This window comes from Capsicum annuum, chromosome 3 (genome assembly GCF_002878395.1).
Source record: "Capsicum annuum cultivar UCD-10X-F1 chromosome 3, UCD10Xv1.1, whole genome shotgun sequence".
Taxonomy (NCBI): domain Eukaryota; kingdom Viridiplantae; phylum Streptophyta; class Magnoliopsida; order Solanales; family Solanaceae; genus Capsicum; species Capsicum annuum.
In genome coordinates, this window is record NC_061113.1 from 235,683,881 (window position 1) to 235,755,969 (window position 72,089).

At 32.0% G+C, this 72,089-nt stretch overlaps 4 protein-coding genes across 7 annotated transcripts; 3 read left to right on the forward strand and 1 right to left on the reverse strand.

Annotated features, from left to right (window-relative positions):
• Nucleotides 1-10,604: 10,604 nt before the first annotated feature.
• On the forward strand, nucleotides 10,605-13,065 carry LOC107862898 (heavy metal-associated isoprenylated plant protein 7). 2 transcript variants are annotated; one of them, XM_047409556.1, is made up of 5 exons: nucleotides 10,605-11,064; nucleotides 11,203-11,398; nucleotides 11,497-11,702; nucleotides 11,870-11,957; nucleotides 12,337-13,065. In XM_047409556.1, the coding sequence occupies exons 1-5, from the start codon at nucleotides 11,056-11,058 to the stop codon at nucleotides 12,837-12,839; spliced, it is 1,002 nt and encodes a 333-aa protein (XP_047265512.1). In that variant the 5' UTR covers nucleotides 10,605-11,055; the 3' UTR covers nucleotides 12,840-13,065. The 2 variants fall into 2 exon arrangements, with proteins under 2 accessions (XP_047265512.1, XP_016564092.2); XM_016708606.2 differs by having other exon boundaries at nucleotides 10,733-11,064; nucleotides 11,218-11,398.
• Nucleotides 13,066-39,560: 26,495 nt separating this feature from the next.
• On the reverse strand, nucleotides 39,561-42,737 carry LOC107862897 (palmitoyl-acyl carrier protein thioesterase, chloroplastic). Of its 2 annotated transcripts, none has more exons than XM_016708605.2 (6): nucleotides 42,063-42,737; nucleotides 41,259-41,392; nucleotides 41,062-41,175; nucleotides 40,577-40,754; nucleotides 40,398-40,466; nucleotides 39,561-40,152 (listed from the first exon to the last, which is right to left on the reverse strand). In XM_016708605.2, exons 1-6 carry the CDS (start codon nucleotides 42,456-42,458, stop codon nucleotides 39,925-39,927), a joined length of 1,119 nt encoding a protein of 372 aa, XP_016564091.2. In that variant the 5' UTR covers nucleotides 42,459-42,737; the 3' UTR covers nucleotides 39,561-39,924. The 2 variants fall into 2 exon arrangements, with proteins under 2 accessions (XP_016564091.2, XP_047265513.1); XM_047409557.1 differs by having other exon boundaries at nucleotides 40,028-40,152; nucleotides 40,307-40,466; nucleotides 42,063-42,681.
• Nucleotides 42,738-48,305: 5,568 nt separating this feature from the next.
• LOC107862896 (mitotic-spindle organizing protein 1A) lies at nucleotides 48,306-49,310 on the forward strand. 2 transcript variants are annotated; one of them, XM_016708604.2, is made up of 3 exons: nucleotides 48,306-48,446; nucleotides 48,589-48,841; nucleotides 49,090-49,310. In XM_016708604.2, exon 2 carries the CDS (start codon nucleotides 48,599-48,601, stop codon nucleotides 48,815-48,817), a length of 219 nt encoding a protein of 72 aa, XP_016564090.1. In that variant the 5' UTR covers nucleotides 48,306-48,446; nucleotides 48,589-48,598; the 3' UTR covers nucleotides 48,818-48,841; nucleotides 49,090-49,310. The 2 variants fall into 2 exon arrangements, with proteins under 2 accessions (XP_016564090.1, XP_016564089.1); XM_016708603.2 differs by lacking the exon at nucleotides 49,090-49,310 and having other exon boundaries at nucleotides 48,589-49,080.
• A 19,242-nt stretch (nucleotides 49,311-68,552) lies between these two features.
• On the forward strand, nucleotides 68,553-69,934 carry LOC107862895 (inositol-tetrakisphosphate 1-kinase 1-like). Its single transcript, XM_016708602.2, has one exon. The coding sequence runs from the start codon at nucleotides 68,693-68,695 to the stop codon at nucleotides 69,767-69,769; it is 1,077 nt and encodes a 358-aa protein (XP_016564088.1). The 5' UTR covers nucleotides 68,553-68,692; the 3' UTR covers nucleotides 69,770-69,934.
• The last annotated feature ends 2,155 nt before the right edge of the window (nucleotides 69,935-72,089 follow it).

The window sequence follows — 72,089 nt, forward strand, 5'->3', positions numbered from 1 at the left end:
AACTAATATTATCAACAATAGATAAAGAAGAAGATGCATAACAATAATGTAATAACAATACCCACGGATTACAAGAGAAACTAGACACAAAAATGGTACAAGATTACAATAAGGAAATGGATAGATAGTGAGACATTCACTACTATAATAACTAAGAACCTAAGTGTAATATAGACACTAAGACCCTTAAAAATGATAGTAGTAACACCTATACTCTTCAAAGAGATACAAGAGGTAGCTCAATCCTTCAAGCACCCCAAAGTTTCGATCAAGGTCTCAAAGATGAGAGAACTTGTGTGTTTTCAAGTGTGTTATACAATATTCAATATACAAAAAACCAAGTAAATAAACCCTAACTTGTTCCTTATATAGTATATTACCAATTATTGGCAAAAAGACCAAAAGGGCCCTTAGAGAATAGGCTCCCCACTAGTGTAACTTGGTGGCTGTTTTTTATGTGTATTTAGACCCTTAATTACACTTATTTACAAACACACTTAGGTGATTTAAATACACACCCACATAATTTCATCTACGTGATCGCACTTGTATCATCTTCTCCATCTTGGGAGCAATTTGTCCACAAATTCAAGCATTCATCACCCGCAAGCACTCCTCTTTGAACCATTTTTTCCAATGCTCCTACTAAGGTTAGGATGTTCAACCAAGGGTTACAAAATATCATCAAGAATTCTACTTGGACTTACATGTTCTACAATATGGACATGAGAAGAATGGATGCTAGGCAAAGTGCTAGCATCTTTGTTAGTATGCAATGAAGGTACTTTGTGGGCAAATCCCACCACATTGACTTTCGCCTCCTCCTCTTCTTCTTCATTCTCATCCTTGGTTTCCTCTCCTAACCCATCACTAAGCATGTCTGTCCTTTCCATAAACAAAGGTACTACACAATCTTCATCAACCCACTAAATATCTTCCACGCCTTCATCTATTTCTACCTCAGCTTCTTTCTCTCCATCTTGAGCATTGTCATCAACCTCATTCGATTCAAGACCCACCTCCTCACCAAGGTAATATAATTTTTCTTCCCTAAGGATTACATTTCTTCGGTTTGGGCACTCATTAGCCTTGTGACCACGCCCTTGACATTTAAAACATTGAAATCCTTTAGGACGAGAAGTAGAATTTGGTTTACCTTTGTTTCTCGGAAGATAACTTTGGGCAACCTTAGTCTCGGCTTGGATCAGCTTGGCCTCGATTTTCTCCCCATTGGATGAGTTAATCTTGTCCTTGTGCCAACCCGAGGGTGATTTCCCCTTGAACTTGATGCCCACCCTTTCCTGTATCTTTCTCTCAACCTCTACGGCAGCTTAGAAGATGGCGTAAATTATATCAAACTTATGTAAGGTCAACCGTGATGTAATATCCCGATTCAATCCCACCTTAAAGCGAATAATTTCGTGACTTACTTGTTCTATCGATGGTCAAGTTTTAAAATGAGTTGTTGGAACTCATCATAGTAAGCCGCGATAATTTCCCTTGCCTTAAGTTATATAACTTGGAAAAAAGCTCTTGTTCGTACCTCTCGGGTAGGTACCTTTGTCTCATGAGATACCTTAGTCGAAACTAAGGAGGGGGCTGGCCCACAACAAAACGTTGCCAAATCACTTAACATATTCCCACCAAGTAGTAGCATAACCCTCAAAATGAACAATCGCGTAGCAACTTTTTTTCTCCTTGGTAAGATTATTAACTTGGAATATCCTCTCACATGTGGATTCCCATGCAAGAAACTCCTAGGGGTCACTCTCACCCTTAAAGATTGGAAGCCTCATCTTAACGGTAGTTAGTCTAACTTTTCATTTTTGGTTGCTGATACGGGTTAAAGAGGCATCTTAGCACTTAAGGACATGAAGATGTGAGGGAATACCCAAGATTGTGGGGCTGCCTAACCAAGGAACAAGCTTTAAAGTGTATAGAACAAGTCCCAACACTCCAAAGCTATCCAAGAAGCCAAGCCCCTTTGTTTGGGCTCATTAAGGGCCTTTTGGTCATTTATGTAACAAGTGTTGCCCTAGCCTATTGTAACACCCCGTATTCAAGTACATATATTGGCGTATTCAAGTACGTGTATTGGTCTTATTTATATGGAATTAATTTTATTTTATTTTATTTATACCGGAATTTGCCCGTCGATAGTTCCATAAGAAGGTTATTGAATAAGATTTCCAACGATATAAAGATTTCTAAAAACAGATAAGTTTCGGATATAATCGAGCATGTTCGAAACTATAAAACGGTGGCCGGGATATTGGGAATAGTAAATGTGCAGGAAAATTTCCTGCACACAAACTACTGAGGCCAGCCATTTTTTGGGTCAAATTTGAATGATCATAACTCCCTTAATATAATGAAATGGGAGAGCTGCGATCTATGAAAAGAAATATCTTCGAGTCTTCTTTCCAATGCAATTGGTTTCATCCAAATCCGACGTCTGAGTAATGAGTTATACTCGTTTTACTTCAGCCTCTCAAAATAGATTTTTAGGGTCAACTTCAAACGATCATAACTCCTTGTACAAGACTAAATGGGTGGCCTACTTTATATGAAATGAAAGACCTTTGAATTATCTTTCCAATGATACCAATTTCACCCAAATCCAATATCGGAGCAAAGAGTTATGGTCGATCTACTTTAACTTATCAAAACAGTCCACCAAAGGACAGATTTGACATTCTTTAAATTTTAAAGTCATTTTGGTCATTCCCTATGATATTATGGACGGGAATATGTGTATATATACATGTATATGAGTTCAAAAACTTATTTTCATCATCAATCATTGGGAAATAACAAACCCTAGCCAAATTTGACCTTGAAATTACTTTTGATTCAACCGTAGAAATTCCAAAGTGATCCGATAACTGCGTTTGTCATCTCGAGAGCTTCGAACGGCACCTATTATTTGTGCAAACAGGATTGCATAATCAAGAGGTGAATTCTAAGGTATGAATATTGTTTGCCTTTGTTTTCTTCCATATGTATATTTGTGATAGAGGATATATGTATTGGTTGTTATTGAAAGGTAATGAAAATAGGGTTATGGACTATTTTGCATGGTTTGGTTGTATTGAATTGTGGAAGGTGGATATGGTAATTGAGTTATGAAAGGTGGATATGGTGATATACTATTGAATTTATGATTATTTATGTCTATGGCTCAATTTGGTTTAATGGATTGGTTGGAAGGATAAATGAATCTAAACTTGATATTGGAGGATGTTGTATGAATATGCATGGCATGTGAATGTAATTGGAGTATAAGAGGGTTAAAGTGACACCCTTTATGGTGTAATTAAGGCTTACTACTTAACCACTAGTTTGGTGAATTCAAATAATTGAATTGTGACGTTTGGTCGCTAATACTAGATTGCTATATATGTTCATTATAGATAAGTAATCCGAAAAGACGAGAAGTCCATTTGGGAATAGTATTGAAGGTTGACAGTCAGGTATGTAAAGCATACTCCATACCATATCTTTGGCATGAAAGTGAACAATTGTTCTATTAAGAAAGTTTTCAAAGTTATTCAGTAACATGTGATCCATAATGGTTTTGTATGATGTCCTACGTTACCAATGAACTTATTTCCACCCTACAAGATATCAAGACATTCCTATACTTACTTGTTTTTCAAATCTTACATGTTTATTGCACTAATGAATGTCAGAAGGTATCCGGTTACTCAAACAAAATCCATGTGCTATTAATGACTCCAAAACGTTTCATTGATATACCAATAAGTTCCTACTTCATTGTTATGGCATTGATGACTCCAAAACACTTTATTGATGTGCCAATGAGTTCTTACTTCATTGTTATTGCATTGATGGTCTATTTTTATGTCTCTTATTGATGTATCATTATTTCAAAGTATCAAAAATATGATGGTGACCGAAATAACAATCTCAAAGATTAATTAAACTAAGTGATGGAAGTTCTCTCTTATCGGGTGGTATCCCAGGGGCATAAGCCTATCATGGGTCGATCCCTAGTTATGTGTTTATAGGTGGTATCTTAGGGGCATAAGCCTAGCATGGGTCGATCCCAGTTGATATGTACTGGAGGCAGCCTAATGGTCACAGTACAGTACAGTAATGATTACAAAGATGATAAGAACGAAGATAAAATGATTGAATAAATACAATGTATAGGTTGTCACAAGTTCTAGTAAGTGTGGTCCACTCCTATTACGATTTATTCACTTGTTTCTGATTTCTATTGAGCTTCTATATCATATGTGATTATCTACAGCTTTACATACTCAGTACATATTTCGTACTGACGTCCCCCACGGGGGACCTGCATTTCATGCTGCAGGCACAGGTACCTCAGCTCATACACCGCACAAGTAGGAGCCAGGATATCTAGCTGCTTTTGGTGAGCTCCAATTTGAATTGGGGCTTTTTGTGTCATATCCAGTCACTTTTGGTATTTTATAGAAGTTAGTTATATGGTGGCGTGTGTCCCGACCTTAGTTAAACGCTGTGTATTGTCTAGAGGCTTTGTGGACCTAATGTACAGTCAAGGTGGTATTTTGTTAATAGACGTGATGGCTCCAATGGCCAAGTATTGTATATACATATATATGTGTGCTCGAGCTTATACAGGTGATTATTTCTATTTATATGCGACATGATGTTGTCCGAATTTCGCATTGTCATAGAGGTATGCATGGAAAGTATAAGGTTATGAGATGGTTCTCCCGGACCTCCTTGGTTACGGGTGCCAGTCCGCCCCAATAGGATTTGAGGCGTGACACCTATAAATAGAACAGTTAGGTCATTTTTTCATTTAGACTTAAATGATATTTTGAGAGCTCTTTGAGAGTGTTCATACAAGTGTGGATATCACTTGTTACAAGTGTGGAATCACTTGTGTTGATTGCTTGTTTTGAAACATTGGTTGTTTGCTAATTCTGTTCCCTTGAGGTCACTGTAAGAACTTAATGTTATTTGTATGAATTCTTGGGTCTTAGTGTTCAATATACACTTTGGTTCATAGTGTTTGTGCATTGTATGTCAAGTTATCTATCACTCTATCTTATTATTATTGTTGTGTTCATTCTCAATTTTGGATGTCCAAACCCGAGACCTTGTTGTGTCATTTTTGTTCTTTGTATTATGTTGTAATCTTAGTTTATGGATCGATGATTATAGGTGTTGAATACCTTAGAATCTTGTTGTTATCGTGCTTGTATTGTTATTTGTGGTGAATCCGAGAGGAGTCTCCAAAAGGGGTTCTCGATTCTTCAAATCATGGACTGTTTTGGTGTGTGTTAGTGCCTTCCTTTTTGATTTTGTATCATTTGGTATCAAAGCATGGCCTGATTTGGTTTTCATAAGATCAATCTTGGGCTAGCTAGCTTAAAAATATAAAAAAATTATAAAAATTGTTCTTTTTCTTGGCCGAGACATGTTTCTTTGTGGCTAGATCTTGTAGTCTTTTATTTGTTTAGATTGTTTGTAGTGTTGGTTTCTTTCTCACCAACACTAAAGTGTCTAGATCTAAAGGTTTGAGCTTATGTTGTTGACCTTGTTGATGTAAATTGGAAGTTGGTCGTGTATTGATATTATTGATCTTGGCCATGTGTTGTAATTGTTGTGAACTTGGAGGTGAATGTTGGTGGTGTTCTTGAGAAATTGTTGTTGAGATCTTGTTGTTCATCACATTTTGACATCTCTTAATCAATATAAAGTATAACTTAGATGATATTTTGAGAGCTCTTTGAGAGTGTTCATACAAGTGTGGATATCACTTGTGACAAGTGTGGAATCACTTGTGTTGGTTGCTTGTTTTGAAATGTTGGTTGCTTGGGGATTCCTTTCCCTTGAGGTCGCTGTAAGAACTTGATGTTATTTGTATGAATTCTTGAGTCTTAGTGTTCAATATACACTTTGGTTCATAGTGTTTGTGCATTGTATGTCAAGTTATCTATCATTCTATCTTATTATTGTTGTTGTGTTCATTCTCGGTTTTAGATGTCCAAACCTGAGACCTTGTTGTGTCATTTTTATTCTTGTTATTGTGTTGTAATCTTAGTTTGTGACTCAGTGATTATTGGTGTTGAACACCTTAGAATCTTGTTGTTATTGTGCTCTTATTGTTATTGTGTAGTGAATCCGAGAGGGGTCACCAAAAGGGGTCCTCGGTTCTTCAAATCATTGACTGTTTTGGTGTGTGTTAGTGTCGTCTTTGTCGATCTTATAACAGCTGTCGTGTTGATTCCAAGGACCAACTCCTCCTTCTCGGCCATAGGCTCATCTCGGTTTACCATGAATTCCTATTATCTCTTCCCCTCTCACATAGTCATTAACATAAGGTCCATACCTTCATGTTAGATAGGTCTGTTTGTGTTAAGTGGAGCTCAAGGTTGCGGCATTTGATTTAGCGGAAAGGGAGGTCTTTGTTCATGTGGAGTTTGGATAGGTGGGCTTGGGTTGTGGGGTGGCATTTGGGTTCCAAGCCCTTCTTGTTGGACTTGGTGAAGTAGAGAGTAGATTGGTCTCTCAAGGCCTTGAGTTTGGGAGTAAAATAGTGTTTGGTTTGCGATATTAGATGGTTGTATTGGTGGTTAGAACATTTGGTTTAAGGGTTTGAGAGTAGTGGTTGGGGAAATATTTTGAGGGGTAGAAGGTCGTCTTCTTTGGCTTTCCATACGTTCTAATCTCCCACCCATAGTTGACATCTCACCCCTCATAGAAGCTGTGTCCGAGTTTAAATTTTCAATGCCCTTATTCACTCTATCAATGTCATAGGACATGGCCTCAAGACGAGCCAATATAGTATTAATGGCATTATTGTCCATTTTTTTAGCATTTGAGGCCTCAGGTTTCATTGAGTCTATACCGAAACAATCCCTCTAAGTTACTATTCAATAAGTCACCAAATCTGTCCACAATACCAGACACTCAACAATACAACACAAGCCTACAAAACAAACACACGTTAGTTCAAACAATCTTCACTAGTCTTTCACACATTTTGTGGTTGCACACTTGTCGTCACAAACGTTTGCAAGTTGACTTGTAACTTGTGGTGGGTTGTAGAGTAAGTCTACTCCTTATTTGGAATGGATTTTTATTCGACGACTCAAGGAAGTAATGTTCGAACTTGAACCAAGAAGTACTACAAATTAAAACTACAAGAGTACTCAAGCAAATGATGACACGAAGCAAACAACGTCAAAGGACTAATTAACAACCTAGTAGGATTATACTAGCTTGTTAATTTGTTCTCGAATCAATTAAAGGAAACTAAGAATCAACAATGATAAATAATTAGACCAAATTTAAGCTTAATAACGACGTGAACAATAAACTAGGGTGATGTGGTAGGATGTTATTGGTCCCGGACCTCACTACTTTTCAACAACTTGAAGTTTTTAGTCCTTATACACCTTTTGGAATGGATGACTTAATATTGAAGGAAAATAAAGTCTTGTACCCTTTTTTAACTTTTCAAACTCAAAAAGGTGATGTTTGACCTTACTAGTTCCACAAGACAAGGTTCCTTGTTTTAAGAAAAAGTGGTTATCTAGACTAGAAAGTGATGTTGACAAGTCTTTTCATAAACAACTTTTTAACTTTGTCTTACAACTTTTTGGATCTAATTTACACTTTTGGTTGTCTTAATTTGTAAGAATACATGAAGAAAAATATGAACACCAACAAAAAAAAAAACTTCAAGAACTCAACAACAACACAACAACAATGTTGACTCCAATGTCAACAACAACACTATACTGCCAAGAACAAAATCATCAAGGTTCGGCCAACTCCAAGTTCACTTCAATATTGTCAATATATTAAGTTCAAATTTAGGTCTTGACTCTCTTTGTGCTAGTGAGAAAGATAGCAACACAAGAAACAAACTACACAAATAAAATAACTGCCAAACCTAGAGACAACCTCTCAGCCAAAACAACAACAACAAGGTCTACACCTTCTCAGCCAAGATCACAAACACAAGAACTTAATTTTTTTTTTGTGGTTTTTCTAATAAGCACGCCCAAGATAGATCTTGTAGGAACAACCATGATATGATATCAAATTATACAAGAAGAACTAAGGAAACACAAAATACATACTCCAAATAGTCCACAACTTACAAGAACCCATGGACCAAGTGAAGACCTCTCTCGGATTCAACAAACGCAACACAAAATGAGATATAATGGTTTAATTCAACACCAAGGCAACCATCACAAACTGATATTATCAACAATGTAATAACAATACCCACGAATTACAAGAGAAACTAGACACAAAAATGGTACAAGATTACAATAAGGAAATGGATAGATAGTGAAACATCCACTACTATAATAACTAAGAACCTAAGTGTAATCTAGACACTAAGACCCTTAATAATGATAGTAGTAACATCTACACTTTTCAAAGAGACACAAGAGGGACCTCAGTCCTTCAAGCACCCCAAAGTTCCAAGCAAGCAAACAACAAAGGAGAATCCACCCTTTTGATGTACCTAGTTTCGGCCAAGGTCTCAAAGATGAGAGAACTTGTGTGTTTTCAAGTGTGTTATACAATCTTCAATATTCAAAAAAACAAGTAAAGAAACTCTAACTTGTTTCTTATATAGTATATTACCAATTAAAGGCCAAAAAAAACAACAAAAGGGCCCTTAGAGAATAGGTTCCCCTCTAGTGTAACTTAGTGGCTGTTTTTTATGTGTATTTAGACCCTTAATTACACTTCTTTACACATACACTTGGGCGATTTAAATACACACCCACATAATTCCATCTATGTGATCGCACTTGTATTATGTTTGCAATCATATCTTGCAGTTGTTGAACTGTTAGAGTAGCCACTAAAGCGGATCGATCACCGCAGTGATTGTCACTTGACTTGATGAGATCTTCACCACCAATTTTTTTTCACGGTGTTAGATTATAATTTGACTCTCCAGGATTGTAGAGATCTAACTTGCTCATAAGTCGGGCGATTTGATGATCTTTTTCATCAATAGACTTCTTCAAGGCTTTAATGGTTTGTTCCATCATTGCAAACTTTTTGTCCATGTCAACTGCATCAACCATGAAGGTGTTGACTTTTGTTGAAGTTGGAGAATTCATTAAGTCCTCAGATTCTCCAAAGTTGCAGACAGTTTCAGACGGTTCATCTGATAAGATAGATGCAAAGTTGCCCCCAGGGGTCGTAGTTACAGCCGAAATTTGAGATTTTCTCCTTTTCGTCATCTCCAAAAAGGTGAAGTATTAGGATCCATCCAAAGCACAACCGTTATGATTGCGTCGATTGATGGGGCCAACAAGTGTGGTCGCAGTAGACGTGGCAGTAGTAGACTTCTTGCACGAAACTTCATTGATTTTTTTGAAGCCCATTGTAGTAGTTGAATTTGTGATTTTTCAATTTGTAGAAGGAAGAGATAGAGAGCAGAACTGGTCCCACTGGGCATGCCAAAATTTGTTCTCAATAAATCTTCGTGGTGCTGAAAATTAACTGTAAGCAAAAAAAAAATAATAATATTAAAAAAATAATTTTTATTGATGAATCTTGTGAGTACAATTCCGTGACTCTCTTGATTCTTCTCTCCTAAACTTAAAAATGATTCGAGGGCCTTTAGTAGCGTGTTTCTCGAATTGTTGGATGATTTGGACTCTTATAGACGTATTTCAATCGTCGGGAATGTCGGAAAGTGTTTTGTCGATTTGGAATTATCTCCGAGAAGAACTCCGTTGATTGCTTTTTGCAAGAACTTGAAAGTCAATGCCGACGTTGTCAATGCTTGTCAAAGTCCTCTTTTCAGAATTCCTCTTTTTAGAATCTCATTTATTATCCCCTATTTATAGTTATAGGGGGTAGGCCTAGTTGCTTGTGATTGGCTGAAAACATGTCATTTGGGACACTTGACGCCTTTTGACTTGTTGTTGAATTGGAATGAGATTTCCACATCGTTTGTACATGTGGCAGCGTCTTATTGGTTTTAGATTTGACTAGGATGTCACGTCACTTGATGAGTTTGAGCTTCAAGGTGAGATGAACTATGATGAGGAATAAAATGGACTTATTATTTTTTAAGCCTAAAATAATTTTAAACCCAATAAAATATGGATCTAATTCAAATTTTATATAAATTTGATCCAATAAATTTTATGTGTCTACGTCTAATCATGAAATTTGATTAGACTTTTAAAATCTAACCTTCCATATTATTTAAGTTTTGACTATAAAATTTGATCATTTTTTTTTTTAGAAAAATCCCATCTTCTAATAATTTCCACTTTGGCCAAGAAATTAAAAATTTGATCTTTTACTATTTTAAGTCTGATTGTGAAATCTAATCAAATATTAAAAATTCAAAGTTCTAAATTTTTTAAATTTGACCAGTTTTTGAGGTTTTGAAATTACCACTCAGAAAATTGCACAACTTCTCAAATAAATACTTATTCAAGTACAATTTCAAATTTTAAAAATCATACCTTCAAAATCTACTGCAAACAAAGCTAAGTACTACTACTGCTATATAGTTAGAAAATGAAAAAATATCAAAATCCACTACTGGTATTTTATGGTGTACAAAATGACGTAAAATGTATATTAGTAGTGAAAAAAGAGAACACGTAACCAAACACAAGACCAAAATAGAAACGCTGTAATGTTCTGGAACAGTACCAAAACCAAAACTGTTACTTATAAGAGGTTCCCAAGTAGCAAGGCTTAGTGACTTTGGCACGTGCCACTTCCTATATATAAAAGCCACGCCAGTTGTGCTTTAGATGACGATGAGCCAAGTTAAGTGAGCGAGCGAGCGAGCGCCTCGTTGCTATGTGCATGCTCATCACTTGCCAGACCCAATACATACTAACCTTTTTTCTTTCTTGAGAATAACACCCACCCCACCAACACTCACTACTACTAGCTACACTCCCACAATTTTTACAATAAAAAGAGAGAGAGAAAAACAAAACAGCATTCTTAGTTGTGTGCCGAGAGTTGAGAGTTTGAGATTTTCTCTCTGTTGGCTAAAGCTTATCCAACAACTGAACTTCAATGGGCGAGGTTTGCTTTCTCCCCTTTCTCCTTTCTCTTGTTTGTTGCTTCCATTTTATTTTTCTCTATCGAAAATATAAGTTCTTGGGAGGACAAAACTGAGCGACTAAGATTTTCTGATATAATAATTTATTTGTTTGTTTTTAGGAAGAGAAGAAACCTGCAGAAGAAGTGAAAAAACCAGAGGAAGAGAAGAAAGAGGAGGCTCCACCGAATGAAGAGGGAAAAACAGAGGAATCCAAAGATGCACCACCACCTCCACCTCAAGAAATAATCTTAAGAGTCTACATGCATTGTGAAGGCTGTGCTCGTAAAGTTCGTAGATCCCTCAAAGGCTTCCAAGGTAATTATTAGTACTAGATTTAACAGATTTTTTTGTTTTCTTCCTATGGGTGGTGTCTCAAGAAGTGAATGTAATTGGATAACTATTTGTTTATGCAGGAGTTGAAGATGTGATGACGGATTGTAGGAGTCATAAGGTGGTGGTAAAAGGAGAAAAAGCAGATCCATTGAAGGTTTTAGAGAGAGTTCAAAAAAAGAGCCACCGTCAAGTTGAGCTTCTTTCACCCATCCCAAAACCACCGGCAGAAGAGCCCAAGAAGATGGAGAAGAAAGAAGTAATTAAACCCCAAGAGAAAAAAGAGGAGGTTTGTTTAATTTAATCTAATCTAATCTAATCTCTCCTTTTTTAAAAAAAAAAAAAATTGTTTCTTTTTATGATGCTTTTTAGTCTTATCCCTTTCTGGGGTTTGTGTTTTTGAGGTAAATTCATGAAATATAGTAAATGTTTTTGGCTTGTTTATTGCTGCTGCAGCCCAAAGTGATTATTGTTGTTCTGAAAGTTCACATGCATTGTGAAGCTTGTGCTCAAGAAATCAAAAGGCGTATACAGAAAATGAAAGGTATTATTATTATTTTGTTCCTTTTGAATCTTTTTTTTCCTCATTTTGTGTACGTTGTATTCATTATTATGAACTTTTTTGATTATTTGCTACCAAAGAGCCATTCTTTTTTCCCCTTTTTCGGATCTCTATGGTAAGTTTTTCAGTAGTATATTTTAAGGATTCTATATTCTCTGCATCTTCCACAATCCCTTGCAGTCTTTAATAGTATAGAATAATATAATCATTTTCTTAAAGATTCTTTTCAAGTTTAAGTCAATTCAAACACATTCTGTCAACAACTAATCAATTTCATTTGTTAAACTAATTAAAGAATCTTTAAATGGAATTTGGATAGTGACACCATTTAAGTTTTTAAAAATCTTTTTTTTTGGTTTAGGTGTGGAGAATGCAGAACCAGACTTGAAAAACTCACAAGTGACAGTAAAAGGGGTATTTGAGGCAGCACAGCTGGTGGAGTATGTAAGCAAGAGAACAGGCAAAAGGGCTGTCATAGTGAAAGTTGAACCAGAAAAGAAAGAAGAGGAGGCGAAACCCAAAGAAGGCAATGAAGAGAAGAAAGCAGAAGAAATCGAAAAAGACGCGAAAAAAGCGGAGGAAGGAGAGAAAAAGGAAGAAGGTGGCGGCAGCGGAGACGGTGCCTCCGGTGCAGCCGCTGATGCAGCTTCCGGCAGTGCCGAAGAAGGTGCATCAGGTAAAGAGGTTGCTGTTCAAGAAGAAGATCCAAAGTTGGAAATGAAGAAGAATGAGTTTTACTACTATTACCCACAGCAGAATTATTACCAGCTTTACCCTCAAAGATATGCACATGAGATGTATTATAATCCTTACCCTCCACAAATGTTTAGTGATGAGAACCCCAATGCATGTTCAGTGATGTAAATTAGGAGGAACATGAAGGGTATATGTGGAAAGGAAAGAGTTTGTGGTCACATGGGAAATGTCCATGGCCATTTCTACTTCTTGTTGTTTATGGTGGTGCTCTACATGTGGCCCTGTCTGTGGGCCTTTAAGTATAAGTCTGCAGCCATAAAACTAGAGAATTTTGTGAGCACTTTGTACCTTTTTTATGGTTTTCTTTTATTATAATCTTCTTGTTATATACCAATATAAAGTAGTACTAGTTTATTACTAACATATTAGTGTAGTATACTTGGTAGATTTCTGAATGTCATACATGATACTTGCAAGTTTTGTTTCTAATACTTAACTATGGACCTTGTCCTTTGGTTTATGGTCTCAGTTTATGGTCTCAATAAAGTAGGTTGAGAATTACTGCTATCGATGAGGTCTTGGTGTACAAAGTTATTCAGTACGTATTGTTTGGAGAAGGTAACATCAATTGTTTGGATAAGATAATAAATATTTTATGAAATTAATTGAGATGCGTATAAGTTGATGTGATATTACAAAATACAATTTTAAAAAAAAAAAAAAAAAACAAGAAAATAAGTTGTTGGAGATGGGAGCTAAGTGGGGAGGGTGAGTTTAGTGATGTAAATTTTGTTTATGGAAGTAACTAGAAGTAAAGGTAAAAAGCAAGAACCATGAACTTTTTTGTTGTCTTATGTTTAAATAAAGTTGAGAAATGTTTGTTGGATTAACCTGCTGTTAAAGTGTCACATTCATTGATTGGTTGTACATATAGTAGTGGGTATAATAGGAAGTGTCAATTTTATAATCCAGTAATTCTCAACGAAAAACTAACAGTGAGTTGCGAGGTTGGTAAAGATTTGGTGTGCCAAAAGTTTATAGTCTAGTTGTTATGGATCACTTTGGGGGTCGTTTGGTATCTATTTGGTGGTGAACTAAACTTTGTGGGAGTAATATCTCTATCATTCCAAGTGTTTTAGTCTGATTGAGAATGAAATTTAAGAAACAAAGAGTGATTTTTGAATTTTGTAATTTTAGATTAAAGATGTGATGGGCATAGTCTTTAAATTTTATATTTTTAAACTTGTCACGTAGAATGTATGAATTGGAAAACTTACTACATATATAAAGATGCATTCTTTTTTGGGACATTAAAAAGAAAAGCAAGACACTTAAATTGGGACGAGGGAGTACTACATTTAGTAGACGTTGATTGGAGGGAAATTGTTATACATAAATTAATACGGTGGTTGGTTTATAATTTAAAAATTCGCAACAACTAGTGCATGTATAAGTTATAAGAAAATATAATCTATATAAGTATTATTTTATGCAAGATAAAAGATGAATCACAATAAATCATGCATAATACATATCTATATAAAAGAATACTCCTTCATTTCTCTTGTAATTAGTACTATTTTTTTGCATTAGTAACAACCGCAGTTGTTGTTTTGTATAAGTTGCCCAAAAATAAAAAGTTGATGTGCATTCACGAGCTGAGCATTTCATTAAATGACACAAACGTGAGGTTATTTTGTTCTTTTCAGTTTCAATACACATTAAAATTGCTTCGTCATGGCGCACATCACGCTGTACTCCCTTAGAGTGTTTGAATTTGCTTTTTTTTACAGGTGTTTTTAGCTTTTAAGCACTTTTTCAATTTTGATAGTCTTTGACAAAGTAAAAAAGTATTTTTAAGCATTTATTTTAAAGTCAAAATAAGTGTTTATAAGTCAAAAGTCAAAATTAGGATAATACCAACTTATGACTTTTGACTTTTGACTTATAAGACACTTATCAAAAGCCAATCCAAATAGGCCCTTAGTCTCAAAATGCTTATCATATTTATTTTTAAAAAGTCAATTTAACTGATCTTTAAAATCAAAATTAAATACTTAAAAATTTGTTAGAGGAAGCATACCCTAAGAAAGTTGCAACTAATCATGGTGATCACAATTTCAAGATGATATATTTATTTTGTTTTGCATGAGTAATAGCACATTTGTTGAATTGGGTTTCCTTTGGCTTAATTTGGTTGTAGAATTAAATGCGTACATGTTGTGATTTTTTGTATAACCATTTGGTACACGATACTTATTAGTTGTTAGCCTTTTAATTTGAATTCGGGTTGCACAAAGGCCAATTAGCTCAGGTTAAGAAAGGAGAAATTATATCTGTCTCATTATATCCCTCCAGCAACATACCAAGTGAGTTCTCATACGTGTGGTCCGGAGAGGATAGAGCGTATGCAGACCTATCACTATCTTGTGGAGGCAAAGAGACTGTTTCCAATCTCATCAAATTCCTAGTGGTTGTCAAATTTATGATACTTTTATGATAATTTTAGTTGATTATTCATTCGTTTACTGTTGGGTTCGAAATCGACAGAGCGTCATGCGGAAGCTATTAGTTGCATACCAAGGAGGTGATAATTCAGAAGACACACAAAACAATACTAAAAATTTAATATTATTATATTATTTGGCCAATTGGCCTACATATAAAATCTAATATTAAAAATAATATTAAAAAACATAAAAATAATGAGAGAGAAAATCTCTCTCTAAACGAAACTCTTAAAAGGCTACAATGTGGATGCTATGTGTTATTATATGAGAAGAGATTCTTCTATTTATGGAGTTTCAAAATCTTTTCTCCAAAAAAGAGTTTTGCCAAATATGAAAAAAATTTATATTTTCCTTTCAGGAAAAGTAAAAGTAATTATGGTATTATTTTTATTTTTCTTCAAAAAAAAATTATGGTTTTATTTTTCTTTTTCTTCAAAAAAAAAAAAAAAAACTTAAATTTTGATAATAAAATTAGGGCAAAAATTCTAACAAATCTCTCCTTTTTAGTTTGATTTTCTTCACTTGATCCGCGTTCTTCACTTCACGTGCATGAACTTCGTTCTTGATATAATTTTCATTACTGTTGCTTGCCATGGTTAAAAATAAAGTTTAAAATATTATGGGTTAAAAATGGTTTAAAAAATATCTTATTTTTATTTTTAAAGATACAGCAACAGAAATGTTGAAAATATGACTGAAATATCATCTTCACATGTAGTTGGACAAAAATACCATTATCGCCAAATTGGTTGAAGCTTGATTTAAAATAACTTTGAACCTGTTTAATCTCGTCTCATCACACCATTGAATCATTAAACTATAAGCTCTGATATCATTTGTCGGGTTCGAAATCGAGGGAGCGTCATTCGGAAGCTATTGGTTGCATACCAAAGAGCTGATAATTCAGAAGATACATAAAACAATACTAAAAAGTTAATATTATTATATCATTTGACCAATTGACCTACATATAAAACCTAATATTAAAAATAATATTAAAAAATATAAAATTAATGAGAGAGAAAATCTTCCTCTAAACGAAACTCTTAAAAGACTACAGATGCTATGTGTTATTATATGAGAAGAAGGATCTTCTATTTATAGAGTTTCAAAATATTTCCTCCAAGAAAGAGGTTAGCCAAATATGAAAAAAAAAATTATTTCAGGAAAATTAAAAGTAATTATGGTATTACTTTTATTTTCCTTCTAAGAAAAATAAAACTTAAATTTTGGTAAGAAAATCATGACATAAACCTTAACAAATCTCCCCTTTTTGATTTGATTTTCTTCACTTGATCCTCTTTCTTCACTTCACGTGTATGAACTTCGGTCTTGATATAATCTTCATAACTGTTGCTTGTCATGGTTAAAAATAAAGTTTAAAATATTATCTGTTAAAAATGGTTTTAAAAATATCTTATTTTTATGTTTAAAAATGCAGCAGCCACAATGTTGAAAAATATGATTGAAATATCATCTCCACATGTAGTTGGACGAAAACGTCACTATCGCCAAATTGGTTGAAGCTTGATTTGAAATAGCTTTGAACCTGTTTAATCTCGCCTCACCACATTATTGGATCTTTGAACCATAAACTCTGATACCACTTGTTGGATTCGAAATCGAGAGGGCATCATGCGGAAGCTATTAGTTGAATACGAAGGAGGTGATAATTCAGAAGACACATAAAACAATACTAAAAACTTAATATTATTATATTATTTGACCAATTGGCCTACGTATAAAACCTAATATTAAAAAACATAAAACTAATGAGGGAAAATCTTCCTCTAAACAAAACTCTTAAAAGACTACATTGTGGATGTTATGTGTTATTATATGAGAAGAGGGGTCTTCTATTTATAGAGTTTCAAAACTTTTCGTCCAAAAAAGAGGTTAGCCAAATATGAAAAAAATTTATATTTTCCTTTTAGGAAAATGAAAAGTAATTATGGTATTACTTTTATTTTTCTTCTAAGAAAAATAAAACTTAAATTTTGGTAAAAAAAATCAGGGTAAAAATTTTAACATTTAACCTGTTAAGAACTTACTTTAGCTCATTATCCAGTTCACAAATTCTGCCCATGAAATTAGAATTTATTTTTATTTATATATATAATAAATGGGGATAAGCAAGTACGTCTTCGACATGCCTGCTTGTGCTGCCTGCTTCAGCTGCTTCAACTGTAATTTTACTATATTATCTCTAATTAATTAATATAAGTCATTTAAGTATTATAAAAATAAATAATATCTAATAAAAATGATAAAATAATAAATAAAATAATATTTAGAGTAATTTTGTTTCATCACTTCCAATTAGTTGTTATAAGTTGTTTAAGACATGTCTGCTTCGTTATTTCAATTGTGATTTTATTATATCACCTTAATTAATTTTTATGGTCATCTAAGCATTAAAAAATTAATAATATTTCATAAAAAACTAAAATACACACAAATTGATATGTCTAACATAAAATATTTATTTGACTATCGAAATTTATATTACTGCCACAAAAATTATGATGGGACAGAAAAGACATAAAGTAACATATATTATTTAAAAATGAGAAAACACATAAACTGGGACTGAGAGAGTATTAATATTTTATTGAAAAATTATGCTAAAAGCATTATTCACATATTTAACACTTAAAAATATAAAAGATATAAAATATTCGATTGACTCTCTAACTTATATCAATGTTACTTAAATTGAAATAGAAGAAAAAATATTATAAATCACAATAATTAAAAATTTAAATTATTTTTGATTGATTATCTACATTATATTTATGTCACATAAATTAAGACCAAAATAATATATATTGGGCACAGGCCTTTGCCCTTTCATGTCTAATAGTATAATATATATAAACTAAAAATTACACAATTTATGTTTCCAATATTACAAAAAATCTCAACACCCTAAACATATTACAAAAATCTCAATATATACACATAATCTTATGTATATGTTAGTTATGTTATGTATATTAATAGGGAGAGATGACAGTAATTAAAAAAAATATATAACTAGGATTGATATTTATGTTATTTATACTAATAAATGGTAATTGTTAGTATTAGAGATATGCAGAAAGAGGTTCTCATTGGTTTCAGTGATATCATCATTCAGTAACTTTTGATGATGATCAAGTACAAAGCTCACGGCTATAAATTTGTGGTCATATTCTCAGTAAGTACGCTATATATTATGCTCTATTGACCATTTCGAAGTTGTAAAGTACTCCTACTTCATTCAATTCACAGGTGAAATTAGGCAAATAGATTTTGACAAAAACCAATAGATTTGACCTAATTTCTCTTACAAAATTATTTAATATATATAAATAATTTTAGTATATTTTTATTCAAATTTAAAACTCATAAAATTAAAATTCTAAGGCCGCCTTCCGGACCAAATGCGTTAAGTCTTTTGTGTCTTATATTACAAAAAGTTGCACCCAAAATGATGAACTATAGGCCTGTGAATATTCAGAGTATAAAAGGATTGTAATGATGTGGAGTCACATTGTAGAAAAGGTTTGGTTCTATCCATCAAAATAATTTTCGATATTTTATATTGTGATCTTATAAAATGCAAATTCATACATTGCAAGAGTTCATTTTTGAGCGAAAAATTAATTTGTTTCATTTTTTCAAAGCTCATTCCCGTAACCTTGACGGAAGGATAAAAGAATCTCAACCAAAGCAACACTATTTAAAATAGTCTCTGTCACCTTTTTCTTATGAATAAGGCTTGAACTATGCTGGCATCACTTCGTTATCCTCGTTTCTATTTTAGATGGAACATGTACAAAACTTTGCTTGCATAAGCTATTTGGACCTTTTTACTTTGCTTTGGGCAAATTAGCAAAGTTCCCATAAATTCGTGCATCTATAATTTTATTTTTTTATCAAAAGAAACGATCTAAAGTAATATTTTTGTTCCTTCCTTTATCCAAATTTGATGTGATACTTTTCTTTAATGTATATCGTATATTTATCTTTAGATTTTAAAATAATCTAATTTTAAATATCTTATGTTGGTGGAATTACATAGTTACATGTAGTTGCATGTTTATACATTTTTCCTTTTTAGTCTTGGACTGACGTATGTTAGCTGAGACGGGCTACTCATCAATTACATCAGTTGGGCCTTTCTTATTTTTCCTTGTAAATCATCCGACCCGGCCCAACTGTATCATGTATATATATATGTAGACCTATTACATTGAATAGTTTTGGACAGATATTTCCAGAAAACAAAAGCTTTTCTCTTTCTTCTCCTTGTTCTCTCAAACGAATTAGGGTTTGAGTAGATTGTTTCTTTCTATTTTCGATCATCCTCTACTCTAACATGGTATCAAAGCCAGGTTTCTGGTAGATCTATGGCGGGGCTTTCGATCGATATTACCCTCGTGTGGAGTCTTTCAAGTTTTTTTTGTGGAAGCTGATTCGGCTCGTGTGGAGCTTTTCGAGTTTTTTCTGGGAGCTTTTCGAGTTTTTGTGGGAGTTTTTCGAGCTTTTCCAAGTTTTCGTGGCTGATTTGGTCTTAGATTACCCTCGTGTGGAGTTTTCGCATACTGTGAAGCTGAGCTGGTTTTGACGCTGTTTTCAGTTGTACAAGACCTCAGCTTCTTCAGGTTTAAGAAGAAGGCCGGTAAAATCCTTCCGTATAAACTCTACTTTGTTCGATCGAGTGATTTTTGGTTGTCTGACTGTTCAGAATTATTCGATCTGAGATTTGGTGTTCAAATATTCCGTGTAATTGCTTATACTGTTTTAGTATGACGACTACTCATACTGGTCTTCCCAGTTACTCCAATGATTCAGTTGGTTTTCAAGCTTCCATGAATTCTAATTCATCTAACAACAAACCTTACAACCAAAGGGTCTCTTTTCACTCAAACAAAAACCAGACTGTGTCTTGCTAGTATTGCAAAAAGCCTGGACATATAATTGAATCATGTTATCGACTTCATAGGTTTCCTGCTGATTTCAAGTTCACTAAGAACAAGAAACCAAATGCTTCTTGTGTACAAATGATGAATTCTCCTATTCAGAGTCCTTCAAACAGTACTAGCAGTTTTATTTTATCTTCACAAGAGATGTCATCACATGGGTTTAGTAAAGAACAGTATGAACTTCTCATGACTCTATTTCAACAAGCACATGTCTCTCCCATGGTTTCTGGACAGTCTGCTGCAGGTGAACCATCTGGTTTTGCGAATTTTGCAAGCTTGTCGAATGGCACTGTTTTAAGTTCTGAAGGTTTTCATGTCAGTAGTTCTGTAGAGTTAGGAAAACATCCTGGGATCCTTGACTCAGGAGCTTCTAACCACATGACTCCTCATAAATTCCTCTTACATGACTTAAAACCTTTGCCCATACTTCTCTTAATTACTTTATCAAATGGATACAAAGTTAGAGTGATATTTATTGGCTCAATACATCTGAGACATGATATCACTTTACATAATGTCCTTTCGGTCCCATCCTTTCAATTCAACCTTCTTTCAATACATCAACTTCTTAAACAGTTAAATTGCTCAGTAATGTTCTCCATTTCTGTTTGTTATTTACAGGGACCTTCTCTGAAGAGGCCACTGGAAATTGGTAGAGCCTCAAATGAAAATCAAAAATCGAAAGAAACAATCTACTCAAATCCTAATTCGTTTGAGAGAACAAGGAGAAGAAAGAGAAAAGCTTTTGTTTTCTGGAAATATCTTCCCAAAATTATTCAATGTAATGGGTCTACATATATATACATGATACAGTTGGGCCGGGTCGGATGATTTACAAGTAAAAATAAAAAAGGCCCAACTGATGTAATTGATGAGTAGCCCATCTCAGCTAACATACGTCAGTCCAAGACTAAAAAGGAAAATGTATATACATACAACTATATGTAACTATGTAATTCCAACACCCCCTCAAGCTGGAGGGTGTGTGCACACCAAGCTTGGCAATAGTAGCATGATGAGCTGGTCCAGGCAGAGGTTTGGGGAACCATCTGCACCTTATTGAAGTCCTATCTCTGTTGTTGCTTCACACACTGATTTACTTGCTTTTTCTAATAATAGTACTGTCATTTCTTGTAATTCATCTCAATTTGATAATAAAGTGGATTTGTTTTGGCATCAAAGATTAGGACACATACCTTATCATAAAATGAAAAACATTCCTTTTTTACACTCAAAACTTTCTGTTACTCAGAACTGCATTTGTGATGTTTGCCCCAAGGCAAGACAACATAGACTTACTTTTCCCCATAGTACTATCCACACCACAACCCCTTTTTAATTAGTTCACATTGATATTTGAGGTCTCGACCACACTCAAACATATAATGGTTTCCGATATTTTCTTACATTAGTTGATGATTTTACAAGGGCCACTTGGACCCTCATCTAAAAGAAATACATTATCTATCCTCAAAGCTTTTGTGAATATGGTCAAAGTACACTTTTACACTTCTGTTCAGTCCTTTAGATCTGATAATGCCTATGAGTTAGGAAGTAGTTCAAAAGCCGCTTCCTTTTTTGCTGAAAATGGCATTCTTCATCAAACTACCATTCCTCACACACCTCAACAAAATGGTGTTGTAGAGAGAAAACACAAACACCTCCTTGAAACTTCTAGAGCATTACTTTTCCAATCCAACCTCCCAACCAAATATTGGGGTGAGTGTGTACTCACAGCTACTTACCTAATCAATTGGCTTCCTTCTTCAGTTCTCCACAATATCTCTCCTTTTGAAAAACTTCATCATACTCCTCCTTCATATGTCCATCTTAAATCATTTGGTTGTCTTTGTTATGCTCATTTCTCTTCTCTTGGCAAAGATAAATTCAAACCCAGATCTATAAGATGTGTTTTTCTTGGATATCCCTGTGGTAAAAAGGTTTACAAACTACTCAATCTTTCAGATCACTCCATTTTCTATTCTAGAGATGTCATTTTCCATAACTTCTTTTTCCTTACTCCCCATATACATCACCTTTTACTTCTTATTCTCCTGATCTAGACATTCCTCCTCTTATTTACTCTATACATGTTCAACATAGTACTCATGTTGATCCCTCTATATCTGCTCCACCTGCTCCTTCTCTTCCTAGAAGGTCCTCTAGGGTTTCATCTACTTCTTATCTCTCTGACTATGTCTGCAATTCTGTATCCAAGGATGTCCCTGCTGTACTTCCAACACATGAACCTCAAAATTTTCAGCAGGCAGTTTGTCACCCTGCTTGGCAAGATGCCATGGTTCAGGAATTCCAGGCTCTTGAAGCCAATAATACTTGGGATCTTGTCCCTTTACCTGCTCACAAAAAAACTTATTTCTTGCAAGTGGGTCTATAAAATCAAACATAAATTTGATGGTTCAGTTGAAAGGTATAAAGCTCGACTGGTTATTCGAAGGGAGACTCAAAAAGAGGGTATTGACTATCATGAAACTTTCTCTCCGGTGGTCAAATTCATTACTATCAGAGTTCTTCTTTCTATTTTTGTGAAAAAGAACTGGACTGTGTATCAGCTTGATGTTAACAATGCATTTTTGCATGGTGATTTGGATGAGGAGATTTACATGAAATCACCTCTTGGTTTGTCTATTACTCCATCCGTCCCTACTACTATCCCTGTTGTTTGCAAGTTGAAGAAGTCTCTTTATGATCTAAAACAGGCATCTCGGCAATGGTTAGCTAAGTTGTCTCATGCTTTATCTTTGCGGGGTTATTCATCCAGTAAGAATGATTACTCACTGTTTTCAAAGTGTGTTGATGGTTTTCTTACTATCCTGATTGTTTATGTTGATGATATCCTCCTTGCTGGGGACAATGTGGTTGAATTGGACTCTTTGAAATATTTTCTTGATACTCAATTCAAGATCAAGGATCTTGGTCTGGTTCACTACTTCTTGGGCTTAGAGATAACCTCTCATCCTCAGGGTTATCTCATGACCAAGCAGAAGTTTACATCTAACCTATTGTCTGAATTCCATTGTGATAATTACTCTCTAGTTTTTGCTCCTCTGGATACTTTTTTGAAGTCACTACTGATATGAGAGCTCCCCTTATTGACCCTTCTACTTATCGTATACTTGTTGGCAAGTTAAATTTTCTATAACATACTCGCCCTGACATATCTTATGTTGTTCAGCATTTGAGTCAGTTCTTACAAGTTCCCCAGGTCCCTCATTTTCTGGCCGGCATTCATGTGTTGTGCTATTTGCTTAATGACCCTGATCTTGGGCTGATCAGGGCTTCTTTTCAATAAAAACTCTGATCTCAGCTTACTGGCTTACTCAGATTCTGATTGGGCTGCTTGTGTTATTTCTAAACGTTCAGTGACTGGTTTTTTTGTCACTCTAGGTGGTTCTCCTATTTCTTGGAATTGCAAGAAGCAACCTACTATGTCTTTATCATCAACTGAGGCTGAATATAGAGCATTACAAAAAGTTGTGGCTTAGGTTTTTTGGTTGATACGCTTATTATTTGATTTTGGTGTTTGTATTTCTCATCCTGTTCCTGTTTATTGTGACAGTCAGGCAGCTCTTCACATAGCCCGAAATCCTGTTTTTCATGAGCGTACGAAACATATAGAGATTGACTGTCATTATGTTCGTGATTGTGTTCGTGCTGACATTATATCCCTGCACTGCGTATGTTCTGCTGATCAGTTAGCAGATGTCTTCACCAAACCTCTGCCTGGACCAGCTCATCATGCTATTATTGCCAAGCTTGGTGTGCACACACCCTCCAGCTTGAGGAGGGTGTTGGAATTACATAGTTACATATAGTTGCATGTATATATATTTTTTCTTTTTAGTCTTGGACTGACGTATTTTAACTGAGATGGGCTACTCATCAATTACATCAGTTAGACCTTTCTTATTTTTACTTGTAAATCATCCGACCAGGCCCAACTGTATCATGTATATATATATATATATATGTAGACCCATTACATTGAATAGTTTTGGACAGATATTTCCAGAAAACAAAAGCTTTTCTCTTTCTTCTCCTTGTTCTCTCAAACGAATTAGGGTTTGAGTAGATTATTTCTTTCGATTTTCGATCTTCTTCTACTCTAACATATGTTACCTTTATTGAATTGATTTTTAATCAATATAAATATTTATTATTACTTTGATATCACTAATTTATTATTTTCCCTTGAATTTCATATTTAGTGAAATATCCCCACTTAAATTGGAACTAAGAGTATCTTTTTCCGTTTTACTAATTCATACTCCCCATCGCATATTAGTTGTCCACCTTGCTATTGTATATATCCTAAATTACTTGTTCATTTATTAAATTAAGATAGTCGAACTAATTACTATTACAATTTTTCCATTTTATCCCTGTATTAATATTTCTTGAAAGTGGAAATAAGTTATTTGTGAAGTTCCAAATGAGCTTCTTAAGGAGTTAATTAAGAAAAGTAATAGAGCTTTTGTAAAGTTATCCATTTTGTGAAGTTCCAAAAGAGCCTCTTTAACCAGTTGATCAAATATTCTAGTGTTTTCAAATTCACAATTATTAAGATATATACTTCCTCCGTCTCATTTTATCCGTCCCAAATTTTTTAATTTGGTGTCCCATTTTACTTGTCCTTTTTTACTTATCAAGACAAGATAATTTTTTTTTTCCATATTTTATCTTTTGCGTTAATTATTTTTTCTTTAAATTAAAATGTAAATATCATTTAATAGGGGTACTATAGTAAACTAGCTATGCTATTTATTATTTTTTCTTAATAGCTGTGTTATTCCAATATGAGACGAGTAAAATGGGACGGAGGGAGTACGAATAAAAAATAATGAAGAGTTTCAAGACTAGACGTCAAAGTTTATTGTACTTGAAGGGTACAAAACTTATACTAATTAAATTTAAGCCACAAAAATCAAAGCTCCTTAATCCTATGCATGTCCTCTTAATCTACGTGAGATTAAATAAATTTGTAAACAATGGGTGAACAATTTGACCATCCAATTGGAATATAAATTAATGACCACCCTAGTTCACCCCCTACCCCTCTACTAGGCATTCAATAATTTATCTTACTATTTTCTATTTCTATTTATTTTATTCTCAACTCTTTAACTACAGTTATTATTCAGTACGTATATTTTTCAAAATATTAATTAATTACATTCAAGGTTAATATGATAAAATTATCCTATTATTTATTATTTTTTAATCTCTACGTCAAATTAATAGTAGACAACCATCAAGGGAGTATTCTCTCCGCCCATCAATATTTACCTACGATTGACTTGATACACGCCATAAAAAACAATAAATAATAAAAATAATTTTACTAAATCACCTTTTGAATGTACTTCATTCGTCCGATTTTACTTTATCACATTTTGATTTGACATATTAATTAAGAAAAATAATTAATAACATAATTATTTTATTTTAGTAGCCCTATTAAACGATGTTTACATTGTGTTTTGAAATTAATTTAAAGAAAAAAGTAATTAGTGCTAAAGATAAAAAAAAAATGAAGTTGTCTTTTCTTGATATGTCAAAAATGACAAGTAAAAGTAGAAATTCAATTAAAAAAATTGTGACAAATAAAAGTGAATGGAGGAAGTAATAAATTTCATGTTTTGAAAATGCATTAAGTAATGAATATTATTTAATAGCGAGGTAAAATGGGTGAAACATTGTAAATTATTTGTTGGTTATTCAAACTGGACGGGTATTGTTGAACATCTATTTTTAGTACGATGGATATGTAAAAATATACGAGGGAGTAATAGGTCTTTTTGTAGCTTTTAATTTTTTTATTTTTTTTTAGTAGGCGTTAGAACAATATTTGATCAGGGTGAGACTAAGTTTACTATTTTTATCAGACCAAGGCTGTGATAGTAATATTGGTGAAATTTTGAAAATAATGGTTTGAAGAGTATTTTTTTTTTCAAACTAAGTAGTAATTGCTTTCATTCACAATTTTTTTACTGATTTTCTTCAACTGAAATTCAAGTACAAATACAATTAAATGATTAATACTGTTTTTCAACGCATGAAAAATTTATTGCTTGCCTACGGGATATTTATCCGAAAGACTTCATACAAATAAGAATATTTATATACACTTTATACTTAGTTATTATTATACCATACATCTAGTGAGGCAACATGAAAAAAAAAATTATTTTTTGTTTTGAAATGGCAATAAAATCCATAAAGACAGTTGAAGTGACAATCTATTTACTCAAAAAAGCTCAAAAATACGTATTTAAATGAAACAATTTCCATGAACATTGTCTTCCCTATGTCATTTTCATTTTTTCTTTTTTCTTATTTTGTCTTAAGGAAAAAAATACAATTTGTTTAACAATCGAAAGTTCTGGAAATAATTGAGTTCAGAAGAAACTTTTTCTTCATTAATCCATGTTAAATATTGTTGCATGTACATTATATATATTTGGGATATGTAATTTACATGTCACATACTTTGACATATAACATGGTAGTTAATTCAACTATTCTTATTAATGTCTACCATTTGAGTATACTATTATATACATTATTATGCAATATCACAAGGATATAAAACTTATAAAGTTATACTGTGCAAGTTCTTAATAGGCAAATTTTAAAATCGTCATAGAAGAAAAAAAAATTATTATTTCACCCTTTTTTGTTGGTAGAATTTATTTCACCTTTGAGTAATCATGTAAAAGTACCAATATAGGTTGTGGTGTAGTGGATGAGGTTGTTCCACCCTTAATCAGAAGTCGAGGGTTCTATCCTGGGTATGGAAAAAACTCTGTTGGGAGTGCAGAAGTTGAGGGTTTGACCCTGGGTATGGAGAAAACTTTGTTGGGAGCGCTACTACCTTAATGGGCCTAGATATTCGTGACTCGAATTAGTCGGAGCTCCAATACGGACATCAGACATCGAATGGGAACCAAAAAAAATCATGTAAAAGTTTCTGTACGTACGTTGTAGTAGCATGGCATGAAAGTATATCATTACTGTAGGCCATGGGCCCCCAAGTTATGGGCCAAGAAAAATTTACTGGACTAGCCCACGTGAGTTCTATAATTGCATTTTTAATCATTTGCTACTTTTACCATTTTTATCCATTCTCCCCTTTTCACCTCGTTAAATTTCATTCGGTGTTCGATATTCGTTTTGAGGCCGACTAGTTTATATTAACATCAGTAAATCCTATTTTGAAAATAAAATGTTTCACATCAAAGGTGACGGGCAACTCCATGCCTATAACTCAAACTCAAATTTTTTATTAAATGAAAGAGTACTTACAAAATATCATAACTTGTTGATTTTTTTTTTTCACCTGACTCTGGTAATGTGTTCTTTTTTTTTTTTTTTTTTTTTTTTATGGTATACAGAACTTTTGTGTATCAAAAGAAATAAGGGGTAAAAAATAACAAAGACAAACGAGCATGGTCCTGAAAAACAAACAGGTAACATGTTCCCTCACTATTAATTTAAAAATTGGTTAATTTATTATTATTTCTGCTATTCTGAATTTACTCTTCTTATTTTTATGAATTTTCTTCAAATTTTCTCTATTTCTCGATTTTTTTTTCATTGTACAAAAAGTGAAGCTCATTTCACAGTTGGATCAATTTTCTAAAGCTTGAACTCCTCTTTATTAGTCATTGAAACAAATAAAATTAGCAAGGAAATATGTAATGTGTTAGAGATGTCGTACTTTTGACAGTGTTTTTCTAATATTTCATTTAAATCATCGTACTGTAACATGTGCTTGCTTGTACTTAATCATTCTGCAACTTGCAACACTTACGGGTCGTTTGGTAGAGTGTACGAAAATAATACATATTAGTAATGTTTGTATTAGCAATACTTGCATTAGTTATGCTTGTATTTTTCTTATGAAGTGTTTGGTTTGATGTATTAAAAATAATATGAAATACATAATTTCTAAAAAAATATTCTTTTTTTACAAAAATACCCTCCATATAATATTGAAAAAGATGCGAAATTTTTTTTGAGGGATAATTGTGTCTTTAATCATGCTAATGCATGCATTAGATCCATTGCATTACTAATGACATAGACTTTGAGGTATTAGTAATACACACCTCAATACACGATAGATTGTATAATTAATATAAGATATTAGTTATACACAGACTAAAAAAAGTATCAAATAAGGTACTATTAATACACAAGGCTAATGCATGCATTATTCTTTTTAAAACACTCTACCAAACGACCCCTTAAGAGGCTATCCTATCTATACCACTAACCAAACACAAAAGAATGACAACCTATATTTAACCTTGAAATTATTATCTCTTATCCCTCGTATGAAATAGTGAATTAACCTTGTAAAATGTGAATCGAGACGACTATACAGTTCCATTTGAATCTAAAGTGAACAGAAGCCCCTTTTTATGAGTTAAATAAGCTAAACAATGAACATTCATCACACACACAACCAACAAGGGTAGCTGTGGAGTGGCAATCACTTCTCCGCTCTTAATCAGAGTTCATGGGTTTGAGACTTTCTGTATGCAAAATCATCTTTGTTTAGAGAGCGTTTTATTCTTTAATGTGGAACTTTTCGACTTGAATTCAAATTTAATTAAGCTCTAATCTAAATACCGAACACCGAGTAAGAAAATAAAAAAGAAAAATTCATCACACACGGTGACACTAATCCTTTGCTATTTTTTGGACAGAAATGTAATCACAAATTGGACTGATCCTGCCATATCGGGCCTCAATTTATTCTACGAGGCCCTAATATTAGTTACAGACCTAGCAAAATTTTTCTCGCAAATGATAGAAACGACACTTCAAATTAAACTATTTTCATGGAAATGATCATAGAATTTAAATTCCACTTTCTAACAATTTCAATTTGCTGACTTTTTCTATACCATTTTTATACAGTTTCTATACATATCTTATACATATAAATATTTTATACGAAAATTATACAGTTTCGATACACAATTTATATAATAATTGTACAGCTTTTATTTACACATTTTATACAAAAATTATATATGTTTTATACACTTTCTATATATATAAATTTTTATATATTTTATACATATACATATTTGATAGAACTATAAAATTTCTATACATATATCTTACATAGATACATATTCTATGTAACAATTATACCATATTTAATTATTATTTCTAAACAATAAAAAAAGCAGAATAATTTTTCAATTAAAAAATTAGTAGCAAAAAAACAAAAACTGAAACAGTATTGTTTATGGACTGTATCTGAACTAATAGGTCAAAATGACCCAAATTAAGAAATGACTATAAAATGAAAATAGTATACCCGACTGATCCCTTTTTGAAAAAAATGTCAAACTTGGGCTATTTGTTTTAAAAAATGTTACACAGTGTCCTTTTTCCCAAAATTATTCTGGAATCTGGACCAAATATAAATTGATTTCAAAAAGGAAACTTACCTGTGTGTGTGTATATATATATATATATATATATAATTTACCAACATGGCCGAAGTATATATTGCCTATACACTTCGGTTTATACGTTGTGTATACTATACGTATCGTATATGCATGTTTAGTATAAAGTATACAATACGTATTCACTGTGATATATTTTGTAAATTAGATGATCCAAAGACTAAGTGTAATTTTAACATGGCCACAAATGTTGCACAGTGTTAAAATATGAAAATGAAGAAAAATTTGCATAGGCGACAGACATAATCACCTTTTAATTTTTTTTTGGATCCGTAGTAAGTTAAAGGTTTCACCATTCACTATTATTGCAAGTTTGAAGAAGCTAATCGTGAATTTCAAATATGATCATTGAGTTTAAATCAAGTTGATGTAAGGGGTGTGCAAAAATCGAATTAATCGATAAATCAAATCGAAAAAATCGTTATTGGTTTATCGGTATCGAATTATTGAGTTAATGGTTTTTAAACGGTTTTAGAAAAAAAATTTATTGGGATATTCGTTCGGTTTTTGTTTTTGAGGTTTTATTTAACTGTTAAACTGATAACCCAATAAAATTATATTAAAATTATATTTTTATCCCTTGTTATATAATGGCGACTTTGTATTTTAAATACATAACCCGATTATTTTTTTGCATTTTATAGCTGTTGTCTTAGTTTTGTTCATTTCTTTATGAACATGTTGGCTTGTCGGGTTCCACCCATTAATATAAAGTATAAATCTACATTGATTTTCTTTTTTGAGAGAGCACCATCGATTGCTACTACATTCACGTTCGCTACTTGACCAAAAAGAAAACAAGTTTATTTTTGTAATAATGTATTTGAATTTGCTTCTATTTGTACTTTGTAGCTTTTATGCATGATGGTAGTGTGTGTGTGTGTGTGTGTGTATATATATATATATATATATATATGTATATTTCAATAAAAACAGTGAAACAAAAATAGTTGTATGTTTCAATAAAAACAGTGAAACAGTGGTATATTTTATAATAAAAACGAGGATAAAAACAGTGAATAATGATTGATTGTTTAGTATATCAGTTTGTAAAACCTACTCAGTACTCCCTCTTTCCTATTGTTTCTTCATGTTTATCATTCTTATAGTTTATATTTTCCCCAGACTTTTTTTTTTTTACTTTACCCTGTTCATCTCTTCCTCTTAATCTATGTTCTTAACATCGTACTTCTTTAAGCACATCCCGGAAGATTTTTGTCTGGCGGTTAACACTCGTCCTTTGTCTAAATTGCAGACCTATTGGACTATCAAGGCCAGAATTCCTAGGAATTTACAGGTTAATCCATCGTTTGTATTAAGAAATTAAGAGGCTAACCATATACTAAGGGTAAAATTTTATAGATAATTTAATTTACATGATTTACAAAAAATTATGTAAAATAACGTTAAACATGGATATAAGAACATAAATATTTTTGTGGGGAAAATATGTAAATAAGAACTTACATGAAGTAACTAGGAGAGAGGTTTCCCTTTCGGGAACCCCCTTAAGATTTGAATAGAAAACTTGAAGCCTTTATTTAAATAACAATGATACAAAGTTTATACAAGAAAGACTGGCTTGGATAAGTTTTTTGGGAGGAAGGGTTTAAACATTTCAAGGTTTTTTAAGTTGGTTGATTTCACTCTGCCTTCTTTTGACAAAATGTGCGCCTTTTATAGGCGAGATGTACATAAAGGAGAGGTTCTAAGAGCTACTACGTGGCCTCAACACAGTTGGCCGACACTTTTTGTTAAGAGATAAGAAAGAAAACTTTAATAATGCAAGTGGGGTACTCTTTGGGCCCCATCGTCACATGCGTTACTAATTTTCTTTCAAACGTATTTTGACGCGTGCTTCAACAGTTTTTCTTTCTTTTGGAAAGTAGTGATAAAGGAAGCACTCTGACTCTGACTATTACAAGACATAAAGTAGGCATCCCCACTTGACTATGCTAGCTAATAATACAATCTGTGGAAACTGTAGATTATCTTTATGTATCCAATTTGTGCAGGGCAATGGAGTCGAAACTCATGCCTGAGTCGTCGTCTTCATATGGATCCTGGGCATCCTGGAATTGTGCAATACTATCGTCTTCGTCTGATCTTGTTGAATTATTATCTGTATTATTTATCTCTGGCACAACTCTGTCTAGCTGTTCGTCTGGTTGTCCATTCATGTATTTATCTTGTGTCTGGTTGCTGAAGAATTTGTCTAGCGCCTATTTAATTATTGTCTCTATTGTTTCGTTTTTTCTCTTAGATATTAAAGTCTTCTTTAAAGTCTTATGTCCAGATCTTGTTAATTTAGCTTTTGATGAAGAACATCCTTCATCCTCACTTTTTGGCAAAGTGACAGCCATTAACGGATTTGATTTGTCTTTACCGATCACCGTTTGAACCGGACTAGCTGTACCAACATCCGGTACAGTGGATTTCTGAGCATTTAGTGGGAAATGCACACCCTTCTCATCTATTTTTTGAGGAGATGGAGAACTCTGAGCTGGAGTCTGAGTTTGTGCATCGGTTTTGCTAGCTGGATTCTGCTGGATGAGTCTTGTTTCTAACATTTGTATTTGTTTGATCAATCTAGTGTTTTCCATGAGGAGTGATTCTTTTTGGGCATTTAGCTTCTTGAAGTTCTCCGTCATTGAAGAACAATGGTTGCAAAAAATAATCTTTCCAGTCTCTTTTTGCAAATTATACTGGGGTATTTGGTCTGGATTTTGTCTAAGGGAAGGAGATATATAGTAATTTGGCCCTAAATATCCTCTAGCATGATTGGTGGCTTCGGTAAAATCATTAAAACCTTTAAAAAAAGGGGCTTTAAAACCTTGTATGGAGTCTAATACTTCTAACCATGTTTGGAAAATTCCATTAGTTTTTCCATGAATGACTACATAGTATTTAAAATGAGGCCTACTTTTTTCTGTCATGTAATGACATAAAGAGTTCATAGATGCCATAAAATGATTACGGTTTTGTCTATTATAAGAGATCCAGAGGTTATCTACTAAACACCTTTGGGGTCTGTCTAAAACGTAATCTGGTCTTACTCTAAAGGATATGTTGCTCTCAGGGTATGCAATTAAATTAAATGGTCCGAAATGAATTCTTTCCATTGTCTCTAGGAATTCTAGTAGTCTAAAATTTAAGTTACCTAACATTGTCTGTTGGTAAGACTCTGAAGACGAAGCTACACCTTTGCCTTTGTCTGCAGGAGGTTGTCCTGTTGGTCTCATGCTGAAAACAAATGAGTAAAATTAAACTTATTTATTTATTCCCAGTTGTAGTCTACTTAACTGGTCAGCTAATTCGTTTTCTTTTCCTTTTATATGTTCGAATACTATATACTTATAAGCAGATATGGTATCTGTAAAATTTAGCCATCTTCTTCTACTACTAGTTTTGTCATTTATTTTTTGATGAAATTTAACTATAGCTTCACAATCTGTTCTAACTAAAATTTCTTCTTTATTTATTATATATAGTTTGAAAGCATTTAAACCATATATGATAGCTAATACTTCTAAGTCTATAGCGCTCATATTTCCTTTTTCTTTATATGCCCCACTCTGGTATTCACATATTTGTTCTTCATTTTTATTACTGTATTTATTAGGTCTTGCTTTTAAGATAGCTCCCCATCCTAAGTCACTTCCATCTGTTTGAATAATTAAATAGTCTGATTCTAATGGAATTTTTAGGTCTGGGATATTTTTGATTTTTCTTTTATTTTCTGGACTAATTTAACATCTTCTATATTAAAATTTTTCTGTCCTTTACTACCTGTTTTTGCATATAATAGTCCTGCTATTTTTCCTAAATCTTGAATAAAATTTCGTGCATAATTTACTAATCCTAAGAATTTTCGTAAATCTTTTGTTGTTTCTAATTTATCTGGCATTTCTAGTACCTTCTTTGCTATGTGTGGTTGTAGTTTTACCTTCCCATTTCCCAGAGTTATTCCTAGGAAATTAATATAAGTCTTGCATAACTCCATCTTCTTTTTACTTATTACTATGCCATGTTTAACAAAAAGTCTAAAGATTATTTGTAAGTGTCCTAAATGTTCTCGCATATTTTGACTAAATACCAAAATATCATCTACATATACTAATATAAAATATTTATATTCTCCAAATATGTTATCCATTTTTCGTTGAAAAATGGGCGGAGCCGTCTTTAATTCAAACGGCATAACTAACCATTCAAAATGTCCGTCTGGACATATGAATGTTGTCCATTCTATGCTATCTGGGTGCATTTTGACTTGCCAGTAGCCTGACTTACAGTCAAATTTACTATAAACCTTTTTATTTTTAATTCTATTAATTAACTCACTTTTATCTGGTAGTTTGTAAGCATCTGTTCTGGTGTTATCATTTAATCTTTTGTAGTTAATTATCATACGAGCTTTACCCCTTATTTATTCACTATGATTTCTTACCATGAATGCAGCCGATCTATGTCTAGAGGTAGATCTTCTTATTACTTCTAATTGTAAAAGTTCCTTTATTTGTATATCAAATTCTTTAGTATCTTCATTATTTGCTTCTATAGGTGCTGTTTTTATAGTGTATTCCGAATTAATTATATCTAATTTACACTTTATCTCGTTAGCGTCCCAATGGGCTAACGGTCTTTCTCCTATTATTTCCATTCTATCTAATATAGATATTATATTTTCTAAATCTTTTGGACTATTTATTATTCCTATTTTATCCATTCCTTTTCTAAAATTATAGAACTGAGTTTCTATACTTATTAGGGTATAGTCTTTTTCGATATCTGTTAAGCATTCATGTCCTTCTGCATTAAACAGAGTATAATTTCTAACTTCTTCTAGGTTTTCTTTTATATTTTTGTTTTCTTTTGACAGGTTGCTATTTTGACATTGATTGTTTTGGCAATTGTCGCAACATGGTTCTGGAAGCAATCTTGTTTTATTTGTGTTTAGTGTTCTATATACTGTTGGCAATGTTACTGTTTGTACTGGTGTATAAGTTAAATTTTTAAAGAGCATTATTCCATCTCTTGTTAAGAGACATCCTCCTTGATTCTGTATACAAAATCTTAGTCCGATAACAAAATCTGATCCTATGTTTAAATCTCGTGCTAATATTTTATTAACATTGTAAACTGGGTTATAGAATTTATTGCATGTATTTAAAAAACTTATTTGTGATTTTTCTATGTAATAATTATAGATATTTTGTGATCCATCCATTTGAGTGGTTGTTATAGGTCTTTCAAGTACTTTTAGTAAATGTTCCGGTACTATTTCTTTATTGATTAAACAGCTAGTACATCCGGGATCTACTAATGCTAGAGTTTTTATTTCTACATCTTTTATTTTAATTTTTACTAAAACTTTTATAGTAGAGAATTCTTTATCTTCGTTGCATATTAGACTAGTGTCATTTCTTTCTAAATTCATAAGTTCTGCTTCTAGTTTTTCTAAATGTACCGCCTCTTGTGTATCTGTTTCTTCTATGGCAATTTTGGTTTTTCCTTTTTCTAGGATAGTTAATCTTTGTTCTAGATCGTTTAATCGGGTTTCTAAAGTTGACACCCTTAGGTTTAGGATTTGATTGTTCGTATATTTCTGTCCGTTATCTATCTCTGATTCTACTTTTATTTTTAGAGTGTTTTCTATACAATTTATACACGCTTCTAGGTAACATTTTTTACATTTAGCTCTATTGTCTTTGCTGGGATACCAATTACATATACGACATCTATTGCTGTCTAGGCCTTTGTTTCTTTGGAATTCATATACACATTCTTGAGTAACATTCATTAAATTATTGATTACTAGGTTGTTTAAATCTAAATCCTCTATCTCTTGTCCTAATTCATTAACTAAGTTATCTTCTTCTGATTCTGAAGAATCATATTTTGAATTATCTTTGTCATTTATATCAATACTTATTATTGAGTATATACTTTCTGTATCTGACATGTATTCATCTACGTTTAATAAAGTTTCTTGGAAATCTTCTATTAGTTGAGAATTTCTAGTTCTATTATTATTTCTCTTAGGACATACATTGGCTAGATGGTCTGTGCTACCACACGTATAACATTCTAATTTATTTTTATAATTTCTGTCATTTCTATACTATCTAACATGTCTATCTCTATTTAACCAAGGTTTTTTAGCCTTTGGCTTTCTTAAGAAGTATTGTTTTCTACTATATGGTTTTTGATTATTTCTTTTCGTATATTTTTTATGTTGTTTCTGATCGTAATTCTGGGTTGTGTATATAACAGATTTGCAGAAATTCATTTCATTTCTTTTTAATTGTTTTTGTATTTGTATGTTTGTACATTTTTCTGTTAATATATCCATTATATGTTGTGTTCTATGTCCTATTGTCCATTTCAAATTCGGGTTGACCACTACCCCATCTCTCTTATACCATCTATCTTTTATTTCTCTTCCTAAGGCTCCAGGTAATTTATTGAATAATTTTTTGCCTAATTCTTCATTAAAAGTATTTTCGCTGACAGTACAATAATAGAAATAGTCTTGTAGGAATTTCTTTATATATACCCAATGCGAAATACTTAATTGTTCTAATTTGATTAATGCTTCCTTTTGTAGTGCTAACAATCCACTATTTGGATCTTTCCCAGTTAATAACATATGCATTTTGTTTGTGAAATTATAGGAATTTGGTCCCATACTTAATAAAACCTGAAAATCATATGGGCAGTTTGTCTTAAAACTTTCCCATGTAGCTTTTGCAGATTCTCCTAAAAAGGTTTCTAAATATTTATACATTGTTTCTGTATCTGTTTCCGTATAATGTCTTAAGTAATCTGCAGCTACTATTCCTTTTCATAAATCTATTACTGTATCCCACATTTGGGGATCATGTGCTGCTATATTCAAAATTTTACCTTTGCCTCCTCCTTCTTGTAGTTTAATTGGTTCTTCTATTGGCATTCTTTTACCTGCTGGTTTTATATTATCTCCTCTAAGCTCTGTATCTGGGTTGATCCTAATTGCTGGTCTTCTAGGTACATTGCCCGTACTGTAATCTATTGGTTGGGGATTAGGGTTTGTTTGTTGGAATGGGCTAGCACTTGAAGAGCTAGTTGGTTCTAATTCTGCCAGTTCTTTGTAACTTATTGTAGAACTTAATACAGAAATTGTGTCGTCTGTATCTTTTCTTTCGAGGAATGATTTGTTACTTCTATATCCTAAATTATCACTTCTCTCTAGGCAGTATTTAAAATGTTCTATACATTCTTCTATTTTCATGTCGTCCTTTTGACATCCTTTACATTTAAAAGTTATATATTTATATTCTTCTGCTAAGTTTTCAGCCTTTTCTATGGTCATGTCTACTTCATATCCTTCTTGTATGACTTCTATATTCATAAATTCGCTTTCTGTTTCGATATTACTCTCTGTTTCATCATCGTTTAAATTTCTTTTCGTTGTATAATTATAATCCGTAAACCTGGCTGAAGTTTCTCCTTTACTTGTAGTATATAATAGATGAGAGTCTGGTGTAAAAATTTTTGGTTTAGTAAATTTGTTTAAATTCCATTCTAAACCTGCATATATTTCGGGATCTATTTTTATTGATTTTATTAAACTTATGTCTTTATTTCCCATTATTTCAACTACATCATTTACTTTTAGTTTAAATTTTGTATTACTACTTAAAGTTAATTTTCCAATAAAACCTATGCACATTAGCAAATTATTTCCACTATTCATTTCTTCGTATCCTTTAGTTTGGATTCCGATTTTAATGTTTTTTTCAAATTCTTTTAAATTCATTAGGAAGTCTGGACTTATATAGAATATTCCTCCATTATTTGTCATATCTACTTCGGTTAATCCTATTATTGATTTCTTAATGTCTGACCATCGATCATCATATATTGTTATTAATACTTTGGATCCTAGATTTTTTCTAGTTAAACCTTTTATTCCTATAACAATTAAACCCATATGCATTAATAGCATTCTATTATTTTTTAGATACCTTAAGGAATTAGTATTTACTAAATCTAATATTTTAAAATCTCCTCCTATAGCCGATATTTGTTCTTCTCTATAATGTCTGTATAACTGATTATCCGTAGAAAAATACCCGGCGTTATATAGTGTTTTAGGATTTAATAATTTTAATTGATGTTGTTGGAAAATTTGTAAGTCTTTGTCTACATCTATTATTTCGTTAAGTTCTTGGTTCTGCTCTATATTAGGTTGTCTTCTGCATATTCTAGATAATATATTATTATTTCCTATTCTATTCTCTGAAAAACTTATTCTTTGTCTTTCTTCTCCTGGTCTTTCATTATTTTCGATGGTTCTCTGTCTATTTGATAGAAAGTCCATTTTTGTGGTTTTCTTATTATATTTTTCGTTCTTGTTTAGGAGTTAATTCAATTCGTTTTAATTGGTTAATAAGTTCGTCTATTTCAAGGTTATTTTTTGGTTGGACTTCTTTATTTATTAAGATGTCTATTTTCTTATGTAGTTCGGGTAATTCTGGTTCTTCCTGGAGGGGTTTTTTAGTTTCTTTGCCTTTAATTAAGATGTCTATCTTTTTGTGTAAGTCTAATAATAATTCTATTATGGTATTATTTTGTTTTAGTAGAATTTTATCTGTTTGACTTGAAGGTATATGCCTCGATAATCCTTCAGGTTCACTATGATAATTTCTTGATTTTTCTAGTGCTTTATTGTAATTTATATCTTCTTCACTCATGAAAGTGATATTTCTTCTAATCTTTTTGTTATTTCTTGCAAATTTTTTATCTCTGTTGTTATATTTTCTACTTGTTCTACAAGCTTAGATATTAGTTGAGTTGTTTTTACTTCCAATTCTTTAGGTCTTTCTATTATGGTTTTTATTAATTTTTCAATTTCTAATTTTGTAGGTATTTTTTCTAAATTAAACTTGTGGTTTAAATACTGGATTTTTCTTTCTATTTCTACTTCCTGCGACTTTAGATAATCTAAATTTTGTTCTATCTTATCTAGTGTCTTTTTATGTTTATTCTGAGTAACTTCTATTTGGTCTAGAGTTCTTATTATATTGTTATCTTTTTCCTGAGTTTTTTCACTTGTATTTATCAAAAAATCTATTATTGTGTTGTATTGTTTATCGTCCGAATGTAAAATATGTTCTCCCTGGTTGAAATTACACCTTATGGTGGAGTTATTTTTTAATATTCTATATTTCTTTTCTGATTGAAATCTAAGATCTAGGTAATCGAGGTGTTTTAACGAAGCTATCTTGTTATCCTAAGTGGTTTAAGTTAAGGTATTTTTTGTTTAGCTTAGTTTGATATTTCAATCTACTATTTGTATAGGTTATATTCAATTCTACTTCTTGTATATTTTCTATCAGCCTAGATTGTTAAGAAGAGAAGGTGGAAAAAATAAAATGAGCATTTTTTTATCGGTTAAATCAATAAACCGAATCGTTAAGGTCCACAACTAATAAACATTTCTTAGTGGGTTGGTTATCAATTTAGCGATGTTGACAAATCGAAATCTGATAAATTGAATCGATTATACACAAAATCGAACCAAACCAATGAATGCACACCCGTCGTAAAAACTTGGAAACGTTGATTTTGGAATGTACTAGTCTTGGTTAATTACACAACAACGGTTTAAACCTAGCTTTTCATGAATATAGAATTTCATCCACTGAATTTTAGTGCGTTGGATAATTGCCCTTTTCTCATTTAGATGAAAATGTTATAAAAAAATAGTATCAAACCTTAAGATAAAAAATGTTTGATGTACATCTTTGGTAAGCCAAACTTAAAGACAAGAAGGTATAAAGCTTGTCAAGCTTAATTTCAGGCTAAAATACCTCAAGTTTTGTTGTTAAAACAACTAGAAAGAGTAGAATCAAATGAAGTAATGTGTCTTTTTGAAATTACAAAGAGAAAATAAATCAATAATAGATATAGTGTTCGAGTAAAAGGCAATTCGGTGCACTAAAACTCTCACTATGAGCAGGGTACGGGAAAAGATCCAACCACAAGGGTCTGTAGTACTCAGCCTTAGCTTGCCATGCATTTCCACAAGAGGATGTTTGCATGGCCTGAACCAGTGACCTCCTGATTACATGACAACAATTTTACCAGCAACTAGTACAGTACCCTATAACTAACTAATAAGCTACTGCTATACTTATACATTATGTTGATAAATGTAAATACACACCGCAAAGAATATGAATGTAGAGAAGAAAAATAGCACATACAGTTAACTAGTTCACTGTTTTGGCTGCCATAGGGACCTTGCTCGAACAACCTCAGCTCGATCAGCCTCCATTCGAATCAGATGTGTGCATTCAAGTCCACAATTTTTATCACTTGCTGATGTTGCTATTTCTCTCATAGTTGTCATGGATTGCAGCACATTTGATAATTGACATTCGCGTCTATACTCTAATGTCAAGCTCATTAAGTAGTAGTCTTCTAAAACATTTATGGGCACACTCTGCAAACACACACAAAAAAATAGTTTCACTTCCTTCAAACATGAATGAGTGGCAACGTCAACGTTATAACAGGATACGAGTTTTACTTCTATATAGACAGTCAGGTCACTTAAAAGATAACTTAGAATGAAGCAGGTGAGTTATAATACTTACAATGTATAAATTCTTCATGCTGTCACTATATGAGTTGATAGTATATGTGCTAAAACAGCAACAAAGGATTCAAAAGGATGCTTTTAATTACCTCCAAAATCCATCCAATATATTTGACATTGTTGACATGTTGATTAGCATCCATGTCGCTCCATCGCGGCTATATCAAGATTAGACGTGTCTAGTTAAAGTTACGCAAGCTAGCTAGCTATATGTATGTGTATTTAACATCGTTTTCTTTGGGGAATATATATGCTTGATAAGTCTTACAGCTAAGCCGGAAGAGATGATTTGGGCAGTTTCATCGTTGAGTTTCTCAATCTTTTCAGAGTCAATTTGTGCAGTAGGGATCGCGAATCTGTTGATGTAGAAAGGTCGAACTTCTGCTTTGACCTGCTCTGGGATTTTGGATAACCTTCTTGTTTCTATGTTCATTATCACCCATTTACTGCAAAACACAACATATACAGTGTATCTGTTTTTAGTATTCATCGTCCTTAAAAGAACAAACAAAAAATTTGTCCTGTACTTTGACTAGTACTCCCTCCGCTTCAATATGATTGCACTATTTTGACTTGACACGTAGATTAAGAAATAAAAGAAGCTTTTCAATCTTGTTGCCTTGAATTAGAGATACATAGATTCAGTAAAGTTAAAATCAAATAGTTAACCAAAAAGGAAAGAGTCATTCTTTTTGAAACTAACTAAAAAAAAAAAGTAGGCCAAACAAATTGAAATGGTGGACAGTAGTATACCTTGTTGCTCTAGTGATGATTTTGCGAGTGTTGGAGTCGCGAATGATCCAATCCCTTCTCATTCCATTTTTGCCTGCTGCATCTACCCATGTATCGATCTCTACCACATCTCCCCTGTAATTTTGAATAGCATTAGTTTATCGTTCTTTTTGGACCAACCTGAAATTGCAGTCACATAATTTGGGACGGAGGAATACCAAGAGCTATATTGTTCAATTTGTATATGTATGCGAGTGACTACCCATATGAGTTTCCTAAGGCTCATCTCTCGTGTAGCCCCGAATCCACTACTACCAACCCCTGAGTTCGCCACATGATTTAGAGCTGTCTCCTGCAATACACATACCACATTTTAAACGTGATTTCTTCTATGAGTATTTAGGCGACATAAAACTCAATGAAAGATTCAAAGCTGTGGCCTAACGATTAATGACATAGATTAAAATCTGGGATAAATAATATGCAAAAAGCAATTAATCTTATACATCAGCTTCCACGGCATCACGCCCACATATCTACTGCTTGATGGTTATGCTACCTGAGTATGGGGAGATGGAGGTTCAAATAATCAAGAATTCTTCAGTGCTCTCCGTTTTATCATAGATTTTGAAGTTGAAACTTGAAAATTTGAATTTCTCAAGTTGCGACTGGACATGCATTTTACTTGTACAAACTTTGAGGTTTGTGAGTGCAAGTCCGGAAAGCTGGTTTGAGCCAATTTTTGAAAACTTACAAATATTTAAAGATAATATTTTCAAAATTTCATCGCCAAACATATACTATTTGAAAATTAAATTCTCAAAATCTATGGTGAAACACTAGCTGCGATTAATTAGACTGAATAACTTTGAAAGAAGCACACGATGGTGAACAATGTGATTGAAAATCATCGAAAACCATTCAAATTTCAACAAAGACAAAAAACACTAAGCAATTTCTGGTTAATTTTGTACTGGTTAAGAAGGTAAAAAATATATGGAAGAGGAGATGCATGGAGGAACCTGAAGGAGATTCATGATAGTTTCCATAGTAGCAGTTTTATCAGGTCCAATTTCATAAGACCTAATCACAAATGACTGCCTATACACAACCTTATCCTCCACAAAATTCCCTAACATATATGAATGTTTCGGTGATGATGATGATCCTGATTCAACTACATTTCCCCTTTGTCCTGATTGCGAGTGCCCCTCAACATGAACACCATTTATCTTCTTCCCATTAATTGTATCAATGCTTCTGCTTCCGCTGCTGTCTGCACTAGCAGTTATCGCTCTCCATTTCTTCTTCGCGTTACAATCAAATTTCAAACTCCGGCATTCCTTCACATGCTTCTCTGTTTTCCAGAAATTATCTGTGTAATGTAAACTGCTCAAATCCCTGATCATCAACGACATTTCTTACGTTCACATAAATTAGATGATGATTACTAATCTATTGGTTAATTTGCTAATCAAGGAGAGGAGATTAAATTGTTTGGGTAGGTAACCTAGGTATAACAACTTGGTGGAAAGTGATTAATGATATGAAAAAGAGAGATAAGTAAAGGAATTAATAATGGAGGAGATGGGAATAATTAAGGGCATTTTGCAGCTCAACCACCTGTTAGTTAGTAGACAGGAAAATAGGGAGAGTTTAATTAATGCTTTGTTTTTCTTAATCACAAACTCACACGCAAAGTTAGAGAAACTACTTGGTCTTCTTTTGTGCTTTGCTTATTTCATGCAAACAAACTTAACCATGGATCTCAAAGTTTACAATTTTTTTCCTTTTTGGGATGTTGCATCTGAATTTTGGATCAAAACAGTGTTAAATTAGGAATAATTTTAATAAATGGGTTTATCAGAGTTTTCTTGATCAAAATGGTGAAAACGCATGGCGACTAGAGCACCTTCAGTGTATAATTTTTACATTAAAAATAGATGGATCGTTAAATATATTTACACTGAAGGTGCTCGACTCTCATGAGCCTTCAGTGAATCTTTTACACTTTAAAGAAAGACTGTCATGAGCCTTCACTATTAATTGTACTATTCAAGAATCTGAAAAAGATCGTCATTTTCTGAGCTGATAAGACATTAAAGGACGACTTTTTTATACTCTAAAGGCTCATGCAAAGCAATGTAACTTCGAACAAAACATTAATAAAAAACAGAGGACAAAAAAAATAGCAATGTGAGTGTATTGTATGCATATATGTACCATTATGAAGTCACATATTACTTATTTTTAATAAGTAATTGAAAATAATAAATTACTTAACATCAAAACAGATAAGTCACAATTTCCCTGTGAGGCCAAAAGTCAACAATACAATTTGAAATTGGCAACGATTAAGAGAAGGATTGAAAAACAAACTTAAAAATCATAAGTATTTCATAAATTTAACTTAAGCTATTAATTTGCACTCTAAAACATTAATTTCAAACGGGAAAAGAAATATTTACTTTTTACTTTTAGAACGAAAATTTTTTAATTTCAATAAATAAAATATTTTCAACATGAATTGTATGATGTAGCAAACAAAAAATGCATAAGAACCTTCAAAGAGGGGTCAAAAAATAACCAAATAAATAGGAATCATTATGATAACAACGCTATATAATGTTGTCTTAAAAATTTAGTACTACACATTATTGAAATAAATAGCAAATATATTTATAAACTATCGAATACATGTGACTGAAGTAAAACTTGCGGTAATCGAAAAGAGAACTATTATTCCTATAAAAATAGTTGAACAAAAAAAAAAGAGAAATATTTGATTTTCTCAGCTACTTCATTTGGTTGCAACATGCTTGTTTCGTATAATTTTTCAATTAAAAATTTTCAACTAAAAGAGAAACATGAAAAATTATCAAAAGAGAAAATTCATAATCAATTATTCATTATGTATAATACATATATAATCTTTAAATTTACTAACTAAATAATAGAGAGAATGATTGTAATGGATGCAAGAAGAAAACTCCAATCAGTCATCAATTAAAAGCAAAAATAAAGAGTCAAAATAAGAAGAAAAATAAAGTACAACAATCACACATATGCTTTTAGTAAATTTGATTAAAATACTATTTAAATGGTATTATAGTTATTTTTTTTTATGTAAAGCAAAACTAGTCTAATTTATTTTAAAATGTTAAATATTATTAGTTCTTATCAAAATAATAATTTTAATTAGTTTAAAAATTTTAAATTTTAGGTGTATTGCTTTGCATGAGTCTAAGCTGCATTGAAGGTGCATTCGTTTGCACGAGCCTTTAGAATATGAAAAAATTGTCCTTTATTGTCCCATCAGTTCAGAAAATAACAATCTTTTTCACATTCTTGAACAGTAAAATTAATATTGAAGGATCATGACTATTAATGAGCTTTTCTTTAAAATGTAAAAGATTTACTGAAAGCTCATGAGAATAGAGCACCTTCAGTGTAAATACATTTAACACTCTGTCTATTTTTTAACGTGAAAATTGCACACTGAAGATGCTCCATTTGCCACGCGTTTTCACCATTTTGGTCATGAAAAATCTGACAAATCCATTTATAGTAATTGTTCCTCATTTGACACTATTTTGATTCAACTCTCGTTGCATCTATTGTTGTTAAAGTTTTTGAGAGAGAGAATAATCAAAATTAGATTTGGAGAAGTGAAAGCAGTACATTTCACTACTTCAAAGGTGAAAGAAAAAAATGTTTTTTAATAGATTTGCGGCTCAAAATAAAAATAATTTAAGAAAAATAGTAAAAAGAATAAGAAATAATAGGTAATATGATAAACGATAACATACTCTGGGACTAACACTGACCATTAGCATGGATAATAAAACAAAGTCCTCCTGCCTACTAGCAGGATGCATTCCTTCCTATTATCCTTCTACTCTAATTCATATTCTCTATATTTTTTTTAATCTAAAATCATGTCCTTTTTAAACTATTGTTGTCTATATATTAAAATAATACTTTAACTATTACTCCTTTTTTTTTTTTTTCTGAATGATGGTGATAGCTCAAGTATAAAAAGGGAAAAAATATCAATACCCCCTTATTCGTTGACCAAAATTTCAGTTACAAATCTTTTCTTTGCAAAAGACCTATTACCCTAAACTTCTAAAAAGTGAAATTAGTTCCACCTTAAAATGCTATATTTAAATTTCAAGTGGTGAAATACACACGCCTATCCAAATAGAACATGTATATTTTTTTCTCTTTTTCTTTCTCTTTTCTTTTATCACCCTTCCACACTAACACTTTTAAAAAAAATTTCACGCTGCTTAAATATAATTTACACCATCCATACCTTAAATGAACATACTGGAAGCTAATAATGATTTCACATTACAATACAAAATCATCAAAATTATCTAAAATTGCTAGCTTTCGACGGATTGATGAATAATTATTATAATGCAATCTAAATAGTTAAATTGCTCGAGCCAATTAATTAAATCATTAGATTTCTTATATTATTAAATTAGATTTTTAAATTTGAGCTAATTAATTAATTTTTTTTATTTTTTTAAATTATTATATTAAACCTTTATTTTGCTCTTACATAATAATTTTGCTTTAAAAATTAACAGATGAACAGAGTAAATAAAATTAGAAACATATTAAGAATTATTGGAGTTGGAGAGGAAGAGGGCGACTGTCCAAAATTTTAAAGATTCGTATATTATGTCTTTTTGACATTATAGCATTTTTAATTTTAAATAAAAAATAAAATTAATACAAAAACAGTCAGCGACATAATTGTAAAAAATGATGGTAGTTCAGTGGAGGAGAATGATGTGGCTATGACAAAATGAAAGAGATGAAAAAAATAATGAATAAATAATAAATAATAAAAGAGAGTAAAAGGCCCAAAAAAAAAAAAAAAACAGTTAGTACTTCACACGCTCTGCCACCACATTATACAAGGAGGAATCATTTCTAGTTTTAAAAAATTTAGGAAATAATAGAGCCTTGAAAATGTGTAGTTGAAATTTTGATTGAGGGGACAGTTATGTTTTTTTTTCTAAAAACCAATAAAATAAATTATAGTTAAATTTTATTTAAAAATAGATAGATAATAATTCAGAATGAGAAAAATTAGAATTATTAAATGGATGAATTAATCTAAATTTGAATGAGTCAAAATTTAGACCTAAGTCAATACACATGCCATAAATTTTAATTTAGAATTCATTTACTTTAACATATCTATAATCTATATCTATATTTATAATCTATAGCTATAATTTATATCTATAATCTATAATATATTAAAAGTGTGAAAACCCTTAGAAAAGTGATTTGAACTTTTTGTCCTTCATTAAAAGACTTCACAATAGACAAAACTGTTATTTACCATATTACTAAATTATTTAATTATTTTGTAATATTTTAGATGTCCCATTAAAATTTGATTATTAATCTTTCCTTATTTAAACATAATTAAACATACTATTACTTTTCAAGGTTATTAATTTTTCCTTGTTTAAACATAATTAAAAATACTATTAATTTTTAATTATTAATTTGTATTTGAGGAACTAATAATAAATTAATCTTTTACGTTTAAAGACGTAACCAAATATGAACTTTAATACTAACAAAATACTATTTTAATAGTTATTTATTGATCGAATTTGTGAGTTCCTTTTTAACGATAATTTAACAAAACAGGTAATGCATAATGATGTTGTCGTAAGTGTATCATTAAATATTTACATCTAATTATGTACGCTTTTTGATTAAAGATATATACAATATTGATTTTGAGTAATTGAAGAAAATAAAAAGTTTGTCCATGTACGATCATTAGCTGTAGCAAGGTAAAGATCGAAAGATAATAATATATTCTTACAGAATGTTTTTTTTATTTGTGCTTTCTTAATTTTTTTGACTTTTTTAATCCCTTTCTGTTATATTTTATATTATGAATATTAGTCTCAACCATAAATTGGATCATAGAGTACTAATAATATTTATGCTTTAATTTGATATGTTGTATATGTACAATAAATGCTCCTTTGCGACTTAATTTTTCTCTACATCTTTTTCTTTGATGAGAAAAAATCTTAATTCGTTAAATATTTATTTTATATATACTTTTATTGATTAAGATTAAACACTTACAGTATCAAATTATATCTTTTAAATAAATACAACATTTATTTTAAATCAATTGTGTTATGAAATAACAAAGAATAAAGAAGAAGAGTAGAGAGACTTCTTTATTTCGATAAGAGATCATAAGATTGAGAATACAACGAACAAAATTTCTCTATTTATAGGGGAAAATACTCCGATAACTAGATCTTAATAGACATTCATTATAATGTAAAACATGTGACTAGTTAATTTAAAAAGACTATGTACAGATACTACACAATCACCTTCCTATACCCTACTTTTTAGGGACCATTTATTAGTTTTTTTTTAAAAAAGGAAAAAAGTTCGAATATACCTCCGAACTTTAATAAATGGTGCAAATATATCATTCTTCATATTTTAGGTATAAATATATCTTTGTCGTTAATGAAAAAGTGTGTATATACCCCTGAACTTTTATAAATGTCACAGATATACCCTCTATCATACTTTATGTACAAATATATCCTTGTCGTTAATGAAAAGATATGTATATATTCCTAAACTTTAATAAATGAAACAAGTATACCCTCCGTCATACTTTAGGTGCAAATATACTCTTGCCGTTAATGAAAAGGTACAAATATACCCTTCTTACTAACGACAGGACATGTGTCACAATCTTGTTCATTTGCCTTTTTTAATTTAATTTATCCTCACCTTATCTGAAAATAGTTCTAATTTAACCCACAAACCAATTTAAATAATAACCCAAATCCGATCCCGTCTAATAGAACCTCCAAGACGCATCTCTATTCATGCATATTCATTTTCTCTTTCTCTTTCTCTTTCTATTAGATCGGATCGGGTTTGAGTTATTATTTGGATTAGGTTATGAGTTAAATCAGAATTATTTTGAGGTGAGATTGTGATAAATTAAATTTAAAAAGGCTAAATAAATAAGATTGTGATACGTGTCCTGCCATTAGTTAGAAAGATATATATGAACCTTTTCATTAATAAAATGATATATTTATATCTAAAGTATGTCGGATGATATATTTGTACCATTTATCAAAATTAAAGGGTATATATATATATCTTTTCATTAACAGTAAGGATATATTGATACCTAAAGTCTGACGAAGTATATATCAATATAATTTATCAAAGTTAAAAGGGTATATTCGTACTTTTCATCGTTCTAAAAAATAGCATTACAGTATTGTGAAAACCGGTATCCGCCCAAAATATTTTGCTCCTTCACGGTGCAGCTCTCTTGAACTTGACAGTAAAAGGAAGCAAAATCCCATGTAAATTCTCAGTTTCCCTTTATATTTTCAACTCAATTTTAGTTAATTCATACTGCACCCCATTATTACCATATTGATTTCATACTCTAAATTCTTGGTAGTTTTCAACTCGTTATGTAATCAAGAAAATCTGTCTTTACAGTCTTTCTATAATGGATCCAGAAGCAGCACGTACTGCACGTGATTCACTGGAGCTTGTATTTCATATGTCCAACATTCTTGACACTGGCCTTGATCGTCACACTCTTTCTCTTCTCATTTCTCTCTGTGATTTGGGTCTTAACCCTGAATCATTAGCTGCTCTAATTAAGGAACTTCGTCAAGCAAAACAAAACCCCTCTTCTGAACAACAACAGAGGAGAATGGGTTGATTTGTAAGCACCCATTTGATTGTTGTAAGTGGATTCGTTAAATCTCAGGATGGGTTCTTGATTTTCAGCATTGCGTGTAGTTGCTTTCTTCTGTGCCTTTGTTGGGTATTAAACACAAGGTGTAATGTAATGTAATTTAGAGGCTTGTTTTGTGTAGGCTCTTCTGTTTCTTTACCCAAAAAAAAGGAGAAAAAAAAAGTTGTGTTTGCTTGTTATTGAATTTATGATCTTGTAATGTGGATTTGCTGATATATTTTTTTTTTTGGTAACAGCTGTGAAATATTATTACCAAGAACCAACAAAAGAGTTACAAACTAAGAGCACCGGACCACCTAACCACCTTCTAGGGAGGGTGCTAGCAGGATCAGGCCTCACTCAACACCAAAACAAGCAAGAACTAATTCTGTAAACTATACAAAAGATACCTACTACTATTAGCTTTCTTTGAACCTACAAACAGTTCTAATCTAATAAGAAAATCACTCTTAATCTGTAACACTGCTTCTGCTGGCTTGATTAATATCCCTCTGAACTGCTTATAGTTTCGCGCTTTCCATGTAGCATAGTAAACAGCTCCCCAAATAGCAACTAACACCTCCTTCCTTAACTTATTACATCTTCATCGTTTAATAGCTAGTAAGACTCTCCTTACTTCCCCAACCTGAATTATAATGCCTGTCCATTGTTCTACTTCTTTCTTAACCTCTTTAAACCAATCACAATGCCAAAATAAATAATTTGTTGTCTCCTGCACTTGACTATCACACAAACAACAATGATCATCAGCAATGGGGATGTTCAATTTTTGCATTCTAGCTTTAGTGCGTAGCCTGTTTTTAGTTGCAAGCCAAACAATCACTCTGTGTTTTGGTTGTGCCACATATTTTTGTCTTTAACTTCGCCCTTGAACTAGTTCACATGCCCTGTATTTGATCTTTGAGCTGTTCTTACAGTTTAAACATTCTATACGAGCTGTTATTGGGAGGGAGCTCTTGCTTTTCAGCATTTTTTTCTTCTCACTGTTAATTTTATGTGTAGTTTCTCTCTTTGCATTTGTTGGGTATTAAGCACATGGTGTAATGTAATGTTATGCTTTTCTGTTTCTTTAACACGAAAAAAAAAACAAGAACTTTATGTTGGCTTGTTACTGATTTGTGTGTTCCTGTAATGTGCATTAGCTGGTATTTTTTGTTGACCTTAATTCTAGTGTAAATGATTATGATTGTTCAATTCAAAGATTGGGTTTTTCATAAATCTGCCAACTGGTTCAAGAGAAAAAAAATTGATGCCAAGTGTTTATGTTGCAAAGAGGTATGTTAGTTTGAAGGAGAGCCTTGGAGTAAAGTTGTTGGCATCTGACCAGGAGGTTACGGGTTCAAGCCGTGGAAACAGCTTCTTGTAGAAATGCAGGGTAAGACTGCTTAAATTAGACCTTTGCGGTCTGGTCCTTCCGCAGACCCTGCACATAGTGGGAGCTTTAGTGCATCGGGCTGCCCTTTTTTAGGGAGGTATGTTATTTCCCATGTTACCAAGATTCTTTTTTGGATGAGATAAAATTATATTATCAAGATTGTTGAAACAGGAGGTCATGTGACCAGGAGGTCATGGGTTCAAGCCTTGGAAACAGCCTCTGGCAGAAATGCAAGGTAAGGCTGCGTACGATACACCCTTGTGGTGGAGCCTTTACCCGGACACCGCGCATAGCGTTAGCTTTAGTGCACCGGGCTGCCCTTTTTTTTTATAAGATTGTTGAAACAAAATTATTAGACCATTGAGCAATTCTTAAAGTTTAAAGATTCTATACGAGCTATTATCTAGATCAGAATTGCTTTGCTTGATTTTGAGAATGAGGTTAATCTCTCAAGCACCTCTTTCATTCCTGTAAGTGGAACTATCAAATCTCAGGAAGGGAACTCTTGGTTTTCAGCATTTCTTTTTTCACTGTTTAAGTGAAAGTGTTGTTTTCTGCTTTTCCTTTATTGGTTTATTGGGGTATGCTCTTCTGTTCTTTGCAGAACAAGTTATATTCGTATGTTATAGACTGAATGTTCTTGTAATGTATGTGTGTATATATATATTGATTTCGTTTCTAGTGCTAAAGATTATGATGGTTCAGTCCAAAGATTGGGTATTTTGTAATCACCAAACTTGTTCAAGGAAAAAGCTGATACCAAGTTCTTGTGATGCAAATTTAGATTATAGTCAAATGCTCATGAGTTCTGTACTTCTGTGAGTTCCCATATAACCAAAAATGACTAAGTGAAACACTAAGCGTTTGGCCATTGATCTATTCTTACGGTGTAAACATTCTATACAAGTTGTTATATAGCTGGATTTGAATTGCTTTGGTAGATTGTGAGAATGAGATAGTTGGTGAATGTGCTTGGTTGGCAAATCACATTTTTTTGTCGTTACTCATCAGATTACATGCTATGTGCGGTGAGCTGCCTTCTAAACCACATGCCACAAGGTTTATCTTTAGTGAAGAGTTATGAGTCTTATTGTTTGATGGATTCAAAATCTATTTGACGAGCTTTAGAACTCTAGAGTATTATAGGATCTCTGTCTGTAGCCTCATATTCAACTTTTGCAGTTGGGATGCACTCTTGGGAAAGTTGTCCTTCTCATCTTTGGCCGTGTTTTTGTTTGTGCGTTTATCCCCCGGAATTTATAATGAAACTATCAGAGTTTTATTTGTGTTCATGGATGTTATCGCGTCCTCGGCATAGTTGCAGTATAATGAAGCGGCATTAGTTAATATGGATCGAGGCAAGTCCTGGAAGTGGCATTTAGTCATAGTTCAAGTATTGTCTTATTTTAAGGATCACTGACAAACATTTTGAACTCCATCGAATCTCTTCACTTGCACTCTTTTGATTACCCAACAGACTTTGCACTAGCACGTGGTGAATGCATGATCATATATATCAAAGGCATTCTTGCAGTTTGTTGCTGTTACATTTACAATATCCATACTGACAGATATGAGGTCCAGCAAACATATGATTGATTTATGAATTCTCTTCTTAATTGTTGTCTCCCGGTCTGATCTGATTCTTTGAATCAAAACTTGAAGGCATTCCCCTTCTTCCGGATTCCTGTAAAAAACAGATCATATCATCAACCCCCACCACCCCAAAAGCATTTTGATGTAAAATAAAATCCTATGACATGAGATATTTGCTAAAGTTATCTTGTTGAATGTCCTCCTCTAAGGATTGTATCGTTTCCTTCTATTGTAATGCCAGTTGCTCATCAGATGCTTAAATCAAACGAACACTCATGGTATGCATTTATACTAATTGAGCCTGCTTATCTGTGATTCATTTTTGAACATGCAAGAGAGATGCACATAAGTACCCTCAGCTCTCTGCTCTCTCTTTTAGCGGGTCTAGAAACACAATGTCTTTGCTCTAGAGCTCGTCTATTGATAAGCGGGTCTAGAAACACGGTGTCTTGCTCCAGAGCTCGTCTATTGAAAGTGAATGGAGATGGTGCTTGGCCCTCGAGGCTTTGGTCTAGTGGTAGGAGTGCAACTTATGATATGTAGGTTAGTCACACCTGCACATCACGGGTTCAAATCCTGCCAGCCCAGTATTAAAGTGGAGAAGGATAGAGGGAGGGACTTATTATTTAGAAAGTCTCGAACCGTGTGCTAATGACCCTCAAAGGTCTTACTGTTTGATTGTTCATGGTCGTTACTGATTGATTGTTGCCTAATGCCTATTACCTACACGAATTTTCGTTTGCCAAACCTCCTGATATTGATTTTCTGTGGTGCTTGTAAAAGAATGATTATGTTGATCTTTGTCAGTATAGGATAACTTTTGTGTTTCTTTTCTTCTTGCTTAATTTGTCAGGTCTATTGTAGAGTTATGTGTTTTGTCAACCAAAAACTGAAGAGAGAGAGAGAGAGAGGGAGAGGGGTGGGTTGATATAGTTCATTGCTTGGTACATGTGTCGGTGAAAGATAGCAGATATCTTCGAATTAATCCTGTACAGCTGGCATGACATACCATCACTCAATAAAAGAACTAGTTTACTGAGGAGTCATGCCGAAATTATGAGAAATAGGTTGTTAAGAGGGTAATGCTCATATAACATGGAGAGTAAACTCGAGGCATAATACAACTTACAATACCTCATGACAGGGTACGTGTAATGGGTTAGGTTGCCAAAAACACCTCAATAAGAGTAGTTTATTTAATAATACTAGTTCAGGCGCGTGTATCTCATTTTAATGAGTTCATACGTTACACTAAATATGATGTTTATTTTAATAATAAAAATGAATACAATAATTTAATTAAATATCATTGAAGGTCTAAAGATGAAGAATTTATTCAATTGCTTTGTATACATCTAAAATTTGTAGGACTCTAAAAAAAATTTCTAATTCTATTAGAGTTCTTAGAGTCTGGTTTACCCTAAACCTTGAATTACGCTTATATAAAGGGACAAATATTTCCTTAACGAGGCATCTCCAATATCTCACAAATTCACAAAGAAATCAACGATCTTCAAAAATCACAATAAATTCATGGGATATTTATAAAGAGATCTTCAAAGTCCCAATAAATTAATGAGATATTTATAGATCAAAACCCTTTCTTCTTGATAATCAAATACATCAAGAAGATCAACAAAACCTCCTTTCACAGAGATCAAATCTAAATATTCCTACGTTTGAGAAATACGCCACTAACGACCCTCGAATTACAGAGAAATCCATATCAAATCTTACGTTCGAGAAATACGCTACTAACAACCCTCGAATTATAGAGAAAACCTCCTTTCATGGAGATCAAATCCAAATATTCCTACGTTTGAGAAATATGCCACTAATGACCCTCAAATGACGGAGAAATCCATATCAAATTCTACAATCGAGAAATACGATACTGACAACCCTCGAATTATGGAGAAAATCAAGAGAGAAGAATCAATGGAGGAACAGATTTGTACCCACATCGTTTATCAATAAAATTGTTATTTCTTCATATTTTTATTTGTGGTTGAAGTTTATTTTCCATGAATTAAATTATATTGGAAACATGCTTATATAATATTTACAAATATCGAAAATATAAATAGGATAGGTGAAATACATCGTCAGTCCTTAAATTACGGTATAGCTTTAGTAAGTCGATGGTTAGTGCTTGTTAATCCATAAAGTTTTGTAATTTAATTTGGTTTCATTGTAGAAGTGAGAAATTTGACCTGCAAATTTCATATCATTTCAATCCCTCTTCTTGATCAAATAATTTGTATATCTTTTCTACCACTTCAAATATAGCCATACTCTTTCTGTACACTTCATTCTTAGTTTCAAAATTTAATTCGTAAGATGGATCCAGAGAAATAATAAAAATAGTGTCTCATAAGAAAATGTAATCATAATATATAATATGGTTTTGAAAAGTTTACATTTTTTTTTCTTTTTGGTATATAGAAGTTGTTTACTTTATGTTATAGAAATGAAATCAAATTACATGTAAACCTAAAATTTTTAAAAAGTAAATAACATGTAAAATCAATGTAATCTTTAATTTCTTCATTCAATGGCAACATATTTGTTCTATTCGAACTTCTGACTAAAAAAAATTCAAGTAAAAAAGAAACACAAAAAATTATTAAAAAAAAATAAAATCTATTGTTAATTGTTGATTTTGTATACTTCATATATAATCTTGAAATTTAATAACCAAAAAAAACAAAAAAGAGAAAAGAATAATAAAGAATAATAAAGCCAAACTTGATTTTTTTCTACGGCAAATATTGTATCTAATCTAAACCAAAATAAACAATGTTTCTGCAGCATGTTTATTGATTCAAAATAAATAATTAATATAGTACAGGGATGTAGGAGTTATATATTGAGGATTTGGGGTTAAATTGGGATGGTGAATTTTGGGTAGAATTAAGATTAGTTGAGGGTTTTGTTTATATTTAGGAGTTTTACTTCTCATATATTTATTATAATTAATATTTAATATTATAATAAATAATGATGAAAAAATAATTTTATCTAAAACGAAATCTTTTAATAAAGGACAAAAAGTTTGATTTACTTTTTTTTAAGGTCTTCACAGTTTTAATATATTATAGATATAGATAGATATAGGCGAAATAGCTCGATGAACACTTGTACTTATCCTGATTTGTAAAGTAAACACTTCTACTTAAACTTTTGTTATATGAATCCTTTAACCCATTAAAACAAAATATTTTAACCCTTTTACCTATCAAAACATAACATTTTACACCCTTTTTTCATCCAGTTAATATGAGTATAATACATTCGTTTACATGCCACGTCTTTTTTAAATGACACAGAGAAAATAAAATAAAATATTCAATATATATAATATTTTTTTAAAAAAAAAACTCCTCCACCCGCACCCCTGTCCCTGCCCCTCTCATTCTTGTCTTCCGATCCATTACTGGTCCGGTCCTCGTTAAAAGAAACCCGAACTTCTCTAGGCGTAAGAACTCCATGGTTAGGACTCGCTTCTACCCTAGATAACGACGACATTTGTGAAAACAACGATTCCGTTATAAAATCGAAATCTTTGCTACTATCCTTCATACGTTTCATTACAGCATCGTTAGAGAAATCGTAACTGGAATCTCTGTATACTTTATTCGTAGCATTCTCATCAACACTGGCATTGTTATTCAACTGGATTTTGGAAGAAGAAGAAGAAGAGAGCTCAGTTTTTCTGATGTTGTTTGTTTTGACAACTGATTCTTAAGCATCAGTTGTATTATCCATAACTGGAGAACCCATTGAAGTTGATGGGAGTTTTAGAGGGGTAGGTGGGGTAGATGAAGTGGATGGTGGATGAGTTTTAGAGGGGGCGGGAGGGGTAGGGGTAGGGAGAATGGTTGGGGGGGGGGGGGGGGGGGGGGGACGGGGGAGAGAGGGACTGTGTCGGGTGGGGGAATGGGGAAGGGGACAGGGTCAATGAAGAAGAAGAAGTTGGATTTTTTTCTTTTTTAATTTACAATTAAAAAAAAAATTAAAGGCAAAATTTTGACACCACCACTCGCTGAAAAATGAGAGAAAAATACACGTTTTTTCAAAACATCAACTTAATGGCACATACACAAAAAAAGGTTTAAAATAGGAAAAAGAACAGAAATGACACTTCAAATTAAAGTATTTTTACGAAAATGGCCAGGAAATTTAAATTTTATTTTCTAGCCATTTAATTTGCTGGCTTGTTCTATACCATTTCTACACACCTTCTATACAGTTTTTACACATATCTTATACATATAAATATTCCATACGAAAATTATACAGTTTTGATACACAATTTATATAATAATTATATTTTTTTTACACATTTTATACAACAATTATATAATTTTTATACACTTTCAATATATTTTATACATATACATATTTGATACTATATTTTATATAGATACATATTCTATAGAACAATTATATCATTTTTATATAATTATATTTAATTATTATTTTTAAATAATAAAAAAAGGCAGAATATTTTTCAGTTAAAAAATTTATAGCGAAAAAAATTGAAATATTTTTAAAAGGGCCAAATGATCCAAGTTGAAAATTGTATCATATTGTATATGGACTATATCAGTATTGTATATGAACTGTATCTGAACTGCGTAGGCCAAAATGATTATAAAGTGAAAATAATATACTCGACTGACCACTTTTTGGAAAGATATCAAACTTGAGTTATTTGTTTTAAAAATTGCTATAGAGTGTCATTTTTCTTTTAAAATATTCATTTTTAATGAATTAAAGGATCCAGATGACAAAAGTGTAAGTAGAAGTGTCTACTTTACAAACCAACACAAGTACAAGTGTCCAACGAGCTATTTCGGCTAATATATATGTAACTAGGGGTGGTCATATTTTGGTTTAAATCGAAAAAATCGAAAAATCAAACCGAAATTTAATTTTGATTTCGATTTTTCGGATCGGATTCGATTTGTAATTTTAAGATTTTGGTTTTTTGGTTCGGTTTTTTAAAAAAAAATTCGGTTAAACCGAAAAATCAAAATTTTATAAATAAATAAATAAATAATATATATTATATTACATATATATATATATATATATATAATATTTAGTAATTCACATTCACAATTAACATTTAACAGCAAATTCGCATACGCCGCAGGCTATTTATGGATTGTTTTAGTGACTCAAATATTTTATGGATTATTTTGGTGACTTTGGACTGTTTTATGGACTATTTATGCAAAATTATATTATATGTAATGATTAATGACGTTATGTATTATGTTAAGCTTATGATTGTTTTATTTCGTTTTATCCATGTTGAGTTATTTATATTAGGGAATGAAAAACAAGTTTGAAAAAAATATTTTTTCAAAAAAAACCCATCAATTTTAAATGCTCAGTTATGAAAAAGAGAGACTAACTACTTTAATATTTCAAACCGAAATAAAAATGCGAAATAACCGAACCAAATTTGTAAAAATTGAACCAAATTGAATTTATTTCGGTTTGGTTACAAATATTATTTTTGTCAATTCAAAAATCGATAAACTGAATCGATATTAAACAATCAGACCGAACCGATCGAACGCCCACCCCTATATGTAATCATTTGTACTGCATATACCATTTAGGTCACGAAACTCACCTCAATAAGAGTAGTTTATCTACATCTATATCTATCTATACTATATTAAAAGTGTGAAAGACCTTAAAAATGTTGTTTGAACTTTTTGTCCTTGATTAAAAGTTTCTGTTATAGACAAAATCGTCTTTTCACTATTTTTCTAATATTTAAGAGTTAAAAATTAATTAAATATTTATAATAATTTTTTTCTTATTAGAAGTTATCAAAATTAATAACAACTACTACTTTTTTCATTAGTTTAATAATTATAAATCAACTAAAATTTGATTTTAAGAAAATTTTAAAAATCTAGAAATAAATATGAAAGCGTTAGAATAAGAAAAAAATATAAAAGTACCAAGTTTTAAAAAGTTTTAAGTAAGTAAGAATTATGTAATCAAAGATTTTTTAAAGATTTAACTTTAAACAATAAGAAAAGATTTTAAATATAGAAAAAATATCGTACTGCGAATATGGTTCAAATCGATGTCTTTCTTAGCCTCTAGCAGTATGGAAAAGAGGTACTCCATAACAAACGCAAATATGACAATTCATCAAATACTTGAAACTTCTGATGGCTGATTTGAACTTTCTATACGTCATTAAAAATCTCCGCAAAAGATAAAATTATTTTATTTTAAATAATCAACGGTTACACGTGCGAGGTATGTACTAATATATGTATAACCATTACTACTGCATATACCCCCAAAATTGTGGTGAGGTAGTAAGTAGTTCATTTTTAATCAAAGATTTCTAGTTCAAGTTTGAAAAAAATGATGAAACAGAGTGTTTTATTTTCAAAGTGAGTTTGGCATGAATTTGAACCTCCACATGCGTATAGACACTGGAAATTCAGGGGTTACATGATCGTGTTGGTTCAGGCTTTTAAATAACAAATCAAATTATTTGTATCAAGTTTTTATAGTTATAAACCAACCAAATCAATAAAATTCAGATTTTTTAACCTCTGATTTTTTGGGTTTCTCAATTTTCTCGAATTTTTCATTTTTTTCGATAAAGTCTTTATACAAACGTATAATAAACTTGTACTTTAAATATTTCTTAGTCTTGATCAGATACAACTATCTTTAGGTGTTTCTTAAAAACTAACACAAAATATGATGTGAATGTTGATGATAAAATATTCAACAACAATAATAACAAAATCGTATAAAATAAATATTTCATAATAATAAGTTCTAATAAAAATAATCATAATTTAAAAATATTAAGTCATGTTAAATAGTGGTAGTATATTTTTTAATAAAGAATAATTTAGTAAAAATCATCAAATCTTTACTTATTTCTTAAATTTCGGACCGCGTTAAACTATGACACATAAAATGAAATAAAGGGAGTACTAAATATCGAAAAGAAGAACAATTTAGGATATGTATTTGTACAAAGTTAATGAATAGATAACCAATATTAGTGTCATTCATAATGTTAATTGAATATTTTGTTAGCATTAGTACCAATTTGACTTTATTTGAGTTACTAATATTTATGAGCTATAAAACTTATTGGATCATTCAAAATTCTGAGGACCTATTTGGCCATAGATTTTTCAAGTAAGTTTTGAGAAAAACTTGGCAAATAATGTTTGTCCATATAATTTGTAATTATTTGACAAATATTTTTGCCAAATAATTCAAACTTCCAAATTCTAGTATTTGGGAAAGTTCTATATTTGGGAACTTTTAAAAGTAAAATATGTTTTTTTCAAAGGGAGAATACTCACAAAAATATCTGAATTTTGCCTGAATTTTCAGTTGAGCATATTGAACTTTGCGGGGGTCCTATTACCCACCTAGACTTTTTTAAAGTAAAATTATTACCCCCCGAAATGCTATACCTAGTTTTGGCGTTGGGAGATGTAATACACGCGCTCTTTCTTCTCCATTTTCATCATTTTCACCATTACAATCATATCCCTCCTACAAACAACACTGGTAATACTATAAATAATTTCAAAACACTGGCAATACTACAAATTCAATAAGAAAATAACATCAAACAACATTGTTGATACTACAAATTAATTTTTATTTATTTTCTTCTCCATTCTTATTCTTTTTATCACTTTTCATCATTTTTTCATTAAAATCTTGATTCTTAATTCTTAAATCTTAAAATTTGGCTTTTATTTAGTTCATATTATTTTATTCACCGTGGTTGCTCCATTATTGAATTGAAATTAAACACAATTTCATCATACGCACTCCCCAAATGGATCATCTTCTCAAAAACCTCACAAAACATACACATACACTCACCAGAGATCATACAACACACACCCAGATACACACACAGAACATACGCACAAAGGGGGCATCATCATCTCCATTTTTTTTTTGAATACACAAACAGCCAAAAGAGAACCCACTAAAGAATTCCCACAAAAAAGGAGACTCCTCCATCGTCATAATCGGATATACACACACATCACCGAAAAACACTCACCTCACCAAAAAATGCATACACATAGAAAATTCACTCGCAAAAACCACAATATACACACAGATGCGGGAGCTACACACACAAAAAAAATAATCCAAGAAAGGTAGATCTAGAAGGCCAAAAACAGTGATAAAAAAATCAATATGGACTGAGATTACTAAGTTTTGATCCGAACAGTATCACTGAACACACCCAGTTCATATGATTTTATTCACTATGGTTGCTTTATCGTTGAAATGAAATTAAACATAATTTCATCACACACACACCCCAAATGGGTCATCTTCAATACACCCAATTTAATTACATCAATTTGACTCAATTTCAAAAATCACACACACTGTCCATCAATTTCAATTTCAATTACATCAAAAATACAGTGTCTTCACTATATGTGGAGTGTGTGTATATATGATGAGTATATATATGATTATGTGATTATTTTAATAGAAAAAAAATAAAATAAAGGTTTATAATGAAAATTGAGAGGTTATTTGACAAAAAGTGTTATGATATATATCAATTATAGTGAATGTCTATCAAGATCTATTTGATGTCTATAGCAAATTTCCCCTATAAATAGAAGAGCTTCCTTCATTGTAAATCATCCCTCAAGAGAAGAAATAACAATTACTCTCTCTATTCTCTCTACTCTTCCTCTTTATTTTTTCTTGTTTTATAACATGTTATCAGCACTAGACTCTACCGTCTCAAATTTGAAGGTTAAGGCTAAGATATGGATAGTTTTCAAGAAGATATTTGTTTGATTGATTCTGACACTACACATACGATATTCAAAGATAAGAAATATTTCTCTCATCTAAACATGAACAAGATTAATGTTACTACAATTTCTGGTAGTGCTGATTTGATTGAAGGCTTCGGAAAAGACATTATAATTTTGCCCAAGGGAACTAACCTCATCATAAATAATGCTATGTTCTCTCCCAAGTTTTGAAGAAACTTGATGAGTTTTAAAGATATCCGTGAAAATGGTTATCATATCAAGACATTTGATGAGATGAATCTTGAATATCTTGGTATCACCAAGAATGTCGCTGGGCAGACATGTGTTGTTGAAAAGTTTCCTGCTTTATCTTTTGACCTTTATTGGACAAAGATTTGTGCAAATGAGGCACATTACATAGTAAATCGAAAGTTTACTGATTCCAATACTTTCGTACTTTGGCATGATCATCTGGGACATCCAGGATCAATAATGATGAGACGAATAATAGAAAATTCAAATAGGCATCCATTAAAGAACTTGAAGGTTCTTTTGAATGGTGAATTTTCATGTAATGCTTGTTATCAAGGAAAGTTGATAGTGAGACCATCGCCAACAAAAGTTGGGATTGAGTCTCCCACGTTCTTGAAACGCATACATGGGACATTTGTGGATCAATTCACCCACCAAGTGGGTTGTTTAGATACTTCATAGTCTTAATAGATGCTTTTTCTAGATGGTCTCATGTGTGCCTTTTGTCATCTCGCAAGTTGGTATTTGCAAAATTGTTGGCACAAATAATACGATTACGGGCACAATTTTCTGATAATCAAATCAAGTCTATTCGCCTTGATAATGCTGCAGAATTTTCATCCCAAGCATTTAATGACTATTGCTTATCGATTGGGATAAGAGTGAAACATCCTGTACCCCATTTTCACACTCAAAATGGCCTTGCTGAGTCATTAATTAAACGTCTGCAATTGATAGCAAGACCATTACTAATGAAAATTAAGTTGCCCACTTCTGTTTGGAGTCATGCAATTTTGCATGCTGCAACACTTATTCGTCTTAGACCGACAAATTGTCATAAATTTTCTCCGTTGCAACTGGTTCTGGGTCAAGAGCCTAATATATCTTATCTGAGAATTTTTGGGTATGGTGTTTATGTGCCGATAACACCACCAAAACGCATCAAGATAGCCTCCCAAAAAAGGTTAGGAATTTATGTTGGGTTTGAATCACCCTCTATTATTCGCTATCTTGAACCATTAATGGGAGATATGTTCACTGCTCGATTTGCAGGTTGTGGGTTTGATGAGATACTTTTTCCAAAATTGGAGGGAGAAGATAGTGACATTAAAAGAGAAATTTTGTGAAAAAATTCATCACTATCTAATCTTGATCCACGTGCTTCTATTTGTGAGCAAGAAGTACAAAAGAGTATTCATCTGCAGAGAATTGCAAATCAAATGCCGGACACATTTACAGATTTGAAAAGGATCACTAAATCACATATTCCTGTAGAGAATGTCCCAATTCGAATTGATGTCCCTAAAGGACCATCCACTAGTGTCATAGCTAATGAATCTAAAGCACGCTTGAAGTGTGGCAGACCATTAGGTTCTAAGGATCGAAATCCTAGAAAAAGAAAAACAAATGGTCAAGATGACACTATGAAAGGTCCACATACGGAAATTCAAGATTTGAGAAATGCTGTTATCCCTGAAAGAATCAATGAGCCTGAGACTCAAGAAAATGAGGAACTATCCATGAATTCAAGTGATGTTGAAACTAATCTAAATCGATCTGAAATAGTAGTGGATCATGTCTTTGCATACAATGTTGCAACGAAAATCATGCAAGATAGCGAGGATCTTGAACCTCAATTTGTCACAGAATATCGATAAAGAAATGACTGGCCAAAATGGCAAGAAACAATTCAATTTGAATTGAATTCGCTTGCCAAACGTGAAGTTTTTGGACCCATAGCTTAAACACCTAATGGTTTTTAGCCTGTTGTCTATAAATGGGTCTTTGTGTGAAAAAGAAATGAAAAAAATAAAATATAAAGATATAAAGCACGCCTTATTGCATAACGATTTTCACAACGGCCTGGTATCGATTAAGATGAGACATATTCACCAGTTATGGATGCAATAACATTGCGTTATCTTATTAGTTTTACTATCAATGAGAGACTTGAAATGCATTTGATGGATGTAGTAACAACCTATCTATATGGATCACTTGATAATGAGATATACATGAAAATTTTTGAAGGATTTAAAATGCCGAAAACATATAGTTCAAAGACTCTGGAAATGTATTTCATTAGATTGCAAAGATCATTGTATGGTTTGAAGCAATCTGGACGCATGTGGTATAACCATCTTAGTGAATATTTATCTAAAGAAGGTTATACGAATGATGAAATTTTCTCACGTGTTTTCATAAAGAAAATAACGTCGGAGTTTGTTATACTTGCTGTCTATGTCGATGACATAAACCTTATTGGAACGCCAATAGAGCTTCAAAAGGAAATTGATTACCTAAAGAAAGAGTTTGAGATGAAAGATCTTGAAAAGACAAAGTTATGCCTTGGTTTGCAAATTGGGCATTTGACAAACGGTATCTTTGTTCCTCAATCTGCCTACACAAAAAAGGTGTTGAAACGATTCTATATGGATGGAACACATCCATTAAGTACTCCGATGGTTGTTCTATCACTTGATATGAATAAGGATCCATTTCAACCTCAAGAAAAGAATGAGGAACTCCTTGGTCTTGAAATACCAAATCTTAGTGCAATTGGTGCACTAATGTATCTTGCAATACTATAAGGCCTGATATTGTCTTTTCAGTAAATTTACTAGCAAGGTATAGTTCTGATCCTACTAGGAGACATTGGAATGAGATCAAACACATATTACGGTATCTAAAGGGGACTACCGATATTGGCTTATTTTATTCTAAAGATTGTAATTCCGATCTTGTTGGTTATGCTGATACTGGATACTTATCCGACCCGTATAAAGCTCGGTCTCAAACAGGCTATGTATTCATATATGGGGGTACTGTCATATTTTAAAGATCAACAAAGCAGTCTATCTTAGCCACTTCATCGAATCACACTGAGATTATAGCTATTCATGAAGCAAGCCGAGAGTGTGTGTGGTTGAGGTCCATAATATATCTCATTCGATAAAAATGTGGCTTGAAATGTGACAAAGTACCCACAATTTTATATGAAGATAATGCAGCATGCATAGCACAACGTCTGAAAGGTGGATTCATAAAAGGAGATAGAATGAAGTACATTTTGCCAAAGCTCTTCTATACACATGATCTCCAAACGAATGGTGATATTGACATACAACAGATTCGTTCAAGTGACAATGTGACTGATTTATTCATCAAGTCTCTTCCAACTGCAACTTTCAAGAAGATGGTGCATAAGATCAGAGTGCAAAAGTTCAAGGATGTTCTTATTAGGGGGAGCTAATATGCTCTGTACTCTTTTTCCCTTACGAGGTTTTGTCCCACTGGGTTTTCCTTGTAAGTTTTTTAATGAGGCAGCCTATATGCACATTGTTAGACATTCAAGGGGGAGTGTTATGATATATATCAATTACAGTGAATGTCTATCAAGATCTATTTGATGTCTATCAGGATTTGATGTATTTTTCTTTTAGTGTGAAGCTACGGTAAATTTCCCTTATAAATAGAAGGGCTTCCTTCATTGTAAATCATCCCTCAAGAGAAGAAATAACAATTACTCTCTATTCTCTCTACTCTTCTTCTTTATTCTTTCTTGTTTTATAACAAAAAGAAAGTTTTATAACGATTTTTTAACATTCTCACGCGCTCAATGCGCGTGACTTACATTCAATGGTCCAAGTGGACAGATATATGTCATTAAAATATGAAAAAAAAGTTTAGGAGGATAATAGGACCCTCGCAAAGTTCAGTATGCTCAACTGGAAATTCAGGCAAAGTTCAGGTATTTTTATGAGTATTCTTCCTTTTTCAAATATTATGGCCAAATATATGATGAAACTTCACCCCAAAATGACTTGCCAAGAATATTTGAAAATGTATGGCCAAATACTAGCTAAGTTTACACTTAAATTAATATATTGAAAGATAAAAATAATGAAAAAAGTTTAAAAAAGACCCATACATTACATTACAATAAATAGTATTATGTGTTAATTTTTTTTTGAAAATGGTATAAATATATGAATCAAGGAAAAAGTAGTATTACGGCAGGTTAGACAAATGAACCCTGAACCTTATCTAGCCATAGATAACATAACGTATACGCAAATTTGCTGAGATAAGATGTTGAGAAACACAAAAGTTGGTCAAGTTAAGTTACTCCCTTGATGCATGAAAATAATTAATATTCCTCATACTTTGAGTATGAACATCATCATTTTTGCTTTGTATTGTTTAAACCCATTGGAATCAACAGATTCATTGACCTTTGCTTGATGACTCCTATACTCTTCCATGGATTGATGAGAGAAATGTTTTTTCATTCAAATTCTGCTCAGATATCTCTTAAAAGCGAAATAGACAATGATTGACTCTAGTATCCCAAAATCGTGCAAAAGAATCACCTACTACATGACTCATAATTTTGTTCTGCCTGAGATATAGGTACCTATTATTCAGTGCATAATTGAGGTCGGAGTTGAAAGAAAAAATCAAAGAAGGATACAATAAGAATTCAAATAGTACCAAAGATTCTTTACTTTTCTTAAAGAACAGTAGACAACTTATGAGGTTAATGGGCAACATTGTACCTAGCTCCACGATAACAATTAGCAATATTGATTAAGTTGCTATTACTATGGTCTTTCTTTTGCATAATTTAGGAAAAAATTAATTATTTGTTCTTACTCAAGTCTTATAAAGATAGTTTTTTCCCTATCCGTGCCTACTCATGGTAAACATGTTTTTTATAATTCAAGTCGCATCTATCTAGGAAATTGTTTGACCATTGACTTCTTTTTTTCAAAAATAAATCTTCATTAAAATATTTGAATAATAGTTAGAGATTATTTCAAATTAGTATATTGTTAGTCTATTAATTTGAAATAATCTCTAACTATTATTCAATCCGGCCTTTATGTTGTATGGAGCGGAGTGTTGGCCGGTTAAGAATTCTCATATTCAGAAGTTGAAAGTGGCGGAAATGAGGATGTTGCGTTGGATGTGTGATTTCATAAGGGCTGACAGGGTTAGGAATGATATTATTCGGGAGAAGGTGGAAGTGGTATCTGTGGAGGAAAAAATGCGGGAAGTGAGGTTGAAATAGTTTGGTCATGTGATGAGGAGGGGGTACAGATGCCCCAGTTTGTAGGTGTGAGGGGTTGACCTTGGAAGGTTTCAGGCGGGGTGGGGGTAGATCGACGAAATGCTGGAGAGAAGTGATTAAGCGTGACATGGAGTGTTACAATTGACTAAGGACATGACCCTGGATAGGAAGGTATGGAGGAAAAATATTAGGATAGAGTGCTAAGGGTATGGATGAGTCGTAACCAGTAATTAGGTGGACTTTGGTGTTTTTTGTTTGGCAATGTACAATCTTCTGTGGATGTAGTACCTATGTTATTTTATCATGTTCCTTGCTTTTGATGCTTTTGTATACTGTTTTTAATCTTGAGCCGGGGGTCTATCGAAAACAGCCTCTCTACCTCTTTAGAGACAGTGGTATGGATTGCGTACACTCTACCCTCCCCAGACCTCATTTTTTAGGAATATATTGGGTTTGTTGTTGTAGACTAACAATATAATGTAATTTAATCTGTTATATATAGGATGTTATTATTTATCCTTAGCTTATCAATTAATCATATTAAATAGATATATCCTACAATAACTTGATTTTGTTGACATTTATCTTTTTTTTTCTTTTTTTTTTCAAATAGCTAACAATTTGTTTGGGTCAATTTAGGCTATATGAATTTGCTCCAATTAATTAGAAGGATAAAATACAATTGTACTGAAATGGACATATCATATGCATGTTGAACAAATTACACTAAAATTGACAAATCATATGTTGAACGAATTATAGTCTTACATGACTAAATTTGACGCAGCCTGAGCAAACCTACCATCCATATCCTCTCCATTCTCCACCACGTGGCCATATTCTCACACATTTACTTATTTTAACGGTTACTATCTTCATTTTAATTTATTTATTTTCAAAAGATTTTATTGATAACTCATTCATTCTTAATTTTTAATAATATATTTAAGACTACAATATTAAAAAATATTTTAATATATTTATATATAAAAAGAAATGTGCAGCCCGCGGCACTATAATTTTCACTATGTGAGGGTTTTGCGAAAAAACTGAATCATAGAGGTTTATTATATATAATTTTATCATGTATTTCTGTAAGAGACTGTTTTCGTGACTTAATTTCATTTAATAAGATAAGATTTAAAAGTATTTTTTATATTTTTAAATTTTGTGTCAAGTTAATATCAGAAAAATAAATTAAAACGAAGAAATTACTATATAAGTATGTACTACTTTGATATGAAGTTATCTTTACTATGAGCGTTTTACCCCTCAAGACTCAAAGTAGGGCTCCAATGATATAAATCTAAATTAATCAGATTCAAAAAATGAATACGGACTGAGCAAAATAATAAAAAGATTAAAAAACGTACTACTTTTAAGAAAAGCTTTCTATTATTTGATTCTTATTACATGCATCGTAACAATATTTTTCAAAGTAGAGAGCGGCTAAAATACAATTTAAATCAAAAGTGTAGATTCCCAAATCTTTTTCGTATTATAAATTTATATTATCAGTAACTTTCAAGGGACCACATGGCACTATTTGTCTATTTTTATCCTTTTGCTCATCTCAAGGTACCACTTTGAACAAATATATTTATTAAATATTGCATGTTGCTCATCTTCTTATTCCCATTTATATTAGTAACAAAAAAAGCTAGTATATATTTTTCACTATTGCTGTGCTGTATTATGCTTATTCCTCTTTGTGCTTTAAATAAAAGCTTAAATTTTTTTATTTATTTTTTATTTCTATTGCTATGTATTCTTTTGAATTCTCATTGGCATTTACACTTTACAACCTAGGTACCCAATTATTCCAAATTAATATTTAACAAACGTAGCTATTTTTGTATTGATATGCATGTTATCTTTTTGCTTACTTGTCCTCAATTACACTTCAAACGAAGCCACTATCTATTTTCTATTGCCATGCATGTCGTCTTCTGATTTCGTTTCCACTTACGTACACCTTCAACAAAGTTATAACTACTACTGAAAAAAAAAGTTCTATTCAATTTTATATTTGTCATGTTGTTTGGTTCTCTTCTGTCTGTCTATTTTACTTGTCATAATGATAAACATTAGTTGATTCAAAATATAAGTTATTTCAAAAATATTAAAATATTATCGATTATTTTTGTTTTCATTTTAATCCTACTTTAATAAATATCGAAAAAGGTTAATGTATAAAAGAGATATGATGAAAGAATAAACAGGAGATAAATAGTTAATGCTTCCTTAAGTGGAAATAAATAGGAGATAAGAAATTTTTTAATATAGATTGTGTCATTTTTTTTTGAAACGAAACGAAAAGTGTGTCATGTAATTTGAGATAAAGTAATATTATTTTTTCCTTATAAATTCTACTTTATAGGAAATTAACAGATATACTTGAAGTAGGTTGTAGCTAGACTTGGAGAAAAAACAAATACCGATATTCTACTATTAAGGTAGATACTAAAATAGAAGAAAAGTAATTGCTTTCTTTTTTGAACAAATTAAAACAAGTAATTGTAATATGAAAATAGTACTATTATTTTTGTTATGGTAAGTTAAAATCAAACAAATAGATAACATAGTATTAGTATTTTTATTACCATTTTTTCCCTCCTTGCATTTCCCTATATAGACTCCCATTCCTAATGTCAATCATACCTCCACACTCATTCTATCAACTAACTAAGCTTCAGTTCCTAAAATCCTCTCCATAACCAGCCATGTCTGAATCACCATTAACTGGAGATAGGTTCCGCATTGGCTACGCACTCGCACCCAGAAGCGTAAGCAGCTTCATCCAAGATTCTCTCCTCCTTCATGCCAAACAACGCGGCGTTGATCTCATCAAAATCGATCTAGATAAGCCTTTAGTCCAACAGGGTCCTTTCGACTCTGTTTTCCACAAGCTCTACGACGAGGAATGGAAGAAACAACTGGAGGAATTCTCTATCTTAAATCCAACTACTATCATTGTCGATCCGATTGAATCAATCGAGAAGCTGCACAATCGAGTCTCTATGCTCGATGCAGTCAGCCAGTTGAAAATCGAGAACGTTAACATTCCCCTGCAGGCTTTTGTTGATTCCAACGAAAGCCTGCAGGATGCTGTTGCTGCTAATCAGGGGATGAAATTCCCCCTGATTGCAAAGGCGTTGTTAGCCAACGCCACTGCAGACGCTCACCAGATGTTTCTGGCGTTAAACAAAGAAGGATTAAACGGAATCAAACCTCCAATCATACTACAGGAATTCGTAAACCACGGAGGAATCATTTTCAAGGTTTACGTAGCAGGTGATCACGTAAAATGCGTGAAAAGGAAGTCGTTACCTGATATAAACGAAGAGAAATTGGGAAATTCGGAGAATTTGATTCCGTTTTCTATGATTTCTTACTTTGCTGATAATGAACAGAGCGATGAGAGCTTAGCCAAGCTGATGGAGGCAGCAGAGATGCCTCCATCGAGCTTCGTTAACGAAGTTTCAAAGCAGCTAAGGCATGCTTTGAAACTGCACCTTTTTAATTATGACATGATAAGGGATAGTAGAGTCGAAAATCGATATCTAATTATCGATATAAATTATTTCCCTGGCTATGCTAAGGTGCCTGAATATGAAACTATGTTGACGCCTTGTTTTCTTGATATTGCACATCAGAAGCGTAGCAGGGAGAATGGTAATTTGGACCAGTCGGAGAACAATAAGACTCACGAGGCAGAATCTAATGGTCATAAGATGGACCAGTTGGAGAATAATAAGCCTCATGAGGGAGAATCTAATGGTCATAAGATGGAGAAGTAATGATTCACCCATGTTGATTATGTTCATTTGATTTGTGTTGATTAAGATTACTCGTTCTCTTTCACTGTTTTATGTTGTTGATTTGCATGTAATGTATGAGGTGTCGTTTGCACTTTTGCCACCATCGATGGTCTTTAACTCAAATAATTTTTATGTGAGGCATAAGTTTATATTTTTACATAATAATATTTCACAAGTTACAAGTGGCACCTTTAAAGAACCCACATAAGTTCAACTGCTAAGAATAAAAATTAAAGATTAACCTATTTGGAGGACAAATTGTACAATTAAATTATGTATGAATAGACACTCGTGCTTGCAAAAATGGGTTATAGTCGATTGCTGATATTTGATCCATATCCCATTGGACAGGTGTTATTCAAACGATTGAATAAATTATCTGATACCTTAATTAAGTAAGAAGCAATGTAATTTAGGTGGAGTAATAGCCTCATGATTAGCGGCTAGACTAAAAAATCTAACTAAAACCCCCAAAAGTTTAAGCTGAATAAAATGGGCAAACAACATAAATCTCGATAATTTACAATTTCATTATAGAAAATTTCAATATTTTATATAATTACTAAAATTTTTAATTTGGGTATGTAGAGATACATAATTAGCTCCCGATACATCCAACGAAGATACATTTTTTTATTTGTAAAGATATATAATTAGCCTTCGATATATTTTTTTCCAATTTTGGATCTGTCCAGATACCTAATACATTCAACGAAGATATATTTTTCTTTGTAGAGATACATAATTAGTTCTTGATACATTTTTTTTTAATTTTGGATCTGTCGAGATATATAATTAACTCCCGATATATCCAATGAAGATATATAATTAGTTGAGGATTTTTGTAATTACATTGTAAGAGTGAAGATTTATATAAATATGATAAATTAAGGTGTATGTTTATGTTATTTTCCCAAGATTTTAATGTTTATTCTTTCACTCATTCCCGAGTAGTTTTCACCGAAAGTACCCAAAGAAGAACTAATTCTTACCCTATTTTCCTTTTTCCATCTTGAAAAAACAAATGTGTAAAAATATTTGGAAATTGCTAGCTCAAGATGATATTCAATTTTGAACAATTGTATGCTTGTACGTAATCTTAAATATATTTAAGTAGGGGAATTTATTCATTACACAAAGGTAAAAACATGAAAGATGAATAAACAATAAATTAATTACCTCGGCCTCGCTCCATCTTAATTTGCTTGTCTTACTTTCATTTTTAATCTCTTTAATTCTAACTTTTCAAATATGATGTTTAATATGTCAAGATTAGAATATTTTGTTACATTCTACGTATTTCTACATACCTATTTGTCAGCTTAAAGTTGTGAAGTAGCAGCAAGCTGCTCCCTCCTGCTATTTCATTTTATGTATTTTAGTTTGATCTATCTAATGTTTAAGACTAATGACGAATTTCAAATTTTGTAATTTAAAACAAAAAATGTGTTTTATATATCAAAATGCCTCTTATATCTTATAATCTTAAACGCACATGAAAATATTAAAAGTAAGGACTTGTTACTTCGTATAAAAATGGCATCCTTTTTTAAATAAACTAAAATGAAAATAAAACACATAAATCAGAAAAAGGAGAGTAAATTGGAACATTTGGAAAATTGATAGCACAAGATGATATTTGATACTGTACATTTGCATTCATAGATACCTTGTAGGAGTAAATTCCATAAAAGTGGGGAATTTATTCATTTCACAAAACTAAAGATGAAACCTACCTAAACAATGAAGTCATTACTAATAGAAATGCCTGTTTTAATGTCTTATATAAAGTTGTAAAGTAATAGCAACGAATTATAGTAATTCTTTTCTTCTCTCTTCTTTCTTGAAAAGTCAATGGAAAATTGATAGCTCAAGAGAAGATATTCGATAATATTGAACATTTGCACTTTTATAATATTCATTACATAGGAATTATAGCAGGGAATTTATTCATTAGACAAAGATGTAGTATGAAACCTAAACGATATATATATGTATGAGGCTATAATTAATAGAGATGTCAAATTTATACGATCATATACTTCTGGTCCTATATATATTGATTCCAAAAATAAAGGTAAAATGGACGGCTTAAATAAACCTGGTTGAAGTCTAGGATAATTACATTTCATAGGGTAATATACGACATTAGATCTGGAGTCATTATCTTCTTATTTTACCCAATATTGAGCTCACATATGTTCTCTCTAGCTTTGGAAAAATAGGTAAATTAAATAACCACCTTTCACACCGATGATCATAACTATTTATCCATCGTTAAAAAAATTAATTACTATAA

Bases quoted from the DNA above. Each gene is read 5' to 3' on its own strand.
- LOC107862895 (XM_016708602.2), top strand. From the start codon at position 68,693: ATGTCTGAATCACCATTAACTGGAGATAGGTTCCGCATTGGCTACGCA.
- LOC107862898 (XM_047409556.1), top strand. The intron at 11,703-11,869 runs GTTTGTTTAATT...TTGCTGCTGCAG, and splicing joins CCCAAGAGAAAAAAGAGGAG to CCCAAAGTGATTATTGTTGT. The intron at 11,958-12,336 runs GTATTATTATTA...TTTTTGGTTTAG, and splicing joins GCGTATACAGAAAATGAAAG to GTGTGGAGAATGCAGAACCA.
- LOC107862896 (XM_016708604.2), top strand. From the start codon at position 48,599: ATGGATCCAGAAGCAGCACGTACTGCACGTGATTCACTGGAGCTTGTA.
- LOC107862897 (XM_016708605.2), bottom strand. From the start codon at position 42,458: ATGTCGTTGATGATCAGGGATTTGAGCAGTTTACATTACACAGATAAT. The intron at 41,393-42,062 runs GTTCCTCCATGC...TGTGTATTGCAG, and splicing joins CTATCATGAATCTCCTTCAG to GAGACAGCTCTAAATCATGT. The intron at 40,755-41,061 runs GTATACTACTGT...TGTGTTTTGCAG, and splicing joins ATCATCACTAGAGCAACAAG to TAAATGGGTGATAATGAACA.